At 34.9% G+C, this 72,089-nt stretch overlaps 1 protein-coding gene across 1 annotated transcript; it reads left to right on the forward strand.

The window, feature by feature from the left end:
- Positions 1–9,944: 9,944 nt before the first annotated feature.
- On the forward strand, positions 9,945–47,263 carry PPP1R3A (protein phosphatase 1 regulatory subunit 3A). The gene is made up of 4 exons (XM_032643575.1): positions 9,945–10,739; positions 41,691–41,749; positions 41,846–41,970; positions 43,891–47,263. The coding sequence occupies exons 1-4, from the start codon at positions 9,952–9,954 to the stop codon at positions 46,267–46,269; spliced, it is 3,351 nt and encodes a 1,116-aa protein (XP_032499466.1). The 5' UTR covers positions 9,945–9,951; the 3' UTR covers positions 46,270–47,263.
- The last annotated feature ends 24,826 nt before the right edge of the window (positions 47,264–72,089 follow it).

Raw genomic sequence — 72,089 nt, forward strand, 5'->3', positions numbered from 1 at the left:
CATTCAAATGTTCAAAAAATGAAAAGATGCTTTACTTCATTAGTCATCAGGGAACAACAGTAAGATACCATTTTATAAATACCAGGGTGACAAAGAAAACTGTTGACAATACCAAGGGCTTGCAAGGACTTCAAGTAACTCAAACCCTCATACATTGCTGTTGGGAGTGTATATTTGTCCCACCGCTTTGATAAACTGCTTGGTACTAGCTATTAAAGGTAAATGTACACATACCTTAAGATCCAGCAAATGCACTCCTGGGTATATACCTAACAGGGATGCATACACCTGTGCACCAAATGACATATACAAGAATGTCTACAGGGTAACTGTCTTTAGTGGTTCATCTATAAACAAACCCGTGTCTTTCAACGGTAGAATGAATAATAAATTATGATCTATTCATAAAATAGAAGAGTATACAACAGAGAGAATGGATGAATCTCAAACATATAATATCAAGCAAAAGACAGTAGGCCAAAGAGTTTGGTTCCAGAAAAATTAATCTTAAAAACAAGAAAAACTCATCAGTGGTGATTGGAAGTCAAGATAGTGGTTACCTTTAGAGGCAGCTATTGGGAGTAAGTATGAGATGGATTTCTTGCTGGAGTTGGTAATCTATTTTTCAAACTAGTTGGTTAAATGGCTAAGATCACTTTAGGAAAAATTCAGTGGGCTGCACACTAATGATTTGTGAAGTTTTAGAATAAATGTAGTATTTTTAAAAGTTTTGCTTCAGTTGACACAAATTTTTATGAAGACTTTGGTTAAGGCAGTAAGTTCTTATGAAGATATCAAATCCTGCTTCTGAGACAAAAATAAAAATAAAACACAAAAACTAATATAAATTAAACCATAGCACAATATAATAGAATTTTTATTAATTTTTTAAAGTAGAATGTGATGCCTCATGAAGCAGGGAGTTTGTTATCACTGGATTTATACAAGGTAAAGATAGAAGCATTCCTATTAAATAATCTTAAAAGGGAGTCTTTAAAGGGTGGACTTTGGATAAAATGATTTCCAAGGAGCTTTTCAACTCTAAGACCAAATAATGTCAACCTTACAATGAACAAACACAACCTCCCAAGTGGGTCATACCAAACTATTTGCCAAACACTGTTCATCAGTGAGCAAATCATTTAAACTATCAAGCTGATTCCACTTAAAAGAAAATATATTTCTCACTTCCTTATATGTTTGACAACTTTTAGTTACATAATTTAAAATATATACATTAAACTACTGAGTTAAGCAATACATTAAATTACGCCTAGATTTTTTTAATATTCTTAACAAAAACCTAAAATAATCTAGTGACAGTTGACTGCTCTATTGGTCAAAGATGTTTTGCCATGGGAAAATTTAGGATGTTGCTAACTATATCTATTCACTGTACCAGGACTGCCTTATGAAAAATTAAGCAAGTTCTATTTATTGCTCACCTAAATAGTCAGATTAGATACGCATAATGTGTGTATGTGTTGATATAAACACCATCGTGTATTTTTCACACTACATAGCAAAGAGATATTTATAATGGATACTGATTCAGTTTGGGCTGAACTTTAGGTGCATGAAAGGCAGAGACTGGCACATATTCTACTTTTAATTCATAGGACCAACTCCTCCTGGTTGTCAAATAATTATTTGCAGATATCAATAATTCTTAAATTTTTTGGTTCAGGACCTGGAATAAAAATTGTGTATGGTCAACACAGTAAAATGTAGACATAAATAAATTTAAAATATAATTTTAGAGACTTTTCACCCTTTGTTTTCTACCCACATATCTGGCAGTGTCCTGTACACATATATCACAGGTCCTGGCCTGGTTAACTAAAATAATGTATAGTTGGCACAAACACTGACAATGTTGCTGGCTTTGTTATAATATTAAACACTATTAGGCATCCTACCCTGCATGGTAAATTCAGTTTGAGATTCTTTAAGTTGTTGTGGAAGCATTAAGTATTTATCATCACCCAAAATTGCGCCAAGCATTGGATAAAGCATTTACCTGTCTTTGAAATTTTCAGAGAAATCCACAGTTAATTCTGAATTTTTGCCTATATTAACCAACTCAAATGACATAAGACATAAAAATGTAAGTCACATATATTACAATACTACCCTGTAGGTAGACTGGAAAAAAATGTAGTTACCTACATGCTTACTTCTGTAGCTCCCATAGTAAAAGCCCAGAAACTCTTAATTTCCTTCCATGCCCTATGTTGTTTCATTCTATCTTAAACAATTTATTGAATTCAATGACTACAAGGAAGGACTAGTATGAAGTGGAGAAGAAGGCAAAAGTCTTCTAGTGGTTTGAAACTATGGTGACTCAGTGGAAAGAAAATATATACCTCTAAAATAATGTAGTAGAAAATGAATCTGAAACAACTAATGCAATTCTTTCTTCTGCTTTTATCTGGATGTGCACATAATAAAACGTCACCATCCGCATCGCATGCATTGGTATTTACATTCTGTTTACTATGGGAAGTATCCAGCCTGAACAAAGAATAGAGTACTCTGCTTAACAAATTATTTTGGCAGATGGAGAACTGCCACGTATTCCACATATGAATAATTATTTTTAATAATTTAGAAGTTACTTCAGGATCTTACATTATAAACATTGATTTTTACTATATTGCAGAAGTACAGAAATAGTAATAAAAGGTATACTTGAATTCCAGGAAGATGATGGCTTATGTTGAAGTCATTCATTCTGCCTACCACTCATCCACCCATCCATCCAGCTATCCATCTATCTTTCTATCCATCCATGCATACACCCACTCATCCATTTTACATAATATGGGATATATGGAAATACAGTGGTACACAAAATGGATAATTTTTCTCATGAAACTGTCATGAATAAAAATGTAAGAAAAATACACAATGACTATACTAGATGATTGGATTTTTAAAAATTTAGTGAGATATAATTGACATACAACATTGTTCAAGTTTAAGGTGTACATGTTGATTTGATAAATTTATATTTTGCAATATGATTACCACCATAGTGTTAGCTAACACTTATATCATGTCACATAATTTAGATGATGAGATTTCAAGTGACCTTTTTCCTTGTAAATTTTAACCACCATAATTGTATATTTTTTATTGCGTCATAAGCGTTCCATTCATTAACTATTTGATCCTTGTAACAACTCTTGGAGGTAGGAACTATTAGTATTACTTATTGCACAGATGCAGAAATAAAAGCACAGAAAGGTAAATAATTACCTAAAGTCACTCAGCTAATAAATAGAAGCAGGATTTGAACATATGCAGTGCATCTCCATACACTGTGTTCTCAAATCCCACAGGTGTATTATCTCTCAAGAATGGAGGTATGTTAATATGATCAACAATATTGCAATATTAGCATCAGCAAGAATAACAATAATGATATACACAATTTTTATTGTTTTATAGACTTGTCACTGTTGACAACTGCTTAGACACAAGTTCTAGTTTAATCTTTACAACAACCCAATGACTTAAGCGTTATTGTGCTCCATTCATAGAATGAAAAATGAGGCACAGAGTAGTTAAACATCCTGCCCCAAAGCAAAAAGCTTATAAGAAGAACAGCAGGCATTTGAACCAGGTTTGTTTGACTCCAAAACTTACTCTTAACCACTTTATTAAACTTCCACCATTAAATATGTTTAATGAAATAAACATTTGTGTCTGAAAAATACGACAAACGTGTCAGAGTGAATCTAGATAAACATTATCTAAAATTTAACTACTAGAATTTATAATTTTAAGTATTAGGTTAATATTTAAAATAATTTTTGATAATTCATATTAATATAATTAGGGGGAAAAAACCCTTGAATTTGCTTTTCTTAATTGTGTAAAGCAGCAATTCTAGGCTAGGGCTATCTATATCATACCAAGGGATATTGCGCTCTCAGGTGGACTCCTAAGTATTTCTTAGCTGATTCCCTCACCTACAGGAAAAATGTGGGGTGAAAATTGAGCAGAGCAGGTTTGGTTAACATTTTAACACTAGAGTCTCTGAAAAAATAGTCAATAAAATTAACAAAGTAAATAGCAGCCACAAGAATCAGTATTTTGTAGGATGTGGAGTCTAAACTTCTTTTAAAAAAGGGATAGATCGGTCCTGGCTGCAGATGAAAGAATTTAAAAACCTGTCTACGAGACAAGAGTCCAATTCTAACACAATATACTTCTAACACAATAAAGAGAAGAATATTGTAAGCCAAGTTCCCCAAATTTTCCAATCAATGACTAAGGATGTTAGGGCAAGAAAGTGAGCTATATTATGATGAAGGGTATCTATTGTTGCCTATCTCTCCACCAGATGCTAGGCTATTGAGAAAAGATTGCATATTTTATATTTAACTTTGTAGCCTTAGGTTCTAGCACAGTATGTGGCACAGAGAAGGAAGTCAGTGTATGTTTGTTTCACATACAAATGGCAACTTGCAAAATAAAAGGCTCAAGGGTTTGCAGATGCCCAAGTTTTGAGGAGATCTTAAATAAATGTCCAGGTATTTATACAAAGCAGGTAAATAATTTCCAATGTTATACAATTTCCTAGTGATAAACGTGACTCCAGAATTCAGGCCTACTTACTCCTAGTGCAGTGTGCCTAGCTGTACTTTTTGATATCAAAACACATACACTATGAGCATGCTTTTTATGGGTCAATCAGCAATTTACTAAGATATTATCAGATGGTATCTGTCTCTCAGAAGTTTACAATATGATTTCCTTCTAAGGTTAATGCTGAAATCACCCACAACCCAAGGTAAGAATCCAGTTGACCACTTAGATTTCAATTTTCTTATATGTAAAATGAAGGGGGTAGCCCTGATGCTTGCTTGCTAACTGTCCTTAAAACTCTAGATTTCTATAACTACTCTATACTTACATGCCTTTATTTTGATCAAAGGAGGTTAAAGCATATTATACAATACATATAAAATAAGCACTTGGTGCTTGAGTATGTTACTAGTTTTTCTTTTATAAATTAAGCTAAAGAATCTAGATGCTGCCTTTGGTGGCAAACCCTTCTGTTGTAACATGATCAATTACGTATACTGAATTATTCACCTCTCCACGGAATAAATGACACACCCCTTTAAACATTTACCTTCATATGGCAAAGTTTTCATTTTCTGCTGACTTATCTGGGTATGCTTTATTGGTAGATGTGTACATTTTCAAAGGATTTTTTTTCCAGTGACTGGGATCTGATGAACAAATCTGCGTCTCAAGCTATGTTTGAAGTAGGACCCTTTAACAGTCCTTTAAAATAATAAATATCAATATTAGTTCTAAAGGGATCATATAATTCATTTTTATAACTGAGACCAGTAATTACCAAATAGGAGTACAGCAAAGTCTCTGAGGGAGCAAGAGAAAACAGTGTAAGATATTATATTTACCAAAGGAGCATAGGTTAAAAAAGGTTGAGAGACTCTGCCACAAATAAAAACTATCTGGACACCTCTGGAGATATTTCAACAAATGGAAAAAAGAAAGTTCACAAAAGTTAATTGATTAAAAAAATAAACTAGATCTAGAACAAAACAAATTTTAATGACTATTTTTCAAAGAATGATTAATTTGTTAATTATGAATTGGTGTATGGATGGTATAATGTGGAGAATACAGGACTGAAAGCAAGAGAGAGCTGAGTTCAAGTCCCAGCTCTGTTATCAAATGATGGGGTCCTTCATTGCTCTGGATTTCAGTTTCCTTATGTGAAAATGAAGGGACTAGACTAGATGATTGCTAAATGCCTTAAAGTTCTGATACTCTGAAACTCAACTAAATTTTTATGTCATTTTTTTTGTAAAAGTATTTTATAGCCTCTGTATTAAAAAAAGCATGTGGTACTTGAGGTATGATAGCTACATCTCTTTCTAACTAGAACCTAAGTCCTGGACCCTATGGGGACCATGCCTTGTAACCAGTCTGTATACCAGAATCACTTGTGGGGCATCATCAACCTGGAAGCTCACATTCAGTAGACCTGATAGTGCACCTGAGCCTGTGGAGTCTGAACATCTCACTCAGTGATTTTTACTATGTAACTCTTGTTAAGAATCACTGTTCCAGGTTCTCTTTTGACAAAATTTTCTTGAGTTTAGGTTGCAGACAAAGACATGCTAACAAGGGAAACAAATGCAACGTTATAATTAAACTCAAAAAGATCATTTCTTTCTTAGTCATCCATGGATAAGCTCAATACTTCTTATGTGGCTTCCACTGGATCAGAGCTTAAAGATCTTAGATATTTGAACTTTTTTTGCTCGGATAATAAAAGATCAGATAATAGAAACTCAGTTGGCATTGAGATGGAATATGTATGAAGAAAGAGCAACACATACATATGCTTAAATATTACGTATAAGCAGATAAAGATAAGTAAATACAAAATCTTGGTCTCCAGTATCTTTTGTTTGCTCTTCCAAACCCACTCACCACTTTTTTCACCCTTTTCCACCCTGCTCTCTGCTCTGGGAGACTGACCTGAATGAACTGTAATAGAACCCATAGCCTCTGGCCAATGGGTAGCCCAGGCAGGATAGTGTAGGAAAGAAGAGTGAATTCAGTGTATGTTTGCCCATGGATCACTCCTGGCAAGGTCATCTTCAGCTGGCTGTGTCCCTTGTCCAAAGATCACTGATCCCCTTCAGGCTGGTATATAGTTTATGGCACTCTGTGCTTTCAAGTTTTGATGATTGTCCCCTTTCCTCTTCCCTTGAGGAATGTAACAGCTCTGATGAGATTGGCCCCAGTTTACTGCACTAACCCTTGTGGCTTTTCTGCATTTACACGTTATAAATAGACCCTTGTAAATAAGCCCTCCTGGAATTATCTTATTTTGAGCATGACATCTACTTCCTGTTTACAGGGATCCTTATTGAAAGAGCCTTTTATGTTAAAGGTAACGTTGAGAATGTTTGATTAATACAAAGGAAGTGGAATGTGTGGAAACTTGAGCTGCCGTTTGGTAAAGAACAAATAAATAAATTTTTTAAAAAGTCATAACTCTGATAAAACCGGTATACCTAAGGTATTGAGGAAGAGTGTGGTAAAAGTCACGTTAAAACTGAGGTAGTAGTGAGTATGAGAAAATGAGATGTTGGTTTGATCTATGATATGGAAAAAAAGCAAGGAGATGTGAATTTTAACTGATACAAACACCAAATCACAAGGCTGAAATTGGCAGAGTTTCTTTACATGTCCCAGAGACACTCGATCTGTGCTACTGCATTCATCTGGGGGCAGCTCATTAACAGAAAAATATAGGCAAGCTGGAAGGAGTTCACAGAGGAGTAACAAAACGATAAGAAGTGCCAAAGGACTGACATGTGAGAAGAGACTGAAAAGATGAAATCACTCTGCTTTAGCTAAGTGGTGACTGAGGGGGAACATGTCAACCGTCTACAATTACGCAAAGGTTATACACTCCAAAAGATAGGCAGTGATTATTACAAATCAAGGGAGTATTGCTCTGTGGGAAGAGAAATTAAGAACAGGAAAGTTAAGCTCAAATACAGGATCATTTTCTAATGTAGAGCTATTTTATGTCTTGTAAAGCTAAATGTTATATACTATAGCCTTTAAAAAAAGACAAAAATGACGCAAATGATAAACCATTACTTAATATTGTATAGGTAGATTCTCTATGTCTGTCCGTCTATCTATCTATCTATCTATCTATCTATCTGATCTACCGGTGTATCTTAAAATCAACCTTTCACAAACATACATAGAAATAAAAATAATGATTGCTTCTATTACTATAAGTTTTGTGCTAAACATTTTAGCAAGCATCTCATTTAATTGTTAACATTGCATTTTAGCAATCAGGGAAACTTAGGGTAAGAAAATTTGAGCAACATTTGAAGGTCACCCAGCTAGTAAGTGTCACAGCCAGTGTACAAACCCAGGGGTCTTTATCTCCATGTCTCTGCTTATAATCCCTGGATGTACTACTTTAGTACATTATTCTATCTGCAAATTTTTATTATTCTATTGTTTATATGACTGTATGGATTATTTACAAATTCTATGGAGTGCTTTGTTATGAATTTCCTTGACTAGCTAATGATATATTTTAGGTACCTTGGAATATGGCTACTCATGGCTCATGGTCATTACATTTGCAAGGGACAGTCATTTCCACAGCCATTTTCCATTCTTGAACAATCCACGTGGTCATCACCCATTCTAGCTATGTGGTAAAGCCTAAATAATTTTATTCCCTCATCCTAGACACTACTTATTTTTAATTTCAAAAATAATTTCTTGATCCACTACTGTATTCAATTCAAACTATTCAGTAAGTTATAATGTATTTATAAAGCTGTAATTTTAAAGAAATTATGCTATTGAGTTCTCTTTTTTTAAAAAAATAATCATCTCACACTTATTAATTTGAGTTGAAGATATATTGAAAGAAAACCTTTCTCATGGCTAATATTTCAAACAGTACAGAGACCATAAACTGAAATGAATGAGTCCTTTTCCCTTAGGACCTTCAACCTCTGTGGTTAGAGATAACCACTGCTAATAGTTTCTTTTGTGTCTTTCCAGAAATTTTCTATGCACATATTTGTTCACACTTTCCTTTCTTCACTTAGCCATTTATTTTGGTTGCCTTTCCATATCAACACATAAAGTGGTACTTTATCCTTTGTAGTGACTATAAAACATTCTACTGAATGGGTGTAACATTATTTGTTCATTTCCCTGTTGATGGATAATTTAGATAGTTTCTAGAATTTTAAAAATAATCCAATCCTATTATGAACATATATCTACATTTATCTTTGCATACTTATCCCTACTGATAGGGCAAATTCATAGCTGGAGCATTTTCTGGGTCAAAGCATATGTATGTTTAAATCTTTTAAGGTTTTTCCCAATTGCCAATTCTAAAGTGGGTTTTACATTAATACAAAAAAATATGAGAGTCTAAACAGGCTGCTCACACTTTAAAACTCACACAGAACCCCAACATGTCATGGTATTAACTTCTGCTCTGTGGGCATAAAATGGCAATTTGCCAAAGAAGAACATTTTATTCTACATAAATATTTTACTCCTGGGCCAGGTTTACCATTGCCCACTTATATTTTCAAGTTAATTAAACATTACTTGTTTGTATTTTTCCATGGCTTAATTGAAAGAAACAATAATGTTTAAAATAACAGATTTGACTAATTATTTGTTCTAGGCCTTGGCTTAGGCTATTTCTTCCACCTGGAAAATCCACCTCATTCCAACCCTGGATGTATATATTCTACCTGCCCTTCATGGTTTATTTCAAATGATATCTTCTCCACCTAAATCATGTTTATTTCCTCAGAACTCCCAGCACCTCTATTTAACCTTTTAGAGTTCACATTATATATAAGTCCATGATAAATGGTAGCTATCATTATTATTAGACACTGGATCTTTCCAGGTCTATAAATGTTCTCATTCTCTCCTGTCTTCCCTTGCCTGCTCCAATGGATGGATTTAGCTCAAACTACATATTTAGTATTGTGATACTAATTTTATTGTCTTTTAAAATAAATGGTTCAAGTTTTCATTTTTAATATCAACTGGTTAAAATAATATTTTTATTCTAAAGTTTCAGATTGTTGAACACAGCAGAAAATGATTTAACATGTCTCTTTGGAACTCATAAACATATGCAACTTTAAAAACAGAGAGTTAAACCTGAAACATGCTGGTGAGAGTAACATGGATGCTATCATATTAAAGGCCTTTGGAGGCAAGTGAGCATAGTTTACACGCCATCAGACCTATTTATAGAGCTGACTCCTTTCTGCAATGTCAACTGTAACCTTATACTTATTTTAAGCCTCAGTGTCTCAAGTATCAGCCTCTACTAGTTGTACAGTTCTCTCTTATTTGATATCAGAGAGCCCAATGGAGCCTTCTGAAGAACCTAGTCAGATTAGCAAAGATAACTTTTTAGAAGTTCCTAATTTATCTGATTCTCTTTCTGAAGATGAAGAAGTTAAAGCTACCTTCAGACCTGGTTTCTCCCCTCAACCTAGCAGACGAGGTTCTGATTCATCTGAAGACATTGACCTGGACAATCCACCTTCAGGTGCAAGAAGAGTTTCATTTGCTGACAACTTTGGGTTCGATCTTGTGTCTGTTAAAGAATTTGATTCCTGGGAATTTCCGAGTGGTTCAACTGATTTTGACTTAATGAAGGACATTTTCCACACAGAAGAATATGTTTTATCTCCACTATTTGACTTGCCTTCTTCAAAAGAAGACCTTATGCAACAACTTCAAGTACAGAAAGCAATACTGGAATCAACTGAGTATCTTCATGGATCTACAAGTATGAAGGGCATTATTCGAGTTTTGAATATTTCTTTTGAGAAGTTAGTATATGTGAGAATGTCCTTAGATGACTGGCAGACATATTATGACATATTAGCAGAATATGTCCCAAATTCATGTGATGGTGAAACTGACCAATTCTCCTTTAAAATTTTATTGGTTCCTCCTTATCAAAAAGATGGCAGTAAAGTTGAGTTTTGTATACGTTATGAAACTTCTGTTGGTACATTTTGGTCAAATAATAATGGCACAAATTATATACTGGTTTGTCAAAAGAAAGAACAAGAGCTGGAGCCTGGAAAACTACAGGAAGAAGTTCCTAACAGACAAATAAAAGGCTGCTTAAAGGTAAAATCAAGGTGAGGATATATCTTACATTCCTTACTTTTTTATAATCTTAAGGTTATTTAAGGTCATTCTTTATTTCACTGGTTGTAAGAAATAGCCATTCTGTTTAAAAATATATTTTTGTTATGTATAAAACAATGGTGCTAGGCTTTAATAAGGTCAGTGCTATTCAAATAAAAGCACTGTGTTATCTATCCTCCAAATGTAAGGAAAATATGGGTATAATGTAACAGATGGCAGGGGGACTGCAATGTGTATGTTGCCTACCTAGCGAGTTATAAATTGCTTAAATTCAAACCACAGAATCTAGATTCTTAACATATAAAACTATTTATTTTGTCATTTAATGTATATTTATTTTCAGTGGTTTTTAAGTACTTTTGCCGTACTTCAAAACATTTCTGATTAACATAAAACTGTATTTCAGTATGTATCTAGTGCTCAGAAATTCACAGACTTCCCCCCAAAGCTGTAACGAACTTTTTAACGACTGATTGAGTCATACAGGGATGTTTGGAGTGATACAAATTAAGTTAATTCGGAAGAGCTATGACTTTAATGATAAGCTAAGAGAAAGACAGAAGTATATGAGTGATGGATGAATTACACATAAAAGTTTATAATTATAACCAAATGTAACATTATAGAACACAAAGTAGTATAATTTAGTAAAAGTAAATGGAGCAGAATAAAAAATTGACCCAAATAGAAATAAGGATATTAGCTTTATAGATTAGAGATTTGGGATTTGACCCCTCATTAGTAACCTTGCTCTCTTGTTAATGTAAAAAATAAAGAAAACTGAGTCTTCAATTCTATCTCTTGTAGAGTTGGCTAATTTCCATGACAGTAGGCGAGTAGATAAAACATCCAAGAGGAGACAAATGTCTCCTGTTCCTCCGAATCCACATGCTCTACCAGCCACAGGCAAATGTTTGATTATCCTCTGGATGGTCCACCATAACTGTCACTGGACCCAAGGATTCTAGTAACTGCACCAGAAATAGTGTAAGATGATGAAAAGGGAACTGTATTAAGAATCAAGACACCCAGATTCTAAGTGGAATTAAATAAAAACATAAAGAATTACATTGGGAAGGTTCTAACCTCTTATGCTTTAATGCCTTGATCTCTTATACAGCAATAAATAATAACTACTAAATGTGTTATTCTAATGCATTAATGAACTAAATATAATGTAGGTGAAGCAATTCAATCATATAAAAGATTTCTGTTTTCATTATCCTCTAAAGTCATTTGAAAGATTGGTTTATCTGACTTTGTGAGATATGCTACATTTCTTAGTCCAAACAAAAGTTTCTCAGTTTTAACTGATGCTATTGAGAGATAATATAATCATAATCTCTATGTGCTAAAGTAATAGTTTATTAGTTTATGAAATTATTCAGCAACATGTTAGCTATATAGATAAAATAAGTTCAACACTATTTAATAAACTATTTATATACATAAACATACACAAATTAAATACTTTACAAATAAGATCATCATCTATGAATATCTAATATACATGCTGCAAGTTGCCCTATATATTAGAGAAAAGTGAAACTTAAAAAAGGCGTAGCCTTATTGTCAAAGACCTCATAAAAGAAGCAGCATTTAACTCTGGATTTTTCTGCAAGTTAAGAAATGCAGCTTTAAAATTACAAGCATTACATGCTGAACTATGGTAAAGATAGAGGATTCCTTTGATAGCGCAAACTTGACTTGATAGCAAGAACAAAAAAAGGATAACTGCTAGGCCTAATCTATCCCAGTCATGATATTATTGAAACTTCTCCTAGTCTAAGATATGTATAACTGGATATATATCAATACCCACATTTGTATTCAGAACAGTAACCATTGGATTCATAGCGGACACCATTCAAGTTTTAATATTGCTTTGGGGAAAAACTTGAGAAGAGCTAAACCACAAAATGGTCTAAAGGCCTGTAAAGTTTCCTAATGAGTTATAAAAATGGAAAAAATCTCTCTCCTTCAAAACCACAAATACATTTTCTGCACTTCTATAACTTAAAAATGACCAACATAATTCAAACCACATTTTGAAAACAAGCATTTGCCTCTGGAGGAGGCCTTTTGTGCTGAATTTCAGTCCAACGTGAATTTTTACATCTGATTTATATACCACTCAAAATGGAGTGTATAAAGGAAATCCTGACAGATCCTTAGAACAGCATGTGCCATAATAGAATATTTATACAGCTTTTCCATGATATAATTTATATGCAATGGGGTTTCAAATATTCCTAAAACTCACACAAGAGAGCATTATCAAATTTCTAAATGAATATTGCAGTTGGATTTCATTGTGAAGAATTTGGTTAGGGAAAAACGGCACACCTTATTAGTGTTCTTTTACAAAATGTGTACTTGGCTAAAGCAAAAATGGACTAATACTTATTTGATCAAAAAGTTATAGCTTCTAAAATATCTTCCTCCCATCAAAAGTTACAGAATCTAAATGGGTCTGTTTTGAGCATTTCCACACTTCCTATGTAACTTAATTTGGAGGTCACTTCTTTGAGAAGGTAAATGCAGAAGAGAAATGTATGTGAATTTTTACTTCATACATGCAAGTAGATTAATAGTAGTGTGTAACAAAAGTCAGAGTTAAACTGAAAATAAGTCTGTCTTAATGTAGAGAGTAACAACTAACTTGAATTCCTCTTGATACCAAAGTTAATTTGCTATCAGGGTCTCAGAGATTGTATCTTCTAGAAGTGTCAATAATCCCTTCTAATAAGTACAGAATGAACTGTGGGAACACACTGAGTGAGGTAGGATTTCTGTTATGTTTTCTCTATGGAGATTTTTTTTCAGGTCAGAGTTTGCAAACCTCCACATCGATGTAGTTGTCTGTTTTCTTTGATTCTTATTCATCTATCCACTTTGGACAGAAAGAAATATCTAGAGGGAGAGGGAAACAGTTTGTAACGCATAGGCATATGACTGAGAGTGACCCAAAGGTATTTAATTGCACTGAAAGGCATGCATCATGAAATACTTGGTAAGTGTCACCACATATGTGGCACTGGTGTATGTGTTAGCAAACAAACTAAGTAGATTTCTGATCTACATCTCAGGGCCATCATTTCAAAATAAACGACCAGGGGCTTCCCTGGTGGCGCGGTGGTTGGGAGTCCGCCTGCCGATGCAGGGGACACGCGTTCATGCCCCGGTCCGGGGGGATCCCACATGCCGCGGAGCGGCTGGGCCCGTGAGCCATGGTCGCTGAGCCTGCGCGTCTGGAGCCTGTGCTCCGCGACAGGAGAGGCCACAGCAGTGAGAGGGCTGCGTAACAAAAAAAAAAAAAAAAAAAGGACCAAAAGAATTAAATGACATTGATATAAATAATATTAAATGTACATAGATAAATAAACTAAAAATAGCATGCATACGTAGTATAACTTCAAAGTTAAAATTTGGGGCTTCAGAATTAAACATGTCTGGGTTTGAGTCCAAGATGCACCACATGCTAGCTGTGTGACTTTATGCAAGTTAAATTTGGTACTCCTTCTGTTAATTGTGAATAACAATAGTACTATCTCATAGACATTGTTAGAGATTTCCATAAAATAATACATATAAAGTTTTGGCATAGTGTCTGGAACATAGTAAGTTATCAGTAAATAATAACTCCTGCAAAAAGACAAGGCTAACTCTAGCTTTAGGTGGATCTGAAAAACCCTAGAAAAGCCCAAACTGCCCCAAAGTTCCTTTTCTCTTTCCTCTCACGGGTTCTAAATTTTTACCTTTAGAGAGCCATTTCTTTGTCTTTTGCAGGATTTTAATCAACAAGGGAAACTCACTGAATTCTAAATTCTCTTGAGATGTAGTCACCTGATATCTAGAACATCTTAAAGTTGGAAGAGATCTTAATGACTATTAAAATTTCCATGTTTAATAGATGAAAAAATGGAGGACCAGATCAAAAGGGTTAAAAAAGGCATTGATTATGGCATTGAACAGACACATATATTAATCCCAGGTAATATACATTTAACTATGTGGCCATGGACATATTACTTTACATCTCAAAGCCTCAGTTTATTCATATGTAAATAGGGGTAATAGTGCCTGCCTAATGTTGTGATGATTAAGCTAAAATAAAATGAGATTATATTTTAAAAACTTCTAGTAAAGTGTTGGGCACATATAAAGTAGTCATTAAAACCCAAATACAATTGCCGTCATTATTATCAAATTGTGTTCAGCTAACTAATTTCTTGGTTCTTGGGCTTGTGTTTTTTCTCCTGACATCATAGTCTTCCTTGTTCAGGTTTCAAAATTCATTCCAAAGGTGTTTATTAAGGGCCTGTGTGTCAGGTACTGTGTTGTTAGGCATATGGCTGGAAACATGACCCCGTGAAGACCAGAGGCCCCAAGGGAACAGGGCTCACAGGGGCTGAGAGCAGTTGGGGTGGGGGGGAAAGAACACCAAAACAAAGCTCAGATTCTTTGGGTATACCAGGGAAGCCATGGATGAAAAAGAACTACTTACATTACATTTCAGGTGTTCTTGGATCTGTGATCTATAACTGATCTTGTGTTCTGGACAGCGGACTGACCTTTTCAGCATCTCTTTTTTCCTCCCAACAGCTGCTAAATGTTCCTAACCATTGGGTACACAGACTGACTTCATATGGCTTTGTATTTTGTTAAGTGAAATCAACTTATTATTTTAAGTAATGAAATGGCATGATATAGGTGTTGGATGGTATTTATAACTTGGCCAAGTGAATGCAAATAAATGCCCGAAAGATTTCAATGCCAAAGGAAAAAAATTGATCAGTCTTCAATTTTTGTCCTTGAGGAACAGAACCAGGTACATTCAAGAATGGGAAAGAGAGAGATACTTTCTAAAGCATGACTTTAAGATTAGAGAGAGTTTATCTTTCAGGGTGGGAAAATCATTAAAATGAAGCCAAGAAAAGCACTGGAAAATGGTGCCTAAGACATGGTCCTGTTGCATGTTCCAGTCAGAGCTTTAGGATTGTGAGACTTCCTCAATTTTCACTTACAGTATAACCTGGGGTCCTGGAAGTAGTGCAAAGAAGTGTCAATAGCCCCATGAGGCCTTTAGGACTTAATGTATTCCATAACTAACCTGTTTTGAGTGCACGCTAATTGTGGAAGCCGGGTCTGTTTAAGGGAGGGACCTCTGGCAGGGCCATATGGAAACCCAGAACACAGCTGCACAGGACCCATCAGGAGGACTGTTTGGAAGCTGCCAGATGATTAACAGCAAGGAACCAACTAGTTTAGAGTTTCCTTGGAGATCTACCAGGGCTTTGTGGCTTCCTGGTCTTGTGGGAAATCCATACCCCTATAAGCCTAGACTTTCCCTAGAGTAGTTTTGAATCTTTTCTGAGAGCAGAGGAAGAAGAGGGTCTCACCACTCAGGGTTTCTCTCAAGCCCTAGCTGAAGGGAATCACTATGGATGCCAGGCCTCACATGGATCCTCTGGGATCTCTACAAGCCTAACTTCCCACCTGAAGCCCATGTGCAGCCTGTAAAAATGGAGCAGGGCCCAAGAACTCTGAGCCAATAATGCTCCAGGCAAAAGATGACTGTGAAGTGGGACACTTAAGTGTTTCACCTTCTTCCAATTCTGCTCACTGTGACTCTTGTCCTTGTTCCAAGGTTTTACCCCAGCACCCCAACAGGAATAGTATAAGATAAGTAACCTCAGGGGCAGTCACCTGAAGTGGGCCTGATTGTCTACTGCATTGTCAGACTTAAAAGATCATACATACATAAGTGTGTGTGTGTGTGTGTGTGTGTGTGTTTATATGTGTAAGCACATATTTATATAATACACACACACATAAAAATTCCTTTCCTTAAATGCAGACCTCTAGGCTGGCAGGGACTATCTCTATCTTACATCCAATTAAGGTCAGCTGCACAAATGGGCTTTGAGTTTGGATTGAGACAGTGGAAATGGATAATTTTAGAGCTGGGAGCACTATGGGGTACAAGGCAGATTTGAATACAGAGTTTTGGTAGGAGATCCACAAAAGCAGGAGGACCCTGGGGGTCTGGAGTGTGTGTGTGTATTTGGGAGGGAAGGAGGATTCCAAAAACAACAAGGCATATTGGAAACAGCATGGGCTTTAAAGTAGGGCAGATTTGGGCTTTCATTCTAACTAATTAGTAGCTGTATGAACTTGGATAAATTACGCTTTGTATCCATTTTATTCAGGTATAAAATAGGGATAATAATCTCCACTTGGAAGAGTTGCTATGACAAATACATTAGCTAACATATATAAACATCTATCCCAGTTGCTGACACTTAGTAGATACTCAAAATGGCATTGGTGATAAATTCCATATTTTAAAATCTTGTACATGGGCTAGTCCTATGCCCAAGATTAACGGAGAGATGATTTTTCCCCTCAGTATCATTCCTGCTGCCTGGATCCACGTTAGTACAAATACATAGTTTCAAAATTATGGGTTCAATAAGCTTTTGGGCACTAACCAGGGAAGCTAATATTTTATGGTATTGCTACTATGGGGAAAAATGATTCCTAAATTCCAGCAACTTCTGGGTTACAAAAAAATTTTGAAACATCGACTGGATTTTTTAGGTATTTTTTTAATGAAGTACAACATTTTTTTTCTTAAGGTAGTTCTTCTTAAGATGGTTCTTTTGGAGTAAAAAACTGAGTTGGCTATACACAGTTTCACCTTATCATCCCTGTATACATATGAATAGAAATTGAATTTTTTTATTATATCTCTATTGGAGTATAATTACTGTACAATGTTGTGTTAGTTACCGCTGTATAACAAAGTAAATCAGCTATAAGTATACATATATGCCCATATCCCCTCCATCTTGAGCCTCCCTCCCACCCTCCATACCCCACCCCTCTAGGTCGTCACAAAGCATTGAGCTGATCTCCCTGTGCTATGCAGCAACTTCCCACTAGCCATCCATTTTACATTTGGTAGTGCATATATGTCAATGCTACACTCTTACTTCGTCTCAGCTTCCCCTTCCCCTTCTGTGTCCTCAAGTCCGTTCTCTACGTCTGTGTCTTTATTCCTGCCCTGCCCCTAGGTTCATCAGTACTGATTGTTTAGATTCCATATATGTGTGTTAGCATATAGTATTTGTTTTTCTCTTTATGGCTTACTTCACTCTGTATGACAGATTCTAAGTCCACCTACCTCATTACAAATAACTGAGTTAATGAAACTGAATTTGATATAATTATTTCCTCTAAGAAGATCTATTATACACCATTGAATTTTGGTCATTTCTCTGCTTTTGAAGCATTTTCTGTACCCCACCACTATATAAAAAGAAAAAACTCCTCAGGGCATAACTCTCAAATCTTTTCTGGTTTTTATTCTGCTTCCCTAATAGCTTTACTTGGGTAACTGGCATGGTAGTGTTATTATCTATTATATAAATAATAACTGGTTTTTAACCTCAGTTTATAACCTCAGTCATACTATCCTGCTGTTTAGAGATTTTATGACAAAGAGAAACAGATTGCCAAATTGGACTGTTATACAGCATTGTTTAGTGACAGAGACCAATTGTACATTAAACAAACCTGTTCTAGGAAATTTTACTGTTCCCTCCCCCTCTAGTTATTCTGAAAATGGTCTGTCTGTGCTGTACATCAGTGTTATTCAAGTCACAACTACAAATGGGATTCTAATATCATAAGACAATGATTGTCCTGGGTGCGGTTGTAGATTTGAATTTCATTCACCCCTTTTGAAGTTTGCAGTAGTAAAAAAGATCAAAATATTCCCCAAATTTAAATCTGTAAAGCATGCCAAATTGTAGATGCTTTTCCTAATTATGTGAAACAGATTTTATACCCATTTAACACTGATGGTACTCTGCTTGTTTTACAGAATTAAACCATGATACAAAGCTAACCTATTGACTCTAAAGCTGTGATAAAAACCCTAAGCTGATTTTCATTCTTAAAAATTACTGTGGATGTATTCACACAATTACAAATTACACAGAACTGCTCAGGTAACTTTCAGCTTCATAAGCCACATATGATATAAAGCTGAGTATTTTCACATTTTACTAATATCTCCTTCTGAGGATTAATGTTTATAAATAATTTTATAATAATATATTGTTACAACTTAAATCTCTTGAGTATTTGCCAATGGAAAAATCTCACCGAATTTTAAAATCACATTCAGGTACAAGCAGAAGAAAATATGATCTTCCCATATAATCTTGAGTAAGTGTATAAGACTACTGTGCTTAGTGTAAATAAAGTTATAATCATTTTTTTCCAATGCTAATACAGCACTTGATTTCTGAACAATCTTCCTTGAATTGTATTGTAGGAGAGACCATCTAATTCTATCCTTTGCTTTCAGGCAGAATTATTCTGAAAACTACCCAAGCCAAATGCTTATAATATTCTCTTTTTAAACATCTCCTGGGAAGACTGTGTTCTTTAGTAAAGTATTCGATCAGGAACGTCTATGTTTTTCATGTAGCCATTCATGTTGTTATATACCTTTAATCTTGTCATTTGTTTACTCCGATTCTCAACTGAATTAAATGTTGGAGTTCCTATACTTATACTTTAAAATTAAAGTATTTAATTTCTATTTTCCATGTCAAATAAGCTCAACAACATTAGATTTCCCCCCTGAGTTCCTAATGATCAAACTAATAAACTAGTTTGTAGTATTTCAATGCAAAAGTCAGAGAAGAAAAAAATCATCAACAACCAGTGAATGAAGCACTGTTACAAGGACCGTGCACTGCCGGAACCAAGGTATCAGGGCAGCTGGATAGGTTAATAGGCTAGCTAAGAAGCTTTCCCAATCCTGCCCTCTTTAGCTCTGAGTCCTGAGTATTGGACTCCTGTGGGAGTCAGAGAAGGGAAAGAGGCTTTATTTTACTAAATCACAAAATTAAAAGTACTTCAGAAGATCATGTCATTTATTTCTCAATCCTACCTAAAAAGATAGCTGCATTAGAATTGTTGAAACTCTCTTAGACAAATAATGAATAATTTTGAATGATGGCTACACCCTTTTCTAGAAATCTCATTTTTAATACAATTTCATTCAATAATATAATTTTATAAGTACATTGAAAAGAAATTTTGAATAGATTTGTAAAAACCAAATGTAACACTGACCAGCTGAAATTTAAACTGTTGTAAGTGTACCTTTTTGTAGAAAGGTTAATACTGTGTTCACAAGCAGAAGTCATTTGAATATATGTTAAAATTATTGATTCTGTGTGTATGCGTCTATGTGTGTGTACAATTTTAACTAAAAGGCATTGTTTGAAGCAATGAATATGTACAGAGGACCGGTACAGTCAATCGAGCTGATAATTTATTTAGTAAATTGAACATAGGGAGCAGTATAAGTAATATTGCCCACCTCCATTCAAGTTATCCTTGATGCATTGCTTTTTTGTGCGGAAAGCACATACGCATATGTATATATAAGCTTTTCGCTTTTCACAAAGATAGTTCATAATTTTCTAGTATTTTATATTGTTTGTATTAGTAATACCTCATTCAAAGTTACCTTTGGCAAACCAAGTTAAGCTTTAGACAATGGCAGTTATGTGAACATTCAAGGCATTTGTTTACAAATCTCATAAAACTCGTGTAGTTCACCAGGGCTACTCCTACTGTCGATTTATCCATGTTATGGAACTTGCTTTTGCCCTTTCATAGCTTCACTATACTGCCTTAAAATTACCAGTTTCCGGCAATATTTTCCCATGGAGTAGCTACTCCTATGATGCAAAATAAAACAACTTTCCTTAAATAAAAGGGCTGCTGTTTGCCATGCTTGCATCTGATGCAATTTATAGGCAAAGAAATTAACGTTCAGTGAAACTTACTGTTTATCAGATCTTTTTATTTGGAAGAAGAGGACTTTTGTCATATGTCCCTCTATATCTGTTTAGCCAGAATTCTTCCAATGGTGGCCTTTCAAATGGTGGCCTTTTCCTGCACTTTTAAAAACTTTTATGTGTGTGCCATCTTCTCAAATGGATTGCAAGATCCTTGAGGTCAGCAGTGGTATATTAGTTTAAGCATTACTCCCCACTGTGACTAACAAAGGGTTTTGTGTGGAAAAGCTCTGAAAAAATATTGATTAAACCTGATAAGCGTAGAGCCTGGTAAAATCCTAAAGTATCCATTCTGAATACTTAAAGAATGAATTATACTTTTTATAATTTTAATGATGAGTGCTTTTATTGTTTTCACAATCTTTAAAAATCAGGGTCCTACTGGTCATCTCCATCTGGATATCCATGTGGCAAATTAATTCCCTTACATCCCAAACCAAAGTTACATTTCCCTTTCAATCCTAATCCTTCTTCCTCTATCCTGTACTTTGTTTAAAGTCATAATCATCATTCCAGTCATGCAAATAAGAAACGTCAACATAAGAACTTATTTCTCTTTTGCCAACTCCTATTAATTCTACACTCATATTCGATTCCATTGCCACATAAGTAATGATTGTTCATTTGAATAAAAATAAACATTGTTTCTGGGGCTTCCCTGCTGGCGCAGTGGTTAAGAATCCACCTGCCAATGCAGGGGACATGGGTTCGAGCCCTGGTCCAGGAAGATCCCACATGCCACAGAGCAACTGAGCCCTTGTGCCACAACTACTGAGCCTGCGTTCCAGAGCCCTCGAGCCACAACTACTGAGCCCGCATGCCACAACTACTGAAGCCCGCGTGCCTAGAGCCCATCTCCTGCAACAAGAGAAGCCACCACAATGAGAAGTCCATGCACCGCAACAAAGAGTAGCCCCTGCTCGCTGCAACTAGAGAAAGCCCGCACGTAGCAAGGAAGACCCAACGTAGCCAAAAATAAATAAGTTAAATAAAAAAATTTATTTTAAAAAACACATTATTTTAAAAATAAAGAACAGAGTATACAAAAAACATACTTACACATTATAAAAACAACAGCTAAGAGGGAAATTTATTTCTTCAATAACCACATATTTGTTGTCTAAATTGACTCAAAATTAAATATAGAATTGAACATATTAACCATATTAACATCTTGTAGTAGTCTAAATTTACTTGCAGTTACCAGGGTATCAAAGAAAGATCAAATTGAGAAATAAGTTAATATAGTCTACTATAGGACACTTTATTTAGTCTTTCCTTCTTTCCTGTCTTCTAAAGAGCTGATTCATTGAGTCAGTACAATGTTACTATTCTGTAATGTCAAGTAATCTTAACATCCCAAATAAAAGAAATACTCATTGGTCAGCTTTTGGCTTCCTTCATATCACAATCCAGACCAGTGGGACAAGAGAAAAATCCAACAGGCTGAATAATAAAAGACCAAAGGCAGATATTGAATGTCCACTGATCAGAATTGAGTCATTCATTCTTTCTCTTTGCCAGGGCCAGTACTCATGTTAGTTCTGCTGCCGCTGCTTGTGGCACTCACTGATTCTGACACCTGTGGATTCTGGGTCTGGCTGTTGTTCTGTCTGCTTTTCTTTACCTTAATGACTTCCTTTGACTGGGCCTTTTGCCTCTACCAGATTCCTCCCCTGTACCTAAAGCTAAACACCTAAACCACGTCCTCTCTGTCTTGAGATTGCAGATTCTTCACCTTTGCTTATATGAAACCATAAAAACAAAAACAATTAAAGAGAAAAAATGCAGTGCATGTAAATGTTTAACCTTAAAACCTACAAAAAGGTAGTATGATGAATCTGTTACATTCTGTTGAGTACTTTTTAAAAAATATATTTCTTTATTTAGCTGTGCTGGGTCTTAGTTGTGGCATGTGGGATCTAGTTCCCTGACCAGGGATTGAACCTGGGCCCCCTGCATTGGGAGCGCAGAGTCCTAGCCACTGCAGGGAACTCCTATTGAGTACTTTTTTAAAAAATTACTTTAATATAATTTTAGATTTTAAAAAAATTATAGGAATAATATGAAGACTTCCCATATTCTTGTATATAAATGTTTTAAAACTATATAAGAGGAGTCCAGTTACATTGATTCTTATAGGCAAAAGCTTTTACCTTTGAAAACCATAAGCAATGGTGACTTTCTAGTTTGTAGCTAACTGCTGATTTTTGCAGAATATAAACTACAATTAAAATGTTTTGTGAAAATATTAACAAACTCAGATGGAAATAGTACTGTTATTATATTATAATGCTTTAATTTTAAAATTATATTTTTCTTTTTATGATATAAGAATTGGGAAACAAATATATGTTTTAGGAAATTAGCATAAATAATTATATATTTTATATGGCAAATAATAATATACCCTGTCTATAATGACACATCAATTAACTCTTACATCACTACCCTCAACTATCATCTCATAGTTTTCATTAAGAGTTTTACTGTAATTTTCCTAATATCCTAAAGAGCTTTATTGTATAAAACCTGAAGTTTCCACCCAAAGTATAAATGTATTATTGAGGTAGGTAATGCATAGCATTTGTAAATAGTTATGTTTTAGATGTGTTTTAATGAAACTTGCTGAAAATTAAAGTTTTATCATTTACGTTTGTTGTTGTCCAATTAACTTTTAGTATACAAATATGGATGGGTTCCTATGGAAAATGGCATTTTTGAGACTGAGTTAAACAATTTCTGGGGAAAGCTTAGCTGTTGACTGGGCATCCTGGAGGGGTATTCTTATTAGTACAACAGAATACTCCTGTCTGTGACTAATTGAGGCAATTGTTTTTTTTGAAAACCCTCAAAATTATGTTGGTGTGATTATAAGATTCTTTTTTTTCTGTGTTATTCTTCAATTCCTGGGGAATTCCTTGACCACTTATGGTAATTTTGGACCAGTTTGCTTTCATTCTTTTAATTTTTATCTGAGCATCTGTAACATTTATCAGAACTTGTCTACAAAACCAGGTGGGACTCTCATCTTGTGCATGGATTGTAGTCCATTGACAACTTTAAATTTATGATATTTTACTGCTTCAACAAGTTATCTTGTTCTTTGGTTTAGAAATTTCTAATTATATAAACTTAAGGAATACATACTTTAAATGTCTCTATCATTATTTCTTAAGTGATATAAAATTACCTCCTACTAGATCACTTTTATACATTGTAGTCAACAGGCCAGTCCTATTTACATAAGAAGAAATTTAGGCAAAAGGGATTTATTTGATCAAGACCAGGAAATATATAAGAGGAAAAGCTCTTTTTGTGATTTAAGATCTCTAATTCCCTGTGGCTTTGAACCATAGTGCCCCAATCAGCCAATTAACCATAAAGAAATTACAGAGTCCTTAATTTATGTAGGATTCTTCTAGTTAGCTTCTATTTTCAAGCATTAATTTGATAAATGGATAACATTTATGCACATGAGAAGTTAGTTATCAACATAAGTGGAATGACACAGACTTAGAAGAGAGCATAGGAGATGCAGGGCAACAGGCTTTAGAGAAATGATTTACTGCAGGCGGACCTGATCAGAAACAGCATCACAGAGGAATTGAACTTGATCTGGAAATGGTAAAACTTGGGTAGGTGGAGAAGAGTTAGGAGACTGTTTACACAGAATAAAAAATACTTGTGGACACGGCAGCAAAAAAGATAAGTCGGAGATTTTGTTGTCAATTTGACTGCCTGGAATGGAAAGAATTGTGAGAGTCAAACTTGAAGAAAAAGGTTGAAAAAGAATTGCACAGTCTTGCTAGACCAAGGATTTTGAACTTTAGTTCCTATGCTCAAGGATAAAGTATTATTTTAGTTATATCAATCCAGAAAGCATATGCAGAATAGAGTGAAAAGTATGAACTAGGTCACTGTCCATAAGAAGGGATATTGATTTTCTATGTTCATAACTGTTTTTTACTTACTGTTTCTGTATGTTAGAATGTTTAGAACATAGGTTTTACCCTTTTCTCATTATCAATATTAACTGAATTCTGCTATAGGTCATCTTTAACGTAAACAAACACATATATATATTATGGCACTAATTTTTAGGTATTTCTATACTATTTCATGGGTGATTTATTTTACTACTCTGGTGACACTTAGGGGAAATTTATTTCTATAATTGTTTCTCACCCAAATTCTTCCTTCAAAATCTAAGGTTTATGTTTTAATTTAGTGAAAAAGATTAGTCCAGGCATCTCAGTCTTTATCTTCTTGGATGGATACATGGAAATTACACCAGTATATTTTTTTCTATAGTACCAATGACCTCAAGATTAAGAGGGTATGAATCTTGGTTCACATGAAAAAAAATAATCAAAATATTAGTATCAAAGTTCTAACTATGCTTTTCAGCTTGTGTATTAAAAGAGAGTAAAAAAAAAGATCGATGACTAGAAGAAATGAATACAGGATCTTCATACATTCAACAAATCTTTGTTGAACACATACTATGTGTCAGGTACTGTTCTCAGTACTAGAGATACATCATGAAAGAAATGACAATCCCTGTCCTCATGTAGCTTACATTCTAATGGAAGGAAAACTAATAAGTAATAAACATAAAGAATAAGTAAGTTATTTTAGAAGATGACATATGCAATTGAGAATATAAAAAACAGAGCAGCATAAAAAGAATAAGGAATAAAGACTACTTCATTGAGAAGATGACAATTGATCAGAGACTTGAAGAAAGTCAGTCATGAAGAAATCTGGGGGAAGCGAGTTCCATGCAGAGCAAAGCAACCAGTGCAAATATTCTAAGCAAGTTCAAGTGATGGATCTCCCCTTCTGTTTACATTAGGTTCTCATGCTCTTTAGGTCGCCTGTACATTCTTGGGCTTATTTCCCAAAGGACCCGTCACTACCCACAGGGTCTCTGAGAGAAAGGGGCAGGGTAGCAAAGGTACAGATGAAAATATGTCAGCAGCAGTTTGTCTTTGACTCTAAAGTCTTTTAGGGTCCCTTTCTGCTTTCTCTGGCTGCCCAAATCCCTATATCCAATCTTTTAGATTCATCTTTGCAACTGAAGGACTGAGTTGCAATTTTGTCTTGGTGAAGGTGCAGTTGTGTTACAGGTAATCTAATCAAAGAAGAAATTCCACATTTGAGTTATCTTAAAAAGCACTGAAAAATTCTATCTATTATTATTTTATTTCAAATTTTTTCGATTATCCTGACAATAGACTATAAGTATTGTAGATACTGGATAAGTTTATGTAAATTGATACCTGTAAGAAGAAAACATTTTTCATAAATTAACACTGTATATGTATAATAAATCAAGCAAACCATTGTAAAATGATGATTTGGAAAGAGCAAGTGTAATCTTGCAAGTGCCTTTACTTATGTAGCAAATGAGGAAAAAAGAAGACCGGAATATAAGCAGTTTTCAACTTTTTATATGAAACATTATTTTACGTATTATAAACTCCAAACACATTAAACTATCAGCATTATCCACAACTTACATTTAAGCCACTACATTGCGTGTTCTGCTTTTTTAATAACTGTCACCTCATTGCTACCATTTTCATCTCAAGACTAATTGTCTCTTTTATGGGATCTAACCAACTAGTGTCCTTGGCAGTACACTTTACGGTGCTTGCATTTACAATAATTGTTTGGGCAATTTGCCATAGTACAACTGGAAAACATTTTACCATCCCAGGTCTAAATCTTAACAAACATGATCAGTGTTAGGGTAGAAAAGATTAATGTCTCTTACCCTAAACAGCATCTAGATTTCATTTCAGTTAAAAAAAATCAGTAAATTTAAATTCACTGTTGTATGGATTGGTAATTCCCATGATGAATAAAAATTAATTGTGGGCTTCCCTAGTGGCTCAGTGGTTGAGAGTCCACCTGCTGATGCAGGGGACACAGGTTTGTGCCCCGGTCCGGGAAGATCCCACATGCCGTGGAGCGGCTAGGCCCCTGAGCCATGGCCACTGAGCCTGCACGTCCCGAGCCTGTGCTCCACAACGGGAGAGGCCACAACAGTGAGAGGCCCGCGTATGGCAAAAAAAAAAAAAAAAAAAAAATTAATTGTTTAATAGACCTAACAGTAGCAGAAGTAAAATCCCTAAAGAATTTACGTTATTGCTAACCTGCTTGATTATGTATACCCTCTCCTCCCACCCCACAGAAAATCTTAAGAGCAGAGTATTTTCACTGAAGGATTTATTTTCCCACTAACCATACTTTGATATAGTAAAAGCCAGGGTAGAATAGTAGTGTAAACCAGTGTTTCTTAAACTTGGGTGCACATAGGAAGGGGAAAAATAAGGCACCCACACCTAGATCCTCCTATAAGACCCCAATTTCATTGGTTAGGGGCAGGTTGCAGGCACTGGTATTTTTAAAAAGCTTCCCAGCTGATTCTGATATGCACCAAGGTTGAGAATGATCTAAACAAAAGACTAAACACATGTGTTTTGAGTTGTAACTTTTTTTTAAATTTGAAAATCAATTAGTCTCAGTATCCACTAAAAGAATAATGCTATTAAACAAAGAAAAATTAGCAAATAAAATAATGCTTTTGCAAATATGGCCTGAGGGATTTTTAAGCATTAATAGCAACATTAAGTACTGTGGGAATTACGATACAAAAGATAAGCTTTTTAAATAGGGCATCTATTAAAGAAATTTTGCCCCATCATTTGTGATGACTTGGGGAAGGCGAAAAAGACACTTTAAATAGCATGGTAAAGTTAATTTCCATTTAGAATGAAGTAAACTTTCAGAAAGTATTTACTTTTCTTTTTGAAAAGTATATACTTTACAGTTCAGAAAAGTCAAACTTTTTTAAATATGATTTGTAATCATATTAAAGGATATGATCTTCCTTCAGTCTTCTCTCTTTACAAGCCCATGTATATACACAGTTGCTACTGCCTTCCCTGAGTTTGACTTATGGATTTTATTACAATTGACCCTGTATGGATCCTGTATGGACCCTGTTATGGATCTTATTACAACGGGGATATCAGGGGTGCTGACCCTCTTTGTAGTTGAAAATCTGAGTATAACTTATAGTTGGTCCCCCATATACTCAGTTCCTCTGTATCCATGGTTCTGCATCATCAGATTTAACCAACTGCAGGCCACGTAGTACTGTGGCATTTACTATTGAAAAAAAATCTGCATATAAGTGGACCCACGCAGTTCAAACCTGTGTTTTTCAAGAGTCGACTGTATTTTCTTCTATAGCACTCCATGCTTCCCCAATCATGAAATGTACAGCTGTGATTTTATACTGCCAGTTTTCATTTATCATTCTTTAGACTGTAAGCTCTGTGAAGTCAGAGTTGGTTCAATCTCAGCTTGTGCCAGTAGTTTAACGTCTAGCATGACGCCTGGCACAGATTAACTACTTGCTGAATGAATACATACTAAATTTTGTCCAACGTTATTCTGACTTAGCATGATGTCCAGTAGAAGGACTGAATCATTTTAAAGCCACTTGATAGCTGTAGTCTTCAGAATGTTGACTGTAAAGTCTTGTGCTGCCTTGTTAAAAGTGTGGCAGAGATCCCCATCTATGGCAACATAACTGCATCCCTTCAGGATTCAGCCCTTGCATTTGACTCGTTCAGCAATCCCAGCCTGTGGCCCAACTTCTTCAGTCGCTTGTTCCTTGCCTTTTAGTTCATACTGGTTCTCAGCTTGTCCTTCCCAAGCATCGTATTGCTCTTCTATTAATCTCTAACCATAGTCTGTCTTAGTGAGACCTTCACACTTCATCTTCTTAGGTTTGCTGGCAATGAATTTTGCTTTACTTAATCAGGGATCCAAAAGCCTTCAACTGGGAGAGCCATCTTGGCAGTGATGAGCTCCTCCTACCTATTCCATGTCTTCCAGTGAAAGGCACCAACCAGAGGAGTAAGGTGGTGTTTGTACTGTAAGCTTCTTAAATCAGTTAGACTTCTTTTCTTGACTCTGTAGGTTCATTTTCATCATCCCTGAATCTGCTTACATCTTCTCCAGTCTAGAACTTGGCTAGGACCAATAACTGGTGGACATTTTCTAGCATTTTAGTATTGAAATTAACATGAGCAAGAATATGAAATGTAGTTGGTTGCATGTGATAACTACACTAATAAAGATTATTTATATTAAAAATAATATTGCCTCTTATTTAAAGAGTTTTAATCAAATAGATTCTATGAAGGATCTCTGCAAGTTAGCAAAGACCTTAAAGCTAATTTAAAAATTCTATTACTTGGACATCATCCAGATTAAGAACTCTTGCACTCAAAGACACAGTCAAGACAGTGAAAATGGGAGAAAACATTTACAAATATATCTAATAAGTGACTAATCCAGAAGAACTCTTACAACTCAATAATAAAAAGACAGCCTAATTTTAAAATGAGCAAAGGATTTAAATAGATATTTCTCCAGAGAAGATATATTAATGACCAATAAGCACGTGAAAAAGTATTCAATATCATTAGTTACTATGAAAATGCTAATCAAAACCACAATGTGATGTCACTTCACACCCACTATAATGACAACAATCAATAAGACAGATAATAACAAGTGTCGGTGAGGATGTGGAGAAACAAATTATAGGATTATCATAAACCCAGCAATTTCACTTCTAGGTATCTACCCAGGGGAAATGAAAACATGTCCACGCAAACACTGGTATGTAAATGTTCACAGAAGCACTGTCCACAAGAGCCAAAAGGTGGAAACAACTCAAATACCCATCAACTGGGAAATGTGTAAAGTGAGTGCATCTATACAATGGAATACTATTCATCAATAAAAATGAAATATTGATACATCCTACAACACTGATGAACCTCAGAAACATTTTCCTCCATGAAAGAGGCCAGACACAAAGAATGCATATTGTATGATTCTCCTAATATGAAATATCTAGAATAGGCAAATATCTCAAAACAGAAAGAAGATTAGTGGTTGCCTAGGACTGGGGATGGGAGTAAAGAGTGACTCTAACAGGCTTATTCTTTTGGGGGTGCTGGAAATGTTCTAAAATTAGATTTGGTGATAATTGAACAACTGTAATTATGTTAAATATACTAAATGTCACTGAATTGAACACTTAAAATGGGTGGATTTTGTGGTATGTAAATGATACCTCAGTAAAGCTGTTAACTTAAAAAATTATTTTACTAGTTTTGTATGGGGATACTAATATTTTATGATAAACAGATATAGATTTCTATAGACGGACTGTAGAATTTAGGGTTTATAAGTTTAGAAATAAGGGTCTGAAATTTCTCCTGAAATTTAGTAGAGAAATAGTAGTAAAAGATTGTTTTGTATTTTAGATGAGGCTAGAATAAAATGGCAAGAAAATGAATATAGGTTGCATACATAGTCCCAGATGAAAAATTATATTTCCCATACATGGTATGTGTATAAGCTTTGAAAGATACTTGAGTACCTTTCCATGAATTCTGTAGATAATTCTGCTGCAGGAATAAGGACTATAAGTTTGATCCCCTTCTTCAGAGTATGTTAATTCAAGGACTGAACAACTTTCACTCCATAACATTTTTCTTATTGTTTCAACAGGGAATGTGGGTATTAATTTTATCTTTTTGCAAAGTGTCGATGTAATAATAATAGGTAATGTTTATTGATTGCTTGCTGTATGCCAGACACTGAGCAGTTTAAATCCATTTCCTCATTTAATGTGTTACATTGGTACGAACACTTACTCTTCTTAGTTTAATTGCACTTTTCTTTCTTGTGTCCTCTTTCATGGCCTTTCTCTGCTCTCATTTTCTTTTTTCTATTCCACTACTCTTTCCCTACCCACCTTCAGAGCAAATTATTCAACTGCTGGTTACACTATTCATGTTTCAGAATCTCATTTTTTAAAAACAAGTGATTCGTTCACATTGTTCTGCCTTTAGCCAAAAAGCAATTTGACATTGCAGAAAAATATCAAATCAGATTTTGTGCTGAATTTTGACTGATTTAGTCAAAATGTTCAAGTGGTTTGTATATATAAACCTGCCTTAAATCAAAGAAATGTGGGCTGAAGGGGAGGAGGTCTTTGAATATGAAGTGGTAGATTCCACAGGAGTGCAGAATCTTTTGTGAAGAAATCCGCAAGAGGACAGAAAGAAAATACTAATTCACAAAAGGTGTGGGTGAAGGGCTGGCAAAGAAAACCTGTAACACAAGATGTGGACATTTGTGAGTATGCCTCAGTGCATTGCATTAATAATTTGCATATTAAGAAGTCACGAGTCTTCACGTTAATGAATCCCTAACTAGTCTCTGACACAATAGAATGAGTGTCCCTGGAGGAGTCATTATGGCCTATCATGTCAATGATCCGCATATTAATGACTCTCTTACAGGCTCATCAACAGGTAGCCTAATAGGCTTCCACTGAGTTCTTTTTCATTTGCTTTTTAAATGTATCCTCTCCTCCCTTCCTTTTGTAATCCTATTGTGAAGATTCGACAAAAAGGTGCATTAAGATGATTTTAATGTGTGACGTAAGTTCACAAAAGCATTAAATTTAGAAATAATGCTTTAAGACTTCCTGAGTCTGCCTAGAAAACTTTTCAGATGCAGTTAAATACAAATCCAGTTTGATAATAGGGTTCTTATTTGGAATTTAACACAAACCATCCAACCCAATTTACCATATTTCTCTTTTCCCTGATATATCAATTTATGCTGTGATTAGCATAAGTAGAGTAGGTAGTTTAAAAATGTTTGTGAAACTGAATTTCTTGAAAATGGAAATGAATTCCACTGGATTTCATATGATAGAGGTTACTAAACACTTATTAAAACTAAAAAGCAGTAGCTGATAATATTAAAAAATTTTAAATATAAAAGAATTTTAAATTTAGAGAAAATACGTTTATTAATTGCATAGCCATAAATAAAAGGTCCTAGGATTTTGAAAAAATGATTTCATAACTTTTAATTTTAACATTTAATTACAAGCAATAACAGGAAGGCAGTACTTTAACATTTCTAACTTGATTTGGCATGCCCTGACTTTTGTTGGCCCTAATTATTATATTTAAGATACTTGGTGATTTTTCTTATGAACATAAAACCTACCATCTCCTATACGAAACACTGAAGAACTGCTTTACCAATATTTTACTGAATTATACATCATTTCATCTGATTTACTCTCCAGATAAGGGGAAGAGTATTGATACATGCTTGAAATTCTCTGTCAAGAGCCAGGAAGAGGAGAAAAGCTGCGGAAAGAGTTGGAGAAGTTTGGCACTTTGTTCCCCATTAAAGAAAAAACAAAACGAACAACCCCATGTAAACTTTACTATCTTGGGGAACAATAGAGGGCACAGGTGCTCAGGGGAGTGGCTGCCACCCTCAGCTGGGCAACAGATCCTTTTGAGAAGTGTCACTTCCGAATGATTTGATTTCAGTTTGTAAGTCTCATGCTCCTTTGTTTTCCTTCCCGCTCCTAGCCCTTCCAAATACAACCTTTCCACACATACACTGGGAATATCAATTTACATTTTAAATTACCTTTCCTTAAAACAGTTTTCAAAACAATATTTAATACAAATTCTGTAGAGCTTGGATGTCAAATCTCAGTATTTAACAGACCAAATATCTTAGGTGATACTTACATGTAGATTTCACAGAGAAAACATGTTTAATCAGGATTTCCTTAATTGCAGTTAGTTAGCTCATAGTCATGATTTTGTGATAATGACTTTTTACACGAACACAAACAAATCAATATCTTTATGAAGGAAATAATGCCTGAAAATTAGTATCCTTAGGAAAAAATAGATATTAACAATTCTCTGATAATTTTCAAAAGTTGGATGCTGTATAAAGTTCTTAGAAATCACTTTGTAGGGGAATTGTGGAGAATCAGAATGTCAGAATTCTGAAGTAGTAAGAGTCTCAGCTGGACAATGACTAATTTTTCTGTCACCCACATGCTCCACGGATAACAATTACTTCCATTAAGAACTCAGGTAAAATAAGGACTTTAGACCAATAAAGTTAAGAATTCTTTTCTGATATCTGTCTGATGTACATTCTTTAGTTTTTCCAGTATCCATCACTTAAAAACATTTACATTTCTCTCTTGGTAGAATATAATTGGCAGATTGTGGCAGAGAAGTCCTTTGGGCCAGGTTTACCTATAACTCTTCTTTCACTGAAAATTCACGGATTCTGCTTGTAATTATGTCTCTCCCAAAGCAACCTGCAATTTTTGTTGTTGTTCATACGTGAACCTCCAAGGTTTGACTTAATTAAGCACTAGATTCTCACAATTTAGTACTCCTTTAGAAGACACTCTAAGGAGATCCCATCTCTACAAAATTGCACATGATGCCCAGATTCAATCACAGAATTAAATCCAAATAATGTTTTCTCCCTGATTTCTGTGGGGTGGGTGAGCAAGAAAAAATCGCACCCACTGCTTTGACATGACAAAGCAGATTTGAAAACAGCAATCCTTGGCAGAAGACAAAGAGTTAGGAAATGAAGCAACTTTGGAAAAGAAACTTACCAAAGAATTCTTCAACAAGGTTATGCTTTTTTTTTTTTTTTTTTTTTTTTTTTTGGCGGTACGCGGGCCTCTCACTGTCGTGGCCTCTCCCGTTGCGGAGCACAGTCTCCGGACGCGCAGGCTCAGCGGCCGTGGCTCACAGGCCCAGCCGCTCTGCGGCATGTGGGATCTTCCCGGACCGGGGCACGAACCCGTGTCCCCTGCATCGGCAGGCGGTCTATCAACCACTGCGCCACCAGGGAAGCCCAGGTTATGCTTTTTGGTTGCTTCTTTCTCTGCTATTGAAATTTCCTGCATCAAGAAGGCATCATACCATCGTTTTCAATATATTTTCAAGATCAAGCACTGAGGCAATAGGGAATGTTCTAATTTAGTAAAAGAAATAGAGAAGATTTTTAGGAACATAGCAATTCAGGTTTGTGGAAAACAGGAAAGTGACTCAATAAAACCATCTGGTCACTAATGTGGTGATATGTTCTTAGTTACTGGAATACTTGAGCAGTTCACTAGACTTTACTCAAGGGGCTTGTGGTTTGCTGTGGTTTATGCTTACATTTTAAAAGTAATAAATTAACTTATATCATATGTATTATCCAATATATTCATTTATCCCAATCATTTGTAGATATTGATAATGTTCCACTATTTGAAAGGTTTTACCTGGACACAGTAAAATAATTTGGGAATAAATCATTGCATAATCTGCATTATAAATAATGTAAGTCTAGCTCACAAATTGTGTGGGTAGGATTTCTGTAGGTATTAAATTTGAAATGCTGACCATAAGATTTAATTGAGAATTTATCTTTGTATTGCAAAGTTAATGGTCATTTCTATTGATCCTACTAGCATTTATATCTTTTGAAAACAAATTTAAGAAACTTCCAAATTACATTTCAAAATTATATTTATGGAATATTATTAGTTACATAAATATGGAACTCCTAAAACTGGAAAGCATGTGATTTAATGTCAAAATTGAGAAAGGCAAATTGTTTCCATTTTGAGCAATAAAGGGGTTGAGAAATAAAGGGGTAGTAGCTGCCTGGTTGTATAGAGAAGGATCACAGCGCTCAATCTGGTCTCAGCTAGGAAGTCCCTTGATCTGTTATCAGTGCTTGCCATGGGTGCGAGAGAAAGAGGCCAGCATGAGAGTATTGTATTTGATATCCCTAATCTAATCCAGAGCTTTCACTTTGAAGATGAGGAATCCCACAAAAACCATGTTCTTTACCATATTAGTTCTTAGTCTCCAGATTCAGCATCTAAAGGAAACAGAAGCCATTTAAAATATTTGATGTTTTTTCTTTGAGATTATTTCTTGCTTCTTTCAATCCCCGTTATTAATGCAGAACTGTCTTCATTTTGTTTTCCTCTGTGGAATTATTATCAAGGAACTGAATTTTAATTCATCTTTTCATCCTAGATTCCTTCTTGCATTATGCCTTTAAACTTTTTCCTTAGACACTTCTGTTCACAATTAGACATTTAGTGCTCTAATTGTCTCTCTTTTGATCAAATATTTCTCTTCTGTTCGGTTTTATTCCTGATCAAAAGAAGACTATGGGTACTGTAACACCAAACGAATAGATACTAAGCCCTAGTAGTTGGTTAATGTATTATGAACTTTACCTCTCATTAAGTACAAGTTTCTGCTTTCCTCCCTCCTCCAATTCATGGCTATGAAATGTCAGAATACTAGAAAGTCCATTTTTAGAGAAATATCACCATAAAATTATGAAAATAAACAGTACACAATATGTAATTATTTATTCCAGGAAAACCTTTTCAGTATTTCTGTAAGTATCCACTTAGCAATGCCAATCCTGATATATTCTTCTTAAGTGTCTTTAAAAAAATTTCAAGTGAGGTACATAATATTTTTAACTTAAGATCTCTCCATTCATTTAGGGAGAGTGGGTAGAGGAAATCAAATGAGAGCACAAGCTTCGAAGTAAGAAGGCACACTTAACGTCTTCTTGAAGAGTTCAATATTGACTTTTTAGCTGTTTATCAGAGTGAGAGGTGATGCCTAAGAATTCCAAGTTAGTTTTCTTTAGGCAATGCTGAGTACTTTCAAGCAGTGTTAAAGAGACACAAATGCAATATTCATGACTCATTTTGGAAATGATCCTTTTTTTATGCCAACTTTTTGATTCCTCTTGGAACAGAGTTACATTTCTGCCACCTACAACCTAATCCTCACATTTACCCTGACTAGTTGGGTAATTCCATCACTTCAGACTTAGACTGGGTGGAAAAGGTTTTACTCATATTTTAAGAGACATATGGGCTTTTAGCACAATGGCATTACAGAAACCCAGGAAAAATGATATTATTACTTATACTAAAACTACTACATTTTGACAGTGTTAAAATTAACCATAACTCCAAAAGCATAAGTGCCACATACCCAGAAACTGCAAGAATATTAACAGGGCGCCTAAATTCTGACAGTGAATAAATCAATTGGGTAATAGCAGAAAGTGTGAATTTGCATTCAAATGCACACTGTATTTGTATTTTAAATAAAAAGTTACTTTCACTGATGATCTAGTGATCTTTCTTTGGAGGGTGGTCCTGATAATAAGAGTATACTTTAGAAAGACTAATAAGCTAGTATGTCATCATGGGCTGCAAATTTTACTCCTGAAAGTAACTTGTGGAAAAATAAGTAATTTGTGAATTAAAGATATGAGAAAATGGAGTAAACTTTAAAAAATATACATAATTCCAAGTAAAAGGAGAAACACGGGAATCGGGTACTGTGGCAGCATAGAACTAATGATCAGTGCGGTATTTACTACATGTCACTAATAATAATGGTAATAACAGTAGTGATAATACATTTATTAAACACTTCTGCATATTGAAAATTATGGTAAATAATTGCCCTGTGTAAGGACTAGGCAATATTTTGGAGAAAAATGAGATACAGAGAGGTTAAGTACCTTGTAGGAGGTTGCATGGCTAGTAAGTGACTTAGTAAGGTAAATAACAGGAAAGACTGTGATTTGAATCCAGGTCTTTCTGCTCTTTTTCGCTATGAATTGACTAGAATAAAAGCCAGGAAACTAGGTATAACTTGCCGATGCACTGTCCAGGCACACGTACCAGAGATTAGAGGAAAAGGCTGAAAGGTGTCTACATGGGCACCTGAGAAGCAGATTACCCAGTGTGCAAGACATCAGAAACCAGCCAGCAGACTAATTCAAGACCTTACCGACTTAACAGTGAAGGAGCCGTGGTTAACCACCAGACTTAACTCTCTCTTGCTTAGGTCTTGGAAAGGGCAATACTTGATTTCTAAATCTCACGAACACAGCCAAGGTCAGGCAGAAAGAAGGCATTTTTAAAATCTACATTCAGGGAATTGATCAACAAATCGCATTGATGCTACATCAAAAGTTTAACTCAAACTTGATTCCTTTTCTCTTTCCTCATTGCCATCACCTTTAACAGTCATTATTTGTGCCTGAAATATTGAAGGAGCCTCCTGACTTGTCTTCCTGCTTCACTATGGCTCATCCCATCCAGGCTCTCCTAAAATAGATCCTTAAATGTACTTCCAGAGATTGGTCTCTAAATGTAAATCTGATGGTATCTCTCTCCCGTTTAACTCCTCCACTCCCCTCCCCTGCAACGGGAGCACTGGTTTAAAAGTACAGAAAGAATTCAGTCCCACATTTCCTGGCATGCTAAGCCGTTTAAACCTGGCTCAAACCAACCCCAGTTCTATTCTTTGGCATTCTTTCCTCAAAACACAGTCCAAACCCTCTGAACATCTCATTGTTCCTGGATGGTTCTCTTCTTTTTGTGCTTTCTTACCTGTACTTCTTTGAGCACTTCTTATTCTCTCTGCCTGAAATGACCTTACCATTTTTCTCTATTTGAGGAACTCCTATTTCCCCTAAAACCTAATTAGAATGTTACTTCCTTCGTGAAAACTTCCCTGATTCTTCCAACTGAGTGCTCTCCTCATTTGTTATTTTTTCTCTAGAGAATATCATATCCCATTATTTATTATAATATTTATCACATTATAATAATTGCCTGTTGATGTGTCTATTTCCATCATAACATTATAGCTTCCTTGAGGTAAGAGGCTACATATATATTATTCATCTTTGATTTCCCAGTGTTTATTAGAACTTATGGCATATAGTGGATATTCAAAATATCTATTAGAAGAATGAGTGACCCCTCTTATGATTAAATAATACTAGTGACTATATTATATGATTTAAGGTGCACTAGAAATGAACTACCCCTCCACAAACTACATACCTTTTTGACTTTTTAATTTCTAACTTTATATTAGAAGATTTTAAAATTTTTGTTTAGCTATTTAAACCCATAATTAAAAGCACTGCTTTTAGCTTTAGAGTGGGAGGTAAACATAAGACACACAAAAACATGCACATTTTAATTTATTAGAATCTTTTATGAAAATAAATTTAAATGAGGAAAGAAGAATAATGTTATGATAATTTTTTTTTTTTTTTTTTTTGCGGTACGCGGGCCTCTCCCATTGTGGAGCGCAGGCTCCGGACGCGCAGGCTCAGCGGCCATGGCTCACGGGCCCAGCCGCTCCGCGGCACTTGGGATCTTCCCGGACCGGGGCACGAACCCATGTCCCCTGCATCGGCAGGCGGACTCTCAACCACTGCTCCACCAGGGAAGCCCTGTTATGATAATTTTGACAAGAGGTGCACAGAAGGGAAGAGTAGAAAGGACACTGCATTTATTCAGCAGCATTTATTATGCCACTATTATGTGTCAGGTAATGTATTAGCCACTGGGAATACAGATCAATAAGAAACTCCCCTACTCCAAAAGGACTCAGGGAATATAAAGGGGAGACTAGAAATATTCACTAACATATTTCACTTATACCACAACTGTATATAGTTGTGGGTCCTATCTTCATCAACCATCAAGTTCTTTGCCTTTTTCCTCAAATTTTCTGAAGTGGTTTTAATTAAACCCTTTAAATGTAATTGGTCATATAACAGACACTTTGGATTTTGGAGTGGGATTTTATCTATAAACATTATGTAATTTTGGCCAGACAGCAACCCATCTGTCTTAATAAATTATCTAAAACTAGAATTTAACCATTTAGATATTTTAAATAATAAACACCTGCAAAACTACCACTCAAAACAATCGATTTCTCACCATTTCCTTTGCTCATTCCTTTCCTCTGACACACCCCACTTGATGTAACCATAATCTTGAAAATCAACCTTTCTTGTTATATTCTATATATTATATTATATGTATTCCTTGATAAATATATTTAAATTATTTTAGTAGGTTTTAGCTCAATAAAAAAGAACCTCCTCTGATGTAATGTTTCAGCACTGTTCATTCAACATTATGTTGCTAAGATTTATCCATATTGTTGTATGTTTCTGTAGTTTATTAATTTTTAGTGCTTTATAATATTTCTTTTGTGGTATTCCAAGTTTTGTATCTACTCTTCTGCTGATAGGCATTTGGATTGGTTCAATTTATGCAGTTGACAGCAATTTTTACCAATTAAATAAGTATAAGATAGCATCTCCTTGTGATCTTGATTTGCATTTCTCTGTTTTCTAATAATGCTGACCATCCTTTATGTGCTTATGGGCCATATGTATTTTCTCTTCTGTGAAATGTCTGCTCCTCTCCCCTGATTCTATTGAAATGTTTGTGCTTTCTTACTGATTTGTAGAAGTTCTTTATATATTCTTGATATTTACTTTGTGTTGATTTTGTATAACATAAGCATCTTCTCCCAGTTTATTTATATTTTTCTATTATAAAGATGTCTTTCAATGAACAAAACTTTTTAATTTTAATAGAGCTAAACTGACAATCTTTTTTATAGTCACTTTTTTTTTCTTATTTAAGAAAACATTTTCTACTCTGAGGTCTGAAAGATATTTACATATTCTACTAAGAATTTCAAGGTTTTTGACATTTAAGATCTTAATCCATGTGGAATTGATTATCAAATATATGTTTTACCTATTTCATATTTTTTCCATGAGGGTAGCCACTTTCCCCATCTCCATTTACTGAAAAGTCCCTTATTTCCCTGCTTGGTGACATGCTATATTTGTCATATACCAAAGTTCTATATAAGTAGGGATCTGTTACTAAGCTCTCAATACTTGCCTGTCTCTGTACCAATATAACTGTCCTAATAACTATATCCTCATAAGAACTATTGAAACTAGGTAGAGCAGTTTCCTCTACCCTTCTATTTCTCAGTAGTCTAGCTATTTTCAGTCCTTTATTCTTCTCTTTAGAATCATATTTTCAACCTTTGTGAAAACATGTTTTGAAATTTTGATTAGAATTGAATTGAGGGCTTCCCTGGTGGCGCAGCGGTTGAGAGTCCGCCTGCTGATGCAGGGGACACGGGTTCGTGCCCCGGTCCGGGAAGATCCCACATGCCGCGGAGCGGCTGGGCCCGTGAGCCATGGCTGCTGAGCCTGCGCGTCCGGAGCCTGTGCTCTGCAACGGGAAAAGCCACAACAGTGAGAGGCCTGCATACTGCAAAAAAAAAAAAAAAAAAAGAATTGAATTGAATCTGTAGATCAAATTGGGAGATAATATCTTCACAATCTTCTTCCTATCTATGAACATGGTATATCTCTCAATAATTTCTAGGTCTTTAATATTTATTGATACAATTTTATTCTTTTCCCTGTAGAAGTCTTACACATTTTCTATTCATTTTTTAATATATATTTGATATAACATTTAAATATCATCTATTTCAGGTTCTCTTTCTTGTATTTACCCCTGAATCTAAGATTTCCTTCCTATATTTCTGTATTTATATGTTTTTGTAAGAAGTCAATATAATAATACATGGTTTGATACCTAATTATTTATCCCCAAAGTGAGCTAAAAGCAGGTTTCTTTCCTTTTGATGCAATCACTTTAAAAATTAAAGCATTTTAGAGAATTTAATAAGAAAAATGATTAATAGCATTTTGCTTAGGCAAAAACAAAAAGCTTTAAATGGTTATGATCTTTCCCTCTACAAATGAGATTTTCAGCATTGCTATGGGACTAAAGATAAAGAAGGGATAATTAAATGCTGTTTAATGGTTTATATATTTTTAAGAGTACACAGATTTTCTATGTACTCTATGAAAGAAAAATGTGTCAGCTTGCAGTTGGATTCCACAAAAATTGAATCTTTGCATAATTATAGGCCTCATAAACAATATAGATTTATAGATTAAAGCAGTATCACTTATTGGAAGTACAATATTTTTCTAATAAAATTATACTTAGGTAAAAACATTATTTTCATTTCTGGGCCCACTTCAAGGTATCAAATAGTACCTTAGTAAAGCTAAAATTAAGCATCATAAAATGTACACAAAGCTGAATTACTTCTTACATGGTCAAGATGGAAGAATTTGCAATTTTCTTGTGATTTGCTGAAACAAGATTAGCCTTCCAGGGATTTGAATCAACATTGTCCATGCAACGAAAACTAGGCTCTATTACACAAATTTATCAGCCCTTGTGAACTCTCTGTATTTCTTTTATTGCAGAAAAAAGTCATTGAGAAAAGTCACTAGGAGAAAATTCAGCTGAGACAGTACAAGAAAATGGGGAGACTGGGCCAATCATTTCTGATAGACTGACTTGTGACATAACTATACACAAAGTGAGCTCTTCACTAACTCTTTTCTTGCTGAGTGTCATGGACAAATCTAAATTCTTATAATTCCACAAATACACCTACAAACAGATTACATTTGAAAGGAAATAGTATTTATCTTTCTCAATAAGCATGCAGAATATGAGAGAAAAGCTAGTATAACCTGAATTATTTTAAAGAAAGAAAATGTATGCTTCCATATGAATGATCTAAAGCCTTGGTTGTAAAATTGGCCTTTGGCGATACATGAATTCTTTAAACTGGATATAAATTTAGCTGCCTTTCAGTTTCTAGTAAGTTTGTTTTTTTTCTCCTTTTCTAGAGAGAGAGAGTTAATAATATGTCAGTTCAACTGGAAGAATTCTGAGTAAAATGGAACACAAAAAAATAACTGGAACGTTAGAAAGTAATTTCAATGACCACAAATGGACTGTCAGTTCATAAAACTTCATAAGTTAAAAGAAGAGAAAATTTTTTTCACTTGCAAAGATTAAATTCATGAATGATGGAATAATCTACACTTACATATATTTTTCCTTTGGTTATGTGTTTTAATATGAGTAAAATAATTTTATTTAGAATTATGGAATTGTGTAAATAATTTTTACATTTTTCTACAACTAATATATATTATTGCATCATTCTAAGAGATCTATTTAATTTAAAAATATACAAAGTAATGTAAGAAAATGTGAAAGGTTATATAATATTTGTTTGGCTTGTAATTGGTTTGAATTTCCTCCTCTATAAAAATACTTAGAAATATAGTCCCAGAAAAAAGTATAACATTTTGTTTTAAACTTAACAGTAAAGAAGAATCATTGGTAACATCAGATGAGAATAACTCTGAGAATTCAAAGATTACAGGTAATATTTCTTTAATTTTTAAACAGAATATATTTATTTTGTTAAAGCCTACAATTATAACAATCTTACATAGGTGCAATTATCTTAACTTTTCAGACACCTATATCCCAACAATTGTTTTTTCTCATGAGGACAAGCAAGACTTGGAAACCAGTAATCAGAATGTAAAAGATGTAAACACAGAACATGATGAACATAATGAAAAAGAATTAGATTTGATGGTAAGTGTTCTGTTAGCCTCGGTATTAGAGAAGATGAATCCATTTATGCTTCAAAGATGCTGCAATGCCTGCCTTTCAATAGCTTCAACTAATAAATAATTTGCAAATGTGAAAGTGCAGCCTATTCTGTCCTTGCATCTCTAGTTTGATCAACAAGGCACTTTGATTTCAGTATGTTGCTTCCGGTCTCTGCAATGGTAAATTAATGACATTCATTTCTTACCTATTTACCAGTGGCTCTGAGTAATAGTTTGTAGGAATTACAGAAGAGGTAGTACTATCCTGATGTGCATTTCTAATCTTTGTGACAAGTGTACACTTATCATAAACTCGTCTATAAAATGAGAGGGCTGGACTAGATGATTGTTAGGGTTCTGTACAGCTCTACAAGTCTGATTCTTGCATTTAGCAGCTTTTTTTTTTTTTTTTTTTACTTACTTACATCTGTGAGAATCTCTAAGCTCTATATCATTGGAAAGTATTAAATTACCAAATGAGGATAAAATAGCCTGTGCCATATTTTTCAAACAGGAAACAAATTCAGAACTGTACAATTTAGTATTAAATTTGTTATCATAAATTTCACACTTGGTGAACATTCAATCTATTTGGGATTTTTAGGGGGATGGTTTAGATAGCATTTTTATCACAAAGGAAGAAATAGAAGTAAATGAGTCACATAATGCAATTTATCCTTTACTGTATTTGGTTGGAGCTCATATCATTAGGATACATGGATTCATAATCATCTAAGATTAAAATGACATTTGCCTCTTCAAGTGTCAGTGCTGAAACAGAAAAGAAATGGAGCTCACCTCTTTCCCCACACATTCCACCCTTTCTATAGTGATATGGAAGCTGCATCACTAAAGTATGCAATTTACTTTGCTCCAACTTTAAGAAACTACAAAGTTGTCATCCATTGTGAGAATTCTCACCAGCTGAAAGTTAACATCGCCATCTTTTTCAAACCACAGAATATAATGAAAGGGCCCTGAAAAATCACATACTTCACCAATATACCTCATTACAATCAGCAGGCTCAAATATAAAAGTTTGTTTAGAAGTTACTGAGATTGTACATCCAATAAATGAATAGGGAGCTGTAATTTAGATGCTAATTTGCTCCATGCTGATGTTAATGCATAAAACAATGAAGCTCTATAATAGATGGAAATACAACCAAATCTGTGGAACCCACAGGCATTGGCTTACAAGACAGCTGTGCAGTTGACAAGTAACATGAGCCTTATGTGAGAAGAAGGGGAAAACGTAAGATTTGCATATAATTATTGAGATCATGCAAATGTCAGTTATGAGGAAAAAAAAAAAAACACAGGCATCTCACTGTTAAATCCTGACAGTTGGCATCACTGAAGAGCTCAAATACATTTGAGCACCAGTTGGCAGAGGGTCATTAAAACAGAATTTGCAGAGACATTAACTCCCTCACTTTTCTTTGAGTGACGTTTTGCTATTAATAGTTTGCAGAGGCTTTGCAGAAAACATATTAATAAGAGAAACTGTAATAGGGGCACCTACAGCAAGTGTAAATGCAGAAAGGGGCATCTAGGAAGCTGCTCTCTAATTGATTAGCATGGAGCTATCAATGTGTATATCCTAAGTGAGGAGAAAGTGCAATGACAAGCAAGAATAGTTGAATAATACAATGTGATATTTGGAAGCTAGGAAAGAGAGTGATTAATTTTGGCCCCTTTTCTGATTAATCTCATTCCCAAGTCATAGCCTACATGGATCCCCCCAAAACATCCAGCTTCCACAATTTGTGCAAAATCCACAAATGAAATGAATCAAGGATATATACCAGATAATTACTAGCCAAGTTAATGAAACCTATCTAATTTGTTTTGTATATTTAAAATCATTTGATCATTATTTTTTGTGTTTTTATCCCTTAAGATAAATCAACATTTAATAAGAAGTACTGCTTCCAGAGATGAAAAGAATACAGTCAATTTCCCAAATAAAGCTGAGGGGTTACAGAAGAAGCAAATCCATGATGAAGTATACACTGACTTGTTTAAAAGGCCTTTGTCTTCAAGTTCATCAGCAGAAAGATCCTTAAAGGGAGAGTTTTACCACAATGAAAAATATTCCTCAGGAAATAAGTGTAGTTATCAACCTTCAGAGGAAATTACTTCAGATATGGGAGAAATCAAGCCATCATTGGGAAATACTAGTAGTGATGAATTAGCGCAAGTACATATTGGTAGCAAAGAAGTACTGGATAATAATGCTAATCCAGCCCAAGGGAGAGGCAGAGTGCAAATATCTTGTCCCTCTGCAGATCAACTAATGGCAGACAACCTTAATCAAAAACTTGAAGAAGAAGCTAAACAAACTGAAGTAAAAGATTGGGAATGTTTAAGAAGTGATTTCCGTTTGGATTTCCATTCAGAAGAGTCTATAGAAAAAGGATCTTCCAAGAAAGCTTATGGCAATGGTAAGAATGAGGAGGGGCAAAGAATATGTTTAGGTGTTAATGAAAAACACAGCAAAGATTTACAGTCAATCTTACATGACCAAGAGAGGAAGATAAGCCACTCTGAAATAAGTGGGGAAGGGATGGGAGCCAGTAACAGAGACCTAACTGCTCTGCCGAGTAAGGATACCCCAATTCATGACCAGTCAATCAGAGCAGATATATTTCATTCACCGAGAACAAATCTAAGCTGGGAGGAAGCTGTGTTAACAACCTCAGACCTTGATCTCTCGACTAGTGAAGGCACTATTTTAGGAGGGATGCCTGGTCAAGCTTGTTTACCAAGAAATAGAAATGTTTTAAGGAATGAGTATCTTTTCCAAGTTGAAGAAGAAAAATCAGCTTGGATTAATCCCGAAGATCAAAATAAGAACACCCAGCATAAACAAAGTTGGAATGTTCTGGAAAGTCAGGGAAGAGCAAGAGAGAGTAAGACAAATATAACAGAGCAGACCAAAGAACAAGCAGATTGTGGAGACATGTGGGAAAAAAGAGATAATACAAGGAATTTGAAAGCTAATCCTACAGAAGAATTGTTTACCTGCCAAGAAACAGCAAGCTGTGAACTGTCTTCTCTAGCTGATCATGGTATTACTGAGAAAGCAGAAGCAGGTACAGCTTATATAATTAAGACAACATCAGAAAGTACTCTAGAAAGCATGTCTGCTAGAGAAAAAGCAATAATTGCTAAGCTACCTCAAGAGACAGCACGAAGTGACAGGCCCATCGAGGTAAAGGAAACAGCGTTTGATCCACATGAAGGGAGAAATGATGATTCACATGATACCCTTTGTCAACGAGATACAGTAGGTGTAATCTATGACAATGATTTTGAAAAGGAATCATGTTTAGGTATTTGTAATGTACATGTAGATGAAATGGAGAAGGAAGAAACCATATCTATTTACAATCCTGGGGAGACAAATGACAGGAAGAAATGTGTCATTGGAAATACAGCATCTGTAGAAGAATCCTCACAGGTCATTACAGACTATCAAAAGGCAGCCTCAAAACTAGATTTACATTTGGGAATGTTACCAACAGACAAAAAAATATTTCCAGAAAATAGAGATCATGGGCAGATCCAAGAATTATCAAAGAAAACGAATATAGATGCCATTATTCATTCTGCTTTAAACTCGGACACTAATAGAGCTTCTCAGAATGGCTCTCACATTTCTAATCACCATGTTAAAACTTCACTGCCATCTCATGAACAAGCCACTGCTATAGAGAATGCAATTACTACCATGACTCTCCAATCTATTTCTTCTAAATCAAAATATAATTGTAATCCAACAAGTGAAATCCAGGGTGCTGAGAATCTCCATCATCCTGCGTCTACACCTGAAGAAGTTTCCAAAAGTTCAAGAATAGTGACATCAGGTAGTAGGAGGGAAAGATGTATAGGCCGGATTGTCCAGCAAGGAGAATGCAGTGTGGAGAAATCTCTAGGGCCAACAATTTTAATCAGTGAAGCTTTTGAGAACATGGAAGAGGCAAGGAATGAAAAAGAAGGATTAATAAACTCTGGACAATCACTGTGCTCTTCAGGAGACAAGGAATCTGAGAGCCCTGATTCTGACAATCTCCCTGCCCAGGAAAGTCAAGCTCAAAGGGAATCTCTGCTTTCGAAATACACCAACTCTAAAATACCTTATTTCCTTTTGTTTCTGATATTTCTTGTAACCACCTACCAGTATGACTTAATGACCGGCTTGGCATTCTACGTTTTTTCATTGTACTGGCTGTGCTGGGAAGGGGGAAGACAGAAAGAGTCTGTCAAAAAGAAGTAACCTCAGCACTATTATTATTCTCTCTTGAAAGATAAGCTATTTAGCCCCAAACATTTGGATTGGTGAGAGACTATTCGTTGTTCAAAGAGCCAGTGCAGTTTTTCTCTTGAAGGATCATTTAGAAAGGAATGCGTATGAAGTTTGCTCCTTCATATAAGTAATTATTCTATATAGGACCATTATGTTTGGATCATTAAATACCTATATGAATATGAGATCTGAAGCACGTCAAGTTGAAATTAGGTACAGCTGTTGCTCCTTAGCAGGCTATGAAGTTTCAATGCTTCATGTCTCTTCACTACTTAAAGTGCCATTTCTTGCATTCATTTCTTTTGCAGTAAAGCTTCATTTTTTTTTTCCTGAGTGTATTTTCCCCTCTACTGTTTCTAAAAATAGATAAAACATGGACAATGGCAGAGGACTTTTTTTTTGTCTTTTAATACTGACCATGAAATTTGCATTTACCACTGTATCATTTATCAGCACATTTTGATAAATCGAATCTTTCAACTTTGATTACATATTTTTAAGAACAACACCGATGCATATTGAAATGTGTAGATTTAACCTGAAGAAACACATTGTGTACTGGAATAACACTTAATACACATACACATGTTTTATATCCTGCATACCTACAAAGTCAGGGCATTCGTAACCCAAATTTGACAAAGACTGAAACAATCAAGAGATGATCTTTCAGTTCTACAAAATTTGGGGGATGGCCTGTCTTTAAGCAATATTTTTCTCCTTTACAGGGAGACTGTATAACACAGCTGAACAATTTTGATGCCAACTATTATTCAGTTGGAAATTCAAATTAAAAGTTCCAGAAGCATTGCTTCAGAATGAATTTGTACCTATAAAGCATAAAGCATTAAATGATAAAAATAATTAAAAAAAGATTTCCTAATGAACTATTTTACTTGGTAGTATTTTTTGTCTTCAAACAAATTTTTAACTTTTCTCATTATAAAACAATAAATTATTCCCCAAGGTGCATTTAGAGAACAAACAACTAATCATTGGTGATATTTATTATATAGTTATCAGGTTGTTAAATGATAACTCAAATTTTTAAGGAGACAAATAGGTAGACATGGAGATCTACTGAGAGAGAAATGAATATCCAGTATAGCAGTGACTTCAGTTACTGTTATTATCTATGGTTAAGTATATGAAATAATGGAACTAATCATTTTAGCCACATAGTGGTAATGCAAATAATCTTACACAATTGATTTCAACAACTATTTATTGTATGACTAATATATGCAAAACCTTGTGCTCTGTTCTATGGCAGAGCACTTGCTTTGATACCCTGAATGGCTAGTCCTCAGGGAGGAGGCATCGATATGTATTTTGATGCTTTTGACTTGGCCAGAAATATGGGAGAAAGTCACATTGAGGGAGCCCACTTGGGTGATTTCTTTTTAACAGGAACTTCTTTTATGGAGAATATAACATTGATCTTCAGAGAGAAAAAGTAATCTATTTATTAACCTGTAAAGGTAAATTCAATGACTAACACTTGTATATATTATCCTACACTCCTAAGAAACATGCATGCATGGGAAGACAACATGAGAATGAAGCATTTAAACTGACTTTCATGTGGTAGTAAATGATTTCCTTAATTTTCATTAGGTACACAACTATTTCCAAATCCCCTAATTGCATGCTTGTCTTAAGTCCCATTGAAATTGAATGCTTGACTTTAACTTTTTAGTTGAACAAATACAAACATCCTGAAGTAGAACTTAGGGCAAATATTTGATTGTTTGAGAGAGCATATTTTCATTAAATACAAGTGGGATACTGTAGGCTGTACCTAGAATATTATCTCTAAAATTGCTATCTTGATAATTTTGTTGACAGGTCTAGATTACAACGAAGTTAGGGTTAGCATTTCTTCAGTTCCTAATGGCTTGGTTTTTGCATTCTACCTTTAAGAGTTTCAGTCAATATGCCATATCTTATTAATGCAAAGAACACTATATTACTTTATGAACACAGGTGCCCAAACTGTAATTGTTCCCTTATACGTAAAAGAATGTAACTTTTTTTTTTTTTTTTAAGAATGTAACTTTTTTTTTTCTCTTTTATTTGACTTTTGGTAACATTAACTTACTATACCTTCTCATGCATATTTGTAATGTGACAATAGAAGTTTCAAAGGATTTAAAATACTCCATTGCGTACTTTTCTGCAGGCAAAGAAGAAATAATTGGTGATTTAACTGACTTTCCAAACATTACTTATGAAGAATTAGAAATAAAGTCATAAGAGCTATGAAACTATTGCCAGGTGGAGAGGTAGATTTTTGCAACCTGTTTTGGTCACATCACTATGTTGGACAAGAAAAGTGGATCTCAGGAAGAACTGGCAGCCCCTGGTTAATAAAGATTTGACTGTGAATCATCATGACAAGGGTCAACTTTATAAGCAAAGCTGCCTTCATCGTGTCCCCTCAAGTACTGGTTAAGGGCTAAAAGGGTGTGGCATAAGAATAAACAAAAAGAAGTGTATTGTACATCTGCTTCTATAGTGGGTAAGAAATGTGATGTAATAACCATCACCTTTTTATCTTGCTGGGCTTCTGACTATTAGAAACAAAGTTCTAAAAATTAATTGATGAGTCAAGCAAGTGTAGGTAGTAAAATCAACTATCTCAAAAAATCACACCTGTATAAGCCACCAATATCTCAACAGATTTTTCAATGTAAGAGTAAATAGGTCAATGAGATGACATTCACCTCTCAATATTCAAGAACATTGGCTTAATGCAATTGTGTTTCCCTGCTGAGTTCCAATATTTTGATAGTGAATTTTTTCAAAGAATATATATATATATATATATATATATATTCTGCACCATTTTGTGAGAGAAACAGGATCATCTTTTGTCATCTTAAACCAGTCTTCTGGTTAAATGGAAAACTTAAAAATATCCAGACCAAATTTGGGGAAATAAGTATTTTTCACAAATAGCATTCATGATACTTTCTTAATAATGTTTTCAGTCATGAATATTATTTTATCTCACTAGACCTGTTGTCTTCTTTATTAGTCTCAATTTTTACATATAAATTTTTGCAAAAAAGCAAAACAAAAAACTAGCAGGAAAACTAGTAAAGATGCAGGCAGGAAAGCTGTCATCCCCAGAGCCAGTACATCTACTGATTTCTGATGTTATGATCTCTGACTTTTTAAAATTTCACTGAGTGAATACAGAAATTGAACGATGCAATAAAGATCGTGGTTTGTTAATTTAAGTCCTGTCTTAGCCAATTCCGTGGAACTGAGGAATAGGACTGACTCTGATTCTGAAACAAGGTATGAAAGGACTATGACAGGCCATGCTCCTCCAGCATCTCCACAGTTGTACTCCGACACAAAGAGAACAACTAAAAAAGTTACTTTTATTTATTGGATTAAATTAATTTGCTTAATTTTTTTCTACTTTCAGAAATAATTCATAATAAAACTCATGGCAACATAAGTTACTTTTCATCTTTTAAAAATAGATACAGTCATTAATACATTTCCATAATTTTACCCAAACCTCTTTAAATAGCTAATCAAATTTTCACTAGAATTTCAGCCTAGTTTGAACATGTTTTATAAGAAATATTATTACAGTGTGTTAAAACCTTATTAAACAAACAACTCTTTAAAAAGTTCAGCATTTTTATTTTGTGTCATTTCTATATTTGTTAGATGCATACATACTACCTTCATTCATCAAATATGAAGCAATGTAGTATGTGAAAATTTAAGGAAAAATTCCCTAAGTCTTTTCTTAATATATTCGGCTCTTTGTATTCATAATAGTAAAGTAAAGAGTATCATGGGTAAATCAATAGTGGATCACCAAGAAATCACTTTTATTTGTCTGAGACGATGCAAAGATCTGATTTTGCAGCATATTTCAATGCCTAATTAAGTTACTGGTCTTGGTTGGAATCAGTGCATCGTCATTCTTATCACCCCATCTGAACCACGCAGCCCTAATTCCCACTGCTCTTTGTTTCAAGTCCTGTCAGTCAAGCAAGTCACGCTGTCCCTAGAACATGCCATGCTCATCCATTCCTCTGTGACTGCTCGTGTACGCCCCTCTGTCTAGAAATCACTTTCAGTTATCTTTCCTCCTCTCTTCCTACCCAACTCTGTACATTTTTCTATGTACTGTTTTAGTCCCCATCCTTTTGAAGTCTCCTAATATTTCTGTTGGTGGGATCTCTTCGTTTTCAGGTCTCTTATGACACTAACCATCTTGCATGTGCTAGGTATTTGACTGATTATACTAACTGGACCATCTGCTTGTTCAAGACAGGAATGTGGCTTCTTCCCTCCAATCACCTCACAAGGTCTAGTTTATAGGAATCCTCAGTCAATACTTGTGGATAGAATTGAATTGCAGTGATGTCTCCTTCCTATGCTGTCCCTGAAACGTGGACAGGATACTTTGAGGTCTGATTTTAAAATGAATAAACTTAATCAAAGCAAAGCTGGAACGTTTTCATAAACTACCAAAGACAATGTAGAAAAACGCAAAGAGAATGTAGCTACAAGACAGAGTGGTGCAGTGGATCTGGGATGCGGGAAAGAAAGAAAAAAATCCTTCCTCTCCACTCTTTTTAACAATTAAATTAGCTTTGTATATATATTAATTCTTCCTAGCACAGGCATCATTCCCTTCATTCTATTTCATGGGAAATACTATACAGATTATATATTAAAAGAATAATAACGCATAACTTAATTTGTTGGCTAATGTGAAAATTAAGAGAACAAGGCATGTCTTCAGATAAAGAAGTTTAGTAGATTAAAAACCAACAAACATCACAAGATATGAAGTGTAAGAAACTCAATCTTCCCAACTGCTGCCATGCCCTTTGAAAATGGCTGATCTCTGAATTTCACACCTGTTCTGCATGTCAACTTTTAGGATAAGCAAACAGAACAACTAGCAAAAATAGTAAGTGGATTTTTAAAAAGGAAACATTTGCCTGATTAGCCTATATATACTGAAACACACACACATATACATGCACACATACACACAAAGGCACACACATACATACATGTATTCCAAGATCTGATAAATGACAATATGGCAGTAAACAGTCTACTAATACTATGCATAATGAATATATATAATGTAATATATAAAGGGTTTATCCTTTCTTTGAAGAGATTCATTCTATCATATTTAGATATGAAATTAAAATGATAACACAAAGATATGCCTGTTTGGGGGGGCAGAGTCTAAACAAAAGCAGTATATGGCCTAGAGATGTAGTAGCATGCCATATAACAGCTTAAGACCATTAGCAATTAGTCTCTTAAGACTTAAAGAAAAGCCAGATACATGTCTAGTCTATTGTAGAATTCATCAGTATCATGCATCGGTTGAGTTGGTTCTGGGTGGAAACATTTAAAATTTCCTAAAGACACACTCTATAAAACATAATAGCAGAGAGAGAGTTTAAAAATCACTATACGAGGTTAGAGATTCTCTTTGTAAACACTTAAATAACCCATAACCTACTTTTAATAATTAATTCTATGTAGGTTTTAATGTACAGTTTATAAAATTTTTTAGTGTGGGGTATTTATGAATATATCCCACATGTAAATCATTTTTACACATACATTCTACAAATGATATTTTGTTACTACACATTAAGTGACTCTTCCCAGTTAATCCATAAATCTTTGGGAAAATTCAATTGTCATTTTTTATTATGCACATAAACTTTCCCTGTGTTTCTCACTTCTCAGTCCTGCCTAAGAAAGAGAATAAAGGTTAAAGAAAGGATAATTTATTTCCTACCTTCACAGATATGAGTGGGTATATTTTAAATACATTTCTACACTTTGAAAGTTGGAAAGGAAAATGACATAAGAGATTATAAATGTCCTTCATATTTATTTCATAGTCTTTAATATTTGGGATCAGGCATATAGACTTCAATTTAAGTCAGTTGTCTTCTCCCATATAAATTCTTTGGCTTACATGATCTTACTCCCATGCTTAAATTAATATTTAAGTGCAACGTGTTGATTTTTCATTATGTGAATAAGTAAGGAAACCAGTTGCAGCCTGAATCTTTGAGTATAACAGCTACATCTGTATCTTTATTGATCTATGCATGTGAGGTTCAACCTTTAATAATAATAATAGTAGTTGTAATAATTATTATTGTTATAAAAACACAATTGCCAACTTTTGAGTGTTTACAATAACTGGGCACTGTTTTAAACTCTTTATGTGAAAAACTCGTTTATGTTTTATGACTTCATGAGAGAAGTGTTATTACTTTCCCATTTTACAGATAGATGCACAAAGGCTGGTTTTCCCAAGGTCACATGCTAGTCTAGATTCAGACTCCACCAGTCTTTCCCCAGAGCTGATCCTCTTAAACTCTGTACCATGTTGTTCCTTCAGTTCAGATATACTAAGTTATCTTACAAATTGCAGTTATATGTTAGCATGCTGCATGGTGCTATACTAATATATAAGTACATTACATACTATGAGATATGAGTATACCACTATATCTTGCACAGATAATCCTATCTTTATTAATGCTCCTAAAAAAAGAAAGCTCCTAAAAGTATTCTGTTCTTTTCAATTTATTCAAATGACCTCAAAAAATACACTTTGACTTCCTTCCAGGACACAAACATTGCACTAGTCCCAAATCTTGCCTAGCTTGAGTATAGCGAAGGAGTTAGAGACCAGTAATTGCAATATCTTGTGACCAGTTCAACAATAGAGGTAAGATCTAAGCACAGAAGTGGCACAAAGAAAGGAATGTTTGGTCCTGTAAGCACTTTGCTTCTTATATTTCATAAATGTGCCATCTTTTTAGCACAATAATTTTAGGTATCAAGGAAATCAGAATAAAACCCTCCAAATGCCTCATTACAACTGGTGTTTTACAGACATAATAACTACAATGAGAATACATCTTGATGTGACTGGTATAGTATTTATTTATGCCTGATGTCACTTTCAAAAGTAAAATGATTTGGATGAAAAATGCTAAGGTCAGCCTAAAAGTCTAAGAAAATATCTTAGCCAGCAGGTGTATATCACTCTGTGTCACAAGAATAAAAGGGGAAACTTCCAATATGAATGCCATCTATAACTTACCAGCAGAATTCTTGTCCTTAGGGTTGTAGAATATAGCTCAGATGTACCAGTCCCTGGTCAGCCTAAGTAAAGAAGAGCAACGTTTTTGCAGATTCAGTATTGCAGAGGGCAATGATTTTTTTTAAAAAGTAGGGACATTTTGTAAAGAATGTGCTGGTCAAAATCCATTAGAAAGAAGTCATTTACATTACTGACACTGGATAACCGTAACTTTGTGGAACCTGATACTATAGCCTATAGCCTATTCAGAGGGCACAGGACATGATACTTCCACCATCCAGGATAGTCAAAGTGGAACAAGATGGAAGAAACTTTAGCAAAAGTTGTGGAAGCCACTGTGTGTTACTCAAAATTATAATGGCGTTATGTTTCTGGAAGCTGTATTATGAGTGTACATGCTGCTCATCATTTGTAAGAGAAACAAATATTTTTGGAAATTAAGCTACATATTACTGGCATTTAACAATCATGAGACAAGCTAATAGTATTTCAGTAGCAAAAATAAATTAAAATATAAACAAATGACCCAAGATTTCAATAAGAGACAAGGACATTTTAAGGCAGAACCAGTGTCACTCCATCTAGTTTTGGCCTTTGCAATAACCATTACTTTTGGCCTCACTTCACACAGGTGTGCTGTGCTGACACTGTGAATGACAATGGATCAGCATTCCTTTCACTTCTGCTTAAGGGATATGTGCACTGGAACCTTATCCAAAGAACTACTACCATAATTTAAGACCACAAAATATGTTCATACTGAATGAATGACAAAAGGCTAGCATTGTTGCCCTAAAAGTGTTGTGCCTCTGGTGACTTCAATCCAGCCTTACACTTACAGGGTGTAGAAGAACAGTTTTTAAATAGTGGTCTTTCTCTATGTATTCTTTGTTCATTTAAAAAATGTCACTGGGGTCACTTTTATGTACCTATAAAGCTGTCCTATCACTGAAGGTGTAGAGCTCATGATATTTTATGAAGTTGCATATTATCATTTTTAATTGTTAGGGACAAGGGAATTTTGATAATAGTCAATGTGCATTACTCAAAGCCCTTTGGTTGGAAATAACCAAAACCTTTCAAAGTAGTTTAAGCAAAACAAAACAAAACACACAGAAAAAATCATATCTTAAGGAAACAAGACCACTACACCAGGACTAGATGTGAAAACAGGCATCAGTAGGGACAGAAGCCGGGTCATGAAAAGCCATCAGAAATGGAATCTCTCCCGACTTTCCTGTTTTCCCATCTTTTTTTCCCTTTTCTGAGTCTACTTTATTTTTCTGTCTTTTGCCAGTGGATTTTCTCTTTCAACTTACTCTTCAAGATGCATGGTCCCTAAAGTAGAATTTTCCAATGGCAATCTTGCATCCTGATTATATATGTCCAAAGGTTAACTGCTTAGAGCTACCTGGATCTCAGTTCTAAACTCCTAGAAGACAGAAATTTATTCAGTTGTTCGTTCTACATACAATCCATTGTTTCCCCGTAACTGGAGGCACAGGGTGATAGAGGGACTCACTGTAACGGAAATGCTTGTAGGTTCTCGAAGGGTAGGTGGGAATATGGAATTTTCGTATCTCTAACGTGCCAATTGTCATATATTTATGGATTTATTTCTGCTTCTCTTTTTCCTTTTGTAGATCTACATGGCCCAAATTTCTGTAGATTTATAGTAGATCTTGATATTAGGTGAGGCAAGTTCCTATACATTTTTCTTTAAAACTCTGTAACTCTTGGCCCCTTGTTGTTCCATATGAATTGTAGGATCAGCTTACCAAGTTTCATGAAAAACTTGATTTTTAATGGAATTTTACTGAATGTGTACATTAATTTGAGGAGAATTGACATTTAAAAATATTGAGTCTTTCCACCCATAAGAATAGTATATTTCTTATTCATTTTTTGCTCCTTCAATTATGATTTATAATATTCTCCATGAATACATTGCATATTTACTATCAGATATACTCCTAAGTACCTCATGGATTTTCTTACTATTGAATGAATCACTTTTTCCTATTATATTTTCTTTAGGGAAATTATTGATATTTCATAACATTTGATTTTTATTTGTCACTTATTCAACTATTTTGCCAAGGTTTCTCATTAGTCCTACTAGTTATTAGTTTGATATTTTGGTCATTATGCCAATAATGTATAAGAACAGTATTGATTTTTGTATGTTCTTTTAAGCATCTTGCCAAATTCTATCATTAATACAACTAGTTGGTATTATTTTTAATTCACTTGCTTCTATTTTCTTTTTCTTGTCTTCTTGAGGTAAATGTATGTCTTATTTATTTTTAATCCTTTCCCTTAAAAAAGTTCATATAATACTATAAAATAAACCAAGTATTTTTAACTGCATTGAATTGATTTTGAGATAATTACCTGTAACTCAAAAATATATGTGTGAATACATATATATAACATTTTAAACATTTTTATTCCCTTTTATTTCCTGTTTCCCTCTATAATTCCCACTGTAATTTAACACATGAGTTATTTAACAGGACATTTAATTTTTTATGATCTTTAATAATAGGTACAAATTACATTAGACTATTGTCATAGAATGTGGTTGATGTGCAATTATTTGAAATGGGATAATACTTCCTTTGTGATCTACTGCACTGTCAATGTAATTATTATTCTATGTATTCATTCTTTTGGGGGGTACAGAGTTCTTTATATATTTATTAGGTCATGCTTCATAAGTCTGTTGTTCAAAACTATATTCTAAGTCCAGAGATAATCCCACGCACCTGTGGTCACCTACTCTATGGCAAAGGAGGCAAGAATATACAATGGAGGAAAGACAGTCTCTTCAATAAGTGGTGCTGGGAAAACTAGACAGCTACATGTAAAAGAATGAAATTAGAACACTCCCTAACACCATACACAAAAATAAACCCAAAATGGATTAAAGACCTAAATGTAAGACTGGACACTATAAAACTCTTAGAGGAAAACGAAGGAAGAACACTCTTTGACATAAATCACAGCAAGATCCTTTTTGACCCATCTCCTAGAGAAATGGAAATAAAAACAAAAATAAACAAATGGGACCTAACAAAAAGTAAAAGCTTTTGCACAGCAAAGGAAACCATAAACAGAATGAAAAGACAACCCACAGAATGGGAGAAAATATTTGCAAAAGAAGCAACCGACAAGGGATTAATCTCCAAAATATACAAACAGCTCATGCAGCTCAATATCAAAAAAACAAACAACCCAATCCAAAAATGGGCAGAAGACCTAAATAGACATTTCTCCAAAAAGGACATATAGATGGACAACAGGCACATGAAAAGCTACTCAACATCATTAATTATTAAAGAAATGCAAATCAAAACTACAATGAGGTATCACCTCACATCAGTCAGAATGGCCATCATCAAAAAGCTACAAACAATAAATGCTGGAGAGGGTGTGGAGAAAGGGAACCCTCCTGCACTGTTAGTGGGAATGTAAATTGGTACAGCTACTATGGAGAACAGTATGGAGTTTCCACAAAAACCTAAAAATAGAGCTACCATATGATCCAACAATCCCACTCCTGGGCATATATCCAGAGAAAACCATAATTTGAAAATACACATGTACCCCAATGTTCATTGTAGCATTATTTACAATAGCCAGGACATGGAAGCAAACTAAATGTCCATTGACAGAGGAATGGATAAAGAAGATGTGGTACATATATATGATGGAATATTACTCAGCCATAAAAAGAATGAAATAATTCCATTTGCAGTGACATGGATGAACCTAGAAATTGTCATACTGAGTGAAGTAAGTTAGACAGAGAGAGACAAATATCATATGATATTGCTTACCTGTGGAATCTATAAAAATACGTTCATTTAACCTATTTACAAAACAGAAATCGAGTCACAGATGTAGAAAACAAACTTATGGTTACCAAGGGGGAAAAGGTGGGGAGGGATAAATTGGGAGATTGGGATTGACATATACACACTACTATATATATAAAATAGATAACTAATAAGAACCTACTTTATAGCACAGGGAATTCTACTCAATACTCTGTAATGATCTAAATGCGAAAAGAATCTAAAAAAGAGTGGATATATGTATAACAGATTCACTTTGCTGTTCAGCAGAAACTAACGCAACACTGTAAATCAACTATACTCCAATAAAAATTAATTAATAAAAAACCTGTATTCTAACTAATATTTAGTGTTCTTTGACTACCATTACTTGAAATCTCCTAATATTATGAAAGTATCCATTTCTTCTTGTAATTGTGTCAGTTTTGCTTTAAATATTTAAGACTCTTAATTCTTAGTTGCAAATAAGCTCATTGTTACCATTTCTTAGTGAATTTGTCCTTTATTACTGTACATGATATTCTTATTAATATTCACCTTAAATTATATGCCGTCAGATATTAATATTGCTGCACTAGTTTTCTTATGATTAATATTGACATAACATAGCTTTCCTCATAACTTTATCATATCTCTTGCCAGAAACTTATAGCTATATTTTAAAAAATTCAAAAAAAAAAAAATTCAACCTATAGTCTGTCCTTTAATAGAGGAGTTTGAGCCATTCATGGTATTTCGATAAGCTAATACATTTGGACTTATTTTTACCATGTTATTTTGAGTTTCTATTTTATATTGTTCTCTCCTTGTTCTCTGTCCTTCAATCTTAATTTCTTGAATTATTTTTCTAATTTACTAGTTCTCTCTTCTACTTTGTCTAATATAGAATTATTTTTCATTTCAATAACCATGACTTTTATTTAAATATATAGAATTTGTTCTTTTTCATACCTAGCCATTTTTTTTCTTCTTTAAAAAAATAATTCCATACACCTGAAACTAACACAATATTGTAAATCAAGTATACTTCAATAAAAAAATAATTCCTTCCCATTTTAAAAATAAAAGTTATTCCTCTATTTATCACTTTGAGTATCTTAAATGTAGATATTTAAAAACTTTAGTGGAATATCCCATTAGTTTGAAGTGAATGTGCCAATTCTTGATTTGGTTTTAGCTGTATTTGGTATTTGATTCCTTCACGTGTTTTAGAATTTTTATTTATAAACTCATTGTCTCTCTCCTTCTCTGAGTTTATTTCTCCCTGTCTCAACTCTGTTCATCATTGTCTTCACCTGGCTTCTTGATCCTCACATGTGGAGCCTAATAATATTACCAGAAGTGGGGGCTTCCGTACTATGGGGAAAATAGAAATACTGCAAATTCTGTCAATTGCAAAGTCAGCTGGTTGTTTTGTGCTATTCTTAGTAGGGAGGATATGATATGTCTGTATTCTCCTTAGGTCTGGAGCTTGTTAAAGTTACATTTTAGGTTTTAGTTTATTCATGAAAAGGAGAGACCACTTTAATCCATGGTTTCAAATTGAACATGCCTTCTGTACAGCAGAAACTAACACAACACTGTAAAGCAAATATACTCCAATAAAAATTAATTTAAAAAAATTAACATGCCTTGAGTCACACTGTCAAATGCTTTCAGCTATTGTAATTTTGTATGTGTCATATCCTAGGAAATGGCAGGAGTGAGAATTAGGAGGGAGAGAAATTCAGCCCTGTGTATAAGCTAAAAAGGATGTTAAAGGGATATGAAGACATTAGGTACACTGGCTGTCTCTGTTTCAATACTGTATATTTAGGATTACCTTATAGCCCAGTTTACTCCAAAGAAAGAATCTGTTTATAAGGCTTAATTGATCAATGCCAATTTTAACAGTAGTAAGAGATAGTGGTTGAGTGTGTTGTCTCTTATTCTCTTTGACAGGTGCTAAGAGTATCCTAAAATTAATAAGAATTTAGAATTAGATCAAAGATGATATGTGAAATTAACTTCTCAAATATTTATGATGTATCCATAAATCATACCACTACATGTCCTTTTATGGATTGCAAAACATGTAGACCTTATATTTGAAAATCATTATGTTTGAAAGAGAAGGAAATGACCTATTATTAGGGGCCCTTGGACACTTGATAAAACGCTTGTTTCATTGTGATCCAAGGATTCTCTAGGGCTTGAAAGGTGTATGTCTGAATTACTGGTGGAATCAAACACCCTTTTGTCATGAAATCCAGGTACATGAATTTGAAGTAATTGACATTATTTTTCTCATATTCCTCACACGTGTAGCAGGGAAACTGAAAGTGGCCTGTGCAAGAGAAAACAATTTCATTGAGAAATCTGAGAGAAAACTCAACTTTTGGATTTTTAGGCTTTATCTTTTCCACTTTCATTTTACATCCAACTCTCCTCTTTTTTCTTTCTATCTTTGCCACTATGAGTATTTTACAAGTCAAGATGATCTCAGACATTAAATATATATATGTGTATATGTATACACACAAATATATATATATATACACAGTCTCACAAGATTTAGGACTGAGTCAAGGAAGATTTGTGTTTGCTATGGTGCAACTAAAGTATGATCTCACTAAAATATGAAATAATACCTAATATTATATAGATTATTCTCATTAAATAACTAGAGAAAAGAGATGAAAAATTATTTCAGTGCTAAAAACCACATTAGCCAATGATTGACTTAGATTACTCTTATGTTTCAGTTTCAAAAGGCATCACCAAATCTGGCAACATCAAAATACTTCATTGCAACCTCACTGCTGATTATTTGTGCCACTCTCCTGAACCACATCATGGAGTATGGCTGAAATAATAAGCTATCGAGTCCTGACAATTGTAAAATCCCTTTCACCTTATTCAGGGAAAATGCCTGGTATATATTTACTTTTCATTATAGGAAAATACATTTTTATGGATTACCTCATCAAAAACATGCCTTAATATTACCTAGAAAATTGAGTATGGTTCCTCAGATACCAAAACAATTCCTGCATGGGAAAAGATTGAATTAAATTGGGATTTTACTAGAGTATTGAGTAAACACTTCATCTTTGATATGTTAATGCTATCTGGGTACCTTGAGAGATTTTTTTCCTTCCAATTTATAAATTAAAATTCTGCTGTAGTTGTGACAAAGTATAGAGTTTTGTATATTCCCACTCAGGTTTTTCAGAGTATCCTACCTACCACAAGAACAGTTTTTAGAATAACTTAGGCAAGTCAGTAGAAAGATTGAATTCAAAACACAAGAGTTTAGACAATAATGTTTTTTATAATGAGAAAAAGTTGATAACTCTATAGCAATTTCTTACATTATTGCAACTATAGTTGACTATAACTATTTCCTGAAGTAACTTTTTTTTTTTTGCGGTACATGGGTCTCTAACTGTTGTGGCCTTTCCCGTTGCAGAGCACAGGCTCCAGACGTGCAGGCTCAGTGGCCATGGCTCACAGGCCTAGCCGCTCCGCGGCATGTGGGATCTTCCCGGACCGAAGCATGAACCCGTGTCCCCTGCATCGGCAGGCGGACTCTCAACCACTGTGCCACCAGGGAAGCCCCCTGAAGTAACTTTATAGTCAGCTGCTATATAAGGTTACAAGTGTACAGCTCTGTGAAAATAATCCTGGTGGCATTGGGAATGATTTCACAGAGAAGTTAGCTCACAGACAGGTTCTTAAAGCTAGAACAGGATTTTGATAGGAGGTGAGAAAGTAAGAAGTGATTTACCTAAGAGGGTTGAATTAATTTAACTCAACAAATACTTAGAACAAACTTGATAACATGAATTATCTAATTTAAAACAAACCTTGATAACATGAATTATCTAATTTAATCTATTAATTAATTAATTTAATCTATTAAAAAAACCATGAGTTAGATGTTATCAATATTTTCATTTTATAGATAAATCCCTGAGGCACAGAGAGATCACTCAGCTGTTAAGTGGTAGAATCAGGATTCAATCCTGAGCAGCTGACCCCAGAGCCCACACTTCTAAAAACAAGGATCAACTGCCTGCCCTCAAATTCTGACTTCATCTATAACACTTAGGTTAGTGCCTACCCCCACTGGGTAAGTGCCTAATAAATGTTAACTATTTTAAATATGTTTATTGTTATTACTAGTGAACTGCTCTGTCATTGCTACTTCTCTGTGGCTATGTGTAAGTTATTCAATGTATTGCAGATGATGCAAATATGCTAGATTGAAGGTCTCAGTCTTCAATGAACTTTCAGTTTTTTGGGAGCAATAGATATATACCCCAGAGGTATAATAGGCTAAATATGGGGGAGATTAATTTCAACTGGAAGAGATGAAGGAAAACCCCAGAGGTGGTTTTTGAGCTGAACATAGAATGGATATGCTTGCACTTGAAGAGATAAGAGGGAAGGCTTACAGGGTGAAAGGACCATGTGCACAAAGGCACAATGTTCAGAATGTGTTTGGAGAATAGGTTAGCTTATATTTACTTTGTATAAGAGAGGGAAGAGCAGTGAGAGGAAAGGCAGGAAGGCAGCCTTAAGTTCATATCTCATGGAGCCTTGAAGAGGTCTTTAAACAAATCAGTGACAGTTCAAAGGCATTTTTGGAACACATTTTATTAACAAGGCACAGAGTGGAGGAAAGGAGGGCAGGGCTATCACTATAGACATGAAAAAATTCAGGTTTGCTGCCACCGTTTTCTTCTACCTTCATAATTCTAACAGCACACTCTATTATTAATTTTTTGTGTGTGCTGGACAAGTCACTTACTATTTCGGTCCTCTGTTTCCTCACTTACAGAATAAGGGAGCTGAATTGATAAGTATATGATCAACAGTTTTGAGAAGTCATGGACTCTCTGGCTTGACTTTGTGCCTATATATTTTCACATGTAATTTTTGTTCATGATGGTGGTCACAAATATGAATATCTTCCATCTCTTAGTAAATACCTATTTTTATTTAATATTTCTATTCATTTAGCACATACTATATTATTATTTTTCCCTTATGTTCATTTCTTCTCAACTGTTAGTTCATTGAGAAAAAGACCATATTTTATACTTTTATATATGCTTTATGTTCCTTTACCAGTAAGGTGAAAAATTTACCAAATCCAGCTTTTAGAACAAATTTTATATGTGAAATTAAAAGGATAATTTATTTTACCATCACTGTTTATGTAAACTAAAAAATTGATATTAATTTCCATTGTGTGTATTTTTATCTCTCATATCCAAAACCAGAAAACATACTACAAAAAAGAGTGGAAGAGGATATGTTTTCTTTTTCTCAAAATAAATATACAAATCCATAGCATAAGAAACAATTATACAAAGATTACTTTTAAGATTATGAAAAGTCTAAATATATTATCTATTCCAAGTAAGGAGAACTAACGTCAAGTTAAATAGCTTCTATTTGGGAACTTTTTCTATGATTTTTACAGTATGAGCATATTTTCACATAGCTTTTTGGACTAGAGTAAGACATAATATCCCTTGATATTTGAAGCCTGAATGTCCCCTAGATACTTTAAGATGTTATAGCAAACAAAGTCCCGTTGGTCTGAGAAGCCACTAGAAGTAAATCTTAAAACTAATTATGGTTCTCCTGCTGAGAGTTTCTTCAAGAGCCACTTTCCAATTTCTGTCAAACATTTGCAGTTCCAGTACAAATACATTTTTTTTTTTTCAGAATTAATTCACTTGCATTTCAACTTCAAGATAGTGTTTGCCTTTCATTGTGAAACAGAGAAAGGTTATGAAGAAATTTCCAAGGAATTAAAAAATTAACTCTTAAAATCCTATTTTAATTTTGCAAAAACCTAATAGGCCCAGTCCTAACCATAATAGAGTTACACAATTATCTGATAGATTTAGAATGGTCTCATTGCCAATTTGGGCTTTGAAGAAAACAAAATCAGGTTCATAAAAAATTCTCTGAACTGACTGTATTGCCAATCTAAACTTTAGTGGAAAATTACTAAACATCCTTTATTCTTTTGGTTACATTTATTATTTCCCCCCACCGAAGACAAACATAGCAGCAATGGATTCCCTGTACTGTTCTCTGACCAACACAGCTGAGATAGAATTGCCTGTGAATGACACATCTCCCCAGTCAGGAGTTGGGTGGAGACTTTCTACATTTTAGGTGTCTCTGGCTGACATCATTTTTTTGTTCTAGAAGAGGAAGAAAATTGGACTTAGTTCAATTTGTCTCTAACGTCGGTATCTTAACATTTGGTCAAAGAAAAGAAGCAGAATCAATAATAAGTCTAATTGGGCCATTTTCACCAACTAGAAACTTGTTATTCAAAAATCAACATTTGATACTTAGGTAAATACCATATATATAAGAATTATATGAATACAAAAATTTAGTTTGTGTTAGACTGTGAAATGCAAAGGTTTATTGTCACCATCTCAACTAAATAATTCATGGAAAGCATCTCTTGTGGCCACTAATATATTAACTACCTGAATGAAATGAAGGCTACTATTTAGAATTTACTAACATATCCAGTAAAATGTGTAAAGTTAGTTCTATTAACTAGGTTTACATAATGCATTTTTCTTATGACAATCATACCTCTTATGACATTCAAAGATATATGTGTTTAATAAATTTTAAATGAATTTTTAAAATAATTTTTAAATTTTAAATAAATTTTTTCTTGGTTCATTGTCATTTGACTGAACCCCACAGTTATATCCAATAAGAACTAAGTTAAAAATGAAGTTTCTGTCAACTATTTTCCACTAGCAAACATAGTGACTCACCTTCCAAATAAAAGCATATCAACATGAAAGTTTCCCAAGGGTATATTCTAGGTCATAATCTTTATGTTAATGAATTCCTTACTGAATAGTAAATTGTAAGAATATATCACCTTATTCCTCTAACACATTACCTGTCAGCAGGTAATTACCCATCAAAACCTAAACAGAGAGGAAGATTGCCCTGTGACACCAGTGACCCCTACAGGTAAAATTAAGGAAAAAAGTACACTGTAACTGGACAAAAGATACCACTGCATATCTGAATGTAGCTAGATAATGCCAAAGCATAACATTTATCAGTAAGTCCCCATAAGACTTATTATTATTTTCTAATTGCCATTGGAGATTTTGTAAACTGTGGAATAAACCAGGCATACCTTTTTGGATTTTATTAGCTATTATTGAACTCATTCACATTTTGCATATCACTATAGTTTCTAGAGAACCTTGTCCAGATAGGGCCTTTAAAAAGCCGTTTAGAGTTACCTGGTTAAGGTTCTGGAAGAGATCAAATGACCATCTGGTTTATCGGCATGCCTGATAATTAGTTTCATAACCAGCTTATGGGTGCTTATGATACAAAGTATTGCATATGCAGTCTGAAGAATTCCCAGTGAGATAAATAATATTATTCACACATTATAGAAAAAGGTGGCTAAGTGGCAATAAGTTGCAAAGCTGGAAAACATCCCCCAAGTATCTGCTCCTGAGCATTATACTACAGGGACAGGGTGAAGGTCAGGTTTAGGAAAGGTCACACAGACACTACGTATACTTCAATTCTCAACTTAATAGCATACATTCAATGGCCACTCATTTATTTAACATGTAGGGAATGCTTACTTATTATGTCATTATGGACTGTGTGCTGAAGAGGTATGAAAAATAGCCAAAATTAAGCATGGGGGATTTTTTTTTAAACAATAATCTATCACATTCATAGTTTAAATAAATGCAGTTTGATACTCTAACTGATGGTAATAAAGAGAGTAGACACCAGTCCAACCATTTCATATACATAATTGAGTCATTATTTGTAGTACTTATATCATTAAAATTCCCCAGCAACCTATGAAAGGTATGAACAATTTTTATAGCTACACATATTTTTCACCTGATTCCTTGTATTATTTTCAGAAAATATAAAGAGCTATCTTTTTAAAAAATATGTGCTTTGGAGTTTACTATTAAGTATATTTTTCTCTTTTATGTTACTTCATGTAAAATGTAATGCACACACAGAAGGATGATTATTTTTGTTATTTTTAGAAAATACTGATGGAGGGGTGTGGTCAAATATTGTTTTTAAAAGAGCTATCAATCAACTATAAAACTCCTAAAATCTTAATGTTGTTACTTAACCACATAACAAGAAATAAAAGCAGAACATTCAGTGTCTTGGTATTTCTTTGACTTCTGTCACACAGTAGTAAGCAGATTGACAAAAACATAAATAGTATTAAAAATGCACCAGGGTTTCACAAGGAAACCAAGTATTATATATCTATTTATTTTTCCACAAATATTTAATAAACACCTAATATATGCCAGCCAATGACTTAGAAACTGGGTGTACTGTGGTCCAAAAAAACAGACATATTCTCTGTATTCACAAAGCTTACAGTCTAAAGGGTGAACTGATAATAACAGGTAAACAAATGAATAGTAAAAGGTGTTAAGTGTTCTTAAGGAAATAAACAGTGCAAAATGTTAGAGAATGACATGGCTGGAATCTATATACAAAGAATAAGCCAGGAGGGCATCCGTGAAGAAGTGTTGCAATTTGAGCTGAGGCCTGTAAATAGAAGGAACAGCCCTGGAAGAGCAGAGGGAACAGCGTGAGTGGAGGATCCAGGAAGGAAAAGAACTTGCTCTTGTTAAGGAACTAACTACAGGGTGGCTGGTGTGGCAGTGTGGTGTGTGCTGGACAGCAGGACAAAAGAACTGAGTTAAGACCAGGCAGTATCTCATGAACCATGATGGGGAGTTTGAATCTCATTTAATGTGTAATGGGCTTCAGGTAGAGACTAACAGAAACTTCCCTTGCTGCTGTGTAGTAATAATTTATGGATGGAGATGATTGGAATAGGGAGAGAAGAGAGAGGATAATACAGTAGGCAAAAGCTAAATCTTACCATTACAACAAATTATTTATTCAGGTTCCTGTAAATGGACCAGATCTATTTTTACTCTCTTAAAAATATCAGATTGACATGTTAATTCTAAAAGCAAAGGTTTGTATAGCTTGAATTGATTCGATATTGGTTATACCAGGTAAACAAATGCATTGACATAGTATAATGGTTTTAAATGCTGAGTGTGTGCTCTACAATCAAGTAAAATAAAATTATATCCCTTTTATCTTTAAAAAAAGCAGAAAAATATTTTACCAGTCTTCTGAAAGACTAGTGGGGAAATAAATCTTCCAAAAGGTAAATTAAGGATGAATTTTACCTTCTATAATAAACATAGCCCAAACATAAAACAGTAATGAGTCAGTCTGCACATAATGCCAAAAAGCCACTCAAGTCAGTAAGGAAAAATTAGGGAAGCCATTTATTTAGCTTCAGGGAGAATTCAAAAGGGTGGGTTTTCTGCATTTAACACTTTATAAGAAGCAGTTGGCCTCATGTAACTATGATTACTTTGTTCAATTATATGTAAGATGCATAGAATAATGCCAGTATAATGGGATTTTAGGGAGAACTGTATGAAAAGCTTCTTTCCCAGAGCCTGGAACATAGTAGGCATTTGGTTTATAACCAGAGTTACAGGCCCATCTAAAGAGAATCTGAATGACAGAATTAGAGGTTATGGAAGCTCAGCTGATTCATTAATATTCCAATATAAAATAAAAAATTTTAAATATATATAAATAAAATTTAAAAACCTACTTTGTATGATATTAATATAACTACCAGCTTACTTTTGGCTAATCTTTTCTGTTATATCTATTTATACCTTTTTATATTTGATCTTTGTCTTTATCTCTTTTAAGCAGTACAGAATTAAGTTTGTGGGCTTCTTTTTTGTTGTTTTTTCATTGAAGTATAATTGTCATACAATGTTAAAAAAATTTCAGGTTATTTAAAAAATTCCATCAAACAAATCATAAACTAAGAAACTCTGTTCTTCAAATATTCTATAATTTTTAAAATATAACAATGTGAGAAGAATGCTGTAATTAGATTGAGAAGGTAAGAGAGGTGGTGAAATTCAAACATAACTTCAAGTACTCCTACAATTTTGTTCCTTACTGAAATGTACTTCTCATCTAAATATATGATTCAACGTGTATCAGGTTTAGGAGAAAAATAATTGAGAATTGTATGGGTTAAACTGTGTCCTTCAAAAAGATATGTTGAAGTCCTAACCCCCTAGTAATTCAGAATGTGAACTTACTTGGAAATAGGGTCTTTGCAGATGTAGCTAAGATGAGTTCATTCTGGAATAGAATGGGCCTTTAGTACAATATTACTGGTGTCCTTATAAGAAGTGGAGAACACAGAGACAGAGACACTTAGGGAAAAGATGGCCATGTGACAACAGAGATAGAGACTGGAGTAATATGTCTACAAGCCAAGGAATGCCAAGGCCCGCTGGCAAATAGCAGCAGCTGGAATAGGCAAGGATGAATCGATTCTCCCCTATAGATTTCAGGGGAAGGATGGCCCTGCTGGCACCCTGATTTCAGACTTCCAGTTTCCAGAACTGTAGGACAATACATTTCATTTATTTTAAGCCACCCAATTTGTGGTACTTTGTCACCGGTGCCCTAGGAAACTAACACAAGAGTAGAGCCACACAGAGACCTAGCTGACTGTAACCTTCAATGTGTAGTTTTTGCTCCATCAAACAAGATAAGCTAAAAACCACATGGAATGAGAGGGTACCAATACCATTTTATTCTTAACCTTGATTTTGGTCTGGCCAACAGCATGTTAGCAAAATCAAAACAAATCCCAGCAATAAAGCAAGGCAAACAAACACCCCTCCACATACACATTAATTGGATCTTCCCTGCTGAGTCATTTATGCCTCATTTAAGCGACAAATGTTTATCACTGCTAGACTTCCAGAGCCTCCCCAGCTGTAGAGAAATAAGGTCTATTCCATTGACTTCATGCATCTTTAACAAAGGTGCCATTGCGGTCCAACCCCAGAAATCTCTTTTATTGGTGATGATGTACGCAAGTAAAAGAACACAATCTGATTTTTTTTCAGACCCAGGTACATGAAATTGAGCTTCCAGTGCTGCAAGTTAGGAGAACCTTGTTTTTAAGGCTGTAAACTGCATATAACTTTGTGAATGTATTCATAAGCATGATATTAAAATAGCTTATCTGTGCCTAAAATCCTAGATTATAAAAATAGCATCTAGCTAAGAACTGGATTTTTTTAGTTGATACTCTTTCTGTGACCATTATAGTTTTCTGTGTCCTGTCTTTCCTGCACAGTCTTATTTGCCATCAGTCTTAATTCATTTTCACAAACAAATTAAGGCAGAGAGCCAGATGAGGTATGCAACTCTACTCTCTATCATCCACTTCCCTATGCTTCTGTCAGAATCAATAAATACTCATTCAAAGGAAGGGGGCTAAGCAACTCATTAATTCTCCTGCTCACTGCTTCCAAAATATGGGTGGCTTGTTAGGTGCCCTCTGAAATCCACAGTGCAAAGTGCAACTCTTGAGTCCTGTTAAAGAGCCAGCAATACAGGCGCAGAGCATGAGGAGAGGGACTTAGCAGTGATAATTAGACTGGTGCATGCGTGTTCTGTGATTTACCCACTCACAGCATTTTCCAAATAATACTTTTTTCTTCATAAAAGATATAGGTTGTCTTTGTTTTCAAAGACTCTTCCAAGCCTGATGTCACCTCATTGTTTAAATCTGTCCTTGAACATAAACAACTCCCTGGAAATTTCCAATTTTATACAACATTTTTCAAAGCACATAAAAAGAAAGTTCTTCAAACTTAACAGAGTGAATAGTGATTGCTGATTTGTTTGCAGTGAATACTGAAGGAGAGATGCTGTGTAGAAACTCCTTTAGCAATTCATGTGAGGAATGTGGCTATCCAACACCACAGAAATTCACAGGTAATACTGGGGGTTAAAGGAAGCCAGACAAATAAGACTTTGAATGGATCTACATCCTTAGGTTTCTCTCTCTCCTTGACCTTAAAGTTAGAAGTGTGATATCTTGGGTTTACTCTGCTAATTCTTTTGTTGCCTCCAGTTTGGGGGATTTTATTGTTATTCCTCATGGATTTTCTAACTCTAAGAGAAGTGACATGAAAAATAACATCAGTCTGAACTCAGTAACCTCTACTTTATTTTTTTTAGTTTGACTTGGCTAAAAGCCATTGTAGCTGCTGTTTATTAGTTCAAAACACCATGAATACTTACTATGTGATTCACTTCCATGTAAATTTTTCATTTAGAGATCTTTGCTTTAGAGCAATGTATGCATTAGCAGGAAAACATCATATAATTATTTACTCAAAAAACAAGAGAGAGGAGGGTTGAAGAAGGCATATCCCAGGAGATTTAAGACTGACAGATTAGCAGCAGAAAACCTTTTGTCTGAAAAGTACGAAAATGATCATAAGAACTAAGAACAATATACCTCTCATCTTATCAAAACCAAAGAAGGTGCTTTACATGTGCAAAATGTCCAATTCTGTATTCTCAATACACAACTAACTTGGAAATTCATCTGACTTGGAACATAACCAAGTTGAAAATAAAACCTGCAATCATAAACACAGTATTTTTATAGATTAAAAACAAACAACCGTTGGATTTTTTTCAGAAGTAGGATTTTGCTGCTCTATACCTTTAAATATTTATTCTAGTATATCAACTTATTGGTAAAGTATAACAAGGTGATAGTTTACAGTTAGAGAATATAGAGCATCAAAATTTTAAAGATAAGGAGGGGAAGATGGCGGAAGAATAAGATGCGGAGATCACCTTCCTCCCCACAGACACACCAGAAATACATCTACACGGGGAGCAACTCCTACAGAGCACCTACTGAACCCTGGCAGAAGGCCTCAGACCTTCCAAAAGGCAAGAAAGTCCCCACGTACCTGGGTAGGGCAAAAGAAAAAAGAATAAACAGAGACAAAAGGATAGGGACGGGACCGGCACCAGTGGGAGGGACCTGTAAAGGAGGAAAGGTTTCCACATACTAGGAAGCTCCTTCGCGGGCAGACACTGCGGGTGGCGGAGCGGAAAAGCCTCAGATCACGGAGGAGAACACAGCAACAGGGGTGCGGGGGACAAAGCGGAGAGATTCCCACACAGAGGACCAGAGCCGACTGGCACTCACCAGCCCGAGAGGATTGTCTGCTCACCCGCCGGAGTGGGCAGGGCTGGGAGCTGAGGCTCGGGCTTCGGCCGGAGTGCAGGGATAGGACTGGGGTTGGCAGTGTGAACACAGCCTGCAGGGGGTTAGTGCACCACGGCTAGCCAGGAGGGAGTACGGAGTAAAGTCTGGACCTGCCGAAGAGGCAAGAGACTTTTTCTTCCCTCTTCGTTTCCTGGTGCGCGAGGAGAGGGGATTAAGGGCGCTGCTTAAAGGAGCTCCAGAGACAGGCGCGAGCTGTAGCTAAAAGCGCAGACCCCAGAGACGGGCATGAGGCACTAAGGCTGCTGCTGCCGCCACCAAGAAGCCTGTGTGCAAGCACAGGTCACTATCCACACACCCCTTCCTCCGGGAGTCTGTGCAGCCCGCCACTGCCAGGGTCCAGGGATCCAGGGCCAACTCCCCTGGGAGAACGCCCAGCGCGCCTCAGGCTGGTGCAACGTTATGCTGGCCTCTGCTGCTGCAGGCTCGCCCCGCACTCCGTACCCCTCCCTCCCCTCCTCCAACGACCTTCACGCAGAGGTGGGGCCAAATCCAAAGCTGAAGCCAGGGAGCTGTGTGAACAAAGAAGAGAAAGGGAAATCCCTCCCAGCAGCCTCAGAAGCAGCGGATTAAATCTCCACAATCAACTTGATGTACCCTGCATCTGTGGAATACATGAAGAGACAACGAATCATCCCAAATTGAGGAGGTGGACTTTGAGAGCAAGATTTATGATTTTTTCCCCTTTTCCTCTTTTTGTGAGTGTGTATGTGTATGCTTCTGTGTGAGATTTTGTCTGTATAGCTTTGCTTCCACCATTTGTCATAGGGTTCTCTCTGTCCGTTTATTTAAAAAAATTTTTTTTCTTAATAATTATTTTTTATTTTAATAACTTCATTTTATTTTATCTTACTTTATTTTATCTTTCTTTCCTTCTTTCCTTTCTTTCTTTCTTCCTTTCTTTCAATCTTTCTTTCTTTCTTTCTCCCTTTTATTCTGAGCCGTGTGCATGAAAGGCTCTTGGTGCTGCAGCCAGGTGTCAGTGCTGTGCCTCTGAAGTGGGAGAGCCAACTTTAGGACACTGGTCCACAAGAGACCTCCCAGCTCCACATAATAACAAATGGTGAAAATCTCCCAGAGATCTCCATCTCAACACCAGCACCCAGCTTCACTCAACGACCAGCAAGCTACAGTGCTGGACACCCTATGCCAAACAACTAGCAAGACATGAACACAGCCCCACCCATTAGCAGAGAGGCTCCTAAAATCATAATAAGGCCACAGACACCCCAAAACACACCACCAGACGTGGACCTGCCCACCAGAAAGACAAGATCCAGCCTCATCAACCAGAACACAGGCACTAGTCCCCTCCACCAGGAAGCCTATATAACCCACTAAACCAACTTAAGCCACTGGGGACAGACACCAAAAACAACAGGAACTACGAACCTGCAGCCTACAAAAAGGAGACCCCAAACACAGTAAGATAAGCAAAATGAGAAGACAGAAAAACACACAGCAGATGAAGAAGCAAAGTAAAAACCCACCAGACCTAACAAATGAAGAGGAAATAGGCAGTCTACCTGAACAGGAATTCAGAATAATGATAGTAAAGATGACTCAAAAT

Source organism: Phocoena sinus, chromosome 9, assembly GCF_008692025.1.
Source record: "Phocoena sinus isolate mPhoSin1 chromosome 9, mPhoSin1.pri, whole genome shotgun sequence".
Classification (NCBI taxonomy): Eukaryota; Metazoa; Chordata; class Mammalia; order Artiodactyla; family Phocoenidae; genus Phocoena; species Phocoena sinus.

Bases quoted from the DNA above. Each gene is read 5' to 3' on its own strand.
- PPP1R3A (XM_032643575.1), top strand. From the start codon at position 9,952: ATGGAGCCTTCTGAAGAACCTAGTCAGATTAGCAAAGATAACTTTTTA. The intron at 10,740-41,690 runs GTGAGGATATAT...TAAACTTAACAG, and splicing joins TGCTTAAAGGTAAAATCAAG to TAAAGAAGAATCATTGGTAA. The intron at 41,971-43,890 runs GTAAGTGTTCTG...TTATCCCTTAAG, and splicing joins AAAAAGAATTAGATTTGATG to ATAAATCAACATTTAATAAG.